At 44.6% G+C, this 72,089-nt stretch overlaps 1 protein-coding gene across 3 annotated transcripts; it reads right to left on the bottom strand.

Annotated features, from left to right (window-relative positions):
• Positions 1-40,046: 40,046 nt before the first annotated feature.
• LOC140715890 (heterogeneous nuclear ribonucleoprotein R) lies at positions 40,047-70,884 on the bottom strand. 3 transcript variants are annotated; one of them, XM_073028389.1, is made up of 15 exons: positions 70,728-70,884; positions 66,794-66,965; positions 65,328-65,446; positions 64,922-65,029; positions 63,393-63,506; positions 61,725-61,901; positions 61,390-61,525; positions 59,188-59,393; positions 58,282-58,431; positions 57,192-57,313; positions 56,574-57,103; positions 45,988-46,081; positions 43,936-44,008; positions 42,188-42,252; positions 40,047-40,492 (listed from the first exon to the last, which is right to left on the bottom strand). In XM_073028389.1, the coding sequence occupies exons 2-12, from the start codon at positions 66,951-66,953 to the stop codon at positions 46,068-46,070; spliced, it is 1,836 nt and encodes a 611-aa protein (XP_072884490.1). In that variant the 5' UTR covers positions 66,954-66,965; positions 70,728-70,884; the 3' UTR covers positions 40,047-40,492; positions 42,188-42,252; positions 43,936-44,008; positions 45,988-46,067. The 3 variants fall into 3 exon arrangements, with proteins under 3 accessions (XP_072884490.1, XP_072884489.1, XP_072884491.1); XM_073028388.1 differs by lacking the exons at positions 40,047-40,492; positions 42,188-42,252; positions 43,936-44,008; positions 45,988-46,081 and having other exon boundaries at positions 55,776-57,103; XM_073028390.1 differs by lacking the exons at positions 40,047-40,492; positions 42,188-42,252; positions 43,936-44,008; positions 45,988-46,081; positions 66,794-66,965 and having other exon boundaries at positions 55,776-57,103; positions 70,728-70,868.
• Between the last annotated feature and the right edge of the window lie 1,205 nt (positions 70,885-72,089).

The following is a 72,089-nucleotide window of genomic DNA, read 5'->3' as shown; positions in this document are numbered from 1 at the left end:
CACACACGCACGCACGCACGCACGCACACACACACACACACACGTGAAGTGAAAGGTTAAAGATCTCAGTTAGCACAGCAGCCAGCTGGTCAGCAGAGGCTTCTGGTACTCTGCCAGGGACAGATGCTTTTCATGGGTTCACCCTCCTGAAGGCCTCCGAGACCAAAGTCAGAGGATTATTGGGGGATGTGGGAATCCGTAATTGCTCGTCCATGCTTTGACGGTCAAAGCAAGTATTGGTATTGAGCTCATCTGGAAGTGAAGCCCTGCTGGTGTCTATGTCTCTTGACTCAAGCCCTGTTGGCCAAGCTTTGTTGATTCAGCTGGCTTTCCGGAGCTCATACCTGGACCTCTTGCAACTTTCTGGGCCACCAGACTTGAATGCAGACTGCGGATCTCTCGGTTCATCCAGGGCTTCTGGTTGGGGGGGCACTGAATGATTTTGTGGGGGCACTCTCATCTACGACTGCATTAATAAAGTCCATTACAACCATGGTGTATTCGATCAGGTCCACAGATGAGTCCTTGAACGTGGCCCAGTCCGCTCTGGAAGCAATCCCATCGTTACTCCTCAGCCTCCTGTGACAACCTCTTTGTTGGCCTTACCTCTGGAGCTTTACTCTTTATCCTCTGCCTGTATGCAGGTACAAGAATGGCAGCCAAGTGATCTACTGGAATACAGTCTGGGCATGGGATGGTAGGCATCCCTTATCTTATTATAACAGTGGTCTAGTGGGTTGCCCTTAAGGCATTTATTTAGCTCTATTACATTTTCGCATTTGTAACTATTTTCTAGTTAAAGGTTGATAACTACGTCGCAGTTGTTGAAGGTAAATTCATTATCTGTGATGTACCGCGGCATGCGATGACGTCACACCCAGTTTCGCCACGTCTTGCGGGTAAGTTCCGGTTTTGGAGACCGGGAAGGCAGGGGCTAGCATGTGCAGGATCAAGACAAGGAAAGCTCCACTCCTACCCCCTAAGAAACATCATAGAAGCAACGCCGTAAGTTCATATGACAGTTGATGTTGAAGTAAAAATGTTCATGCTGATTCTGTTAAGAGAAATGATGGTTGATGAGGTTTATTTTCTTGTGATATTGATGTTGCTGGAAAGTTTGTGTTGGAGTCTATTTAAAGCTGTTGATGGCGTAGGTACATTCTGACTGTATATTGCACTTTAATGAGACTTTAATGTAATACAGTTCATTGTAGTTTTACTTTTACAAGTATTTATGATGCAAATGTGATGCCAAGAAGGAAACAGATACTGTATATAGTTTGTATTGTTTTATCAACAGTTTTCACCATACGTTAATGTGGAAGAGTGAACAGTAAACGGTTAATCTTACTGTGACTCTGTCTTCATTGGCTCCGGTTTAACTTGGTGTTTAGTTCAGAGTTTCAACACACTGCACAAGAACACTACAGTGGTCTAGTGTGTTGGGACCTCTGGTGCTGCTGTTGATGGTAACTGGGCAGGATTTTATTCAAACAAGCCTGGTTCAAGTCCCCAACTATAATTTGAAATGTGTCGTGATGGACTGTTTCCTGTTTGGAGATGGCATCATGCAGTATCTTGAGTGCTTGATTATAGTCGGCTGCTGGTTGTATGTAAACAGTAGTCAGGATTATGGAGGAGAACTCCCTAGGTGAATAGAACGGACAGCATTTGACCATTAGGGCTTCAAGTTTGGGGGAACATGAGTCCGTCAAAACCACCACATTGGAGCATCACCGAGAGCTTATCCTGAAACACACACCTCCACCTTTTTGCCTTTTCCGAATTGAGTTTGGTTTTATTCCCTCCTTCTGAAGGGGAGAGGGGACTGAAACTGTGGAACTGCTGTTGAAATTCCAGAACTCCGCTCCCCCCAGTGCCCACTGTTCTTCGGAAATTAGGGACAGTTGTATCGGCAGCTTCTTCACCAGTAATGACCTCACGGGCTTATTCCGACCGAACAACGGATCACGTACCTGCAGCAGGGTCTGCTTTTGCTTTGGGAAGGTCGTTTTCACTTTGTGTCTCGAGATTGTGTTCTGCGAAGGCAGCTCATTAGCTAAGCTCCTTACAAACCTCAAAGTTGGTCCCACCCTGAACCTCGGTCATGAAAGAAAGCAGGGAGGGAATTTAAAGCTCGGGCTACCACCTCCATAGTTCCTATGTTCAGTGCAATGTCGGCAAGTAGTCAGGACTCCGATGAAGAGAATGGTCCAACTCTTTGTACCTTCCGATGGAGAACTTCAAGATCACTCTTCAACTTGGCAAGGCTACAGTGAGTACTCACCGTTCATTTTTCCCTGCCACTTGATCAAGACCAGTCACAGAACCTGCAACGGCGGCAGAGAAGCATTATCCGGAGAAGGAACTGCATTGGTCTCTCCCGTTATCGATATTGATGTGCCGGTCCCCCGACAGCGCATCCCTCCCTGAGCCAACACAGATCTATCACAGGAGAAGATCACCAAAATGGCTATAAAGAAAGAAACGGCGTTGGTTTGAAACACACACCCACACACAAAATGCCGGAGTCCTGATGAAGGGTCTCGGTCTGAAACGTCAACTGTTTATTCATCTCCATAGACGCTGCCTGACCTGCTGAGTTCCTCCAGCGTTTTGTGCTTTGGATTTCCAGCTTCTGCAGAATCTCTTGTATTGTTGGTTTGTGTTACTTTCCATAGAATGGCGTGTCCGGCGCTGACGGGAGACCTGGGCGGGAGAGTTTTTAAAGTGGAAAGGCCTTTGCATTGGGGCAGGTCCACTCTCTCGGCCTCAGGAGTCCAGGTCCAGTGTCACGAACTGGGATCGTCCTTGGTCTCAGTGGATGACCCTGACCTCTTCTGTGCCTTGTCAGGCCCTTCGTTCTCCACGGAGCGTCGCAGAACCGCCTTCCCGGCCATTGGATCTCACCGTAGATCTCATCGGCCCAGTCCGCCGCAGCTGACCGCGTGCTGGGACGGGCATGTCCCTACCTCACCGGCTACCCTCAGCTGGTTTAGCCCGCCCGTCGAGGCGGTGTGGCCACAGCCGCATGCCAACGGCTACTTGGAGCCACGGGCGAGAGCTGAGTGTCCGGTGAGGACCAAAGGTGAGTGAGCTGCCCCGGAATGGACTCGACAAACCCCCGTCACCAGAAGTGCTGCCTCTCCCTGACACCTCACTGAACATCCCATACACTCCAACTTCCACAGAATAATACATAATTAATAGACGCTTATTTGATTTATGTCTCGGCAGTTTATATAAAAACTTCATAAATCAATTGGTGTGTTATTGAAGAACACTCTTCCTAATAGGTTTAATGTTTTATCTGTGATGGTCACTTCATTAACTACTGGACAACTGAATAACCGGTGACAATTTAAAATTAAAAAGAAAGCAATTGAATTTATGCAGCCAGGATCGCAGTATCAATAACTCCAAAATAGCTGCAAGGATTTCAAGCTTGACAAACCACACAGTCACTTTCACAAATCGTTTGATGAATGCCTTTGTCGTTTTAATATAGACGGAGTAAACGCTTTTGCTTGCTGTCTCGATCCAGGAAGGTCAGAACTAATCCTTCATTATTGAATGGTTAAGGCAGCTTACGCCAAGAGGGAAAGGTCACTGTTTCAATAGACAATAGACAATAGGTGCAGAAGTAGACCGTTCGGCCCTTCGAGCCTGCACCGCCATTTTGAGATCATGGCTGATCAACTACTATCAATACCCGGTTCCTGCCTTGTCCCCATATCCCTTGATTCCCCTATCCATAAGATACCTCTCTAGCTCCTTCTTGAAAGCATCCAGAGAATTGGCCTCCACTACCTTCCGAGGCAGTGCATTCCAGACCCCCACAACTCTCTGGGAGAAGAAGTTTTTCCTTAACTCTGTCCTAAATGACCTACCCCTTATTCTCAAACCATGCCCTCTGGTACTGGACTCTCCCAGCATCTGGAACATATTTCCTGCCTCTATCTTGTCCAATCCCTTAATAATCTTATATGTTTCAATCAGATCCCCTCTCAATCTCCTTAATTCCAGCGTATACAAGCCCAGTCTCTCTAACCTCTCTGCGTAAGACAGTCCAGACATCCCAGGAATTAACCTCATGAATCTACACTGCACTTCCTCTACAGCCAGGATGTCCTTCCTTAACCCTGAAGACCAAAACTGTACACAATACTCCAGGTGTGGTCTCACCAGGGCTCTGTACAAATGCAAGAGGATTTCCTTGCTCTTGTACTCAATTCCCTTTGTAATAAAGGTCAACATTCCATTAGCCTTCTTCACTGCCTGCTGCACTTGCTCATTCACCTTCAGTGACTGATGAACAAGGACTCCTAGATCTCTTTGTATTTCTCCCTTACCTAACTCTACACCGTTCAGATAATAATCTGCCTTCCTGTTCTTACTCCCAAAGTGGATAACCTCACACTTATTCACATTAAACACCATCTGCCAAGTATCTGCCCACTCACCCAGCCTATCCAAGTCACCCTGAATTCTCCTAACATCCTCATCACATGTCACACTGCCACCCAGCTTAGTATCATCAGCAAATTTGCTGATGTTATTTTCAATGCCTTCATTCAAATCGTTGACGTAAATTGTAAACAGCTGTGGTCCCAATACTGAGCCCTGTGGCACCCCACTAGTCACCACCTTCCATTCCGAGAAACACCCATTCACCGCTACCGTTTGCTTTCTATCTGCCAACCAGTTTTCTATCCATGTCAATGTCTTCCCCCCAATGCCATGAGCTTTGATTTTACCCACCAATCTCCTATGTGGGACCTTATCAAATGCCTTCTGAAAATCGAGTTTCAAACTGGTCTGAGTTCAATTTCATCTATCATCATCATTGATCCAAAATCTGGAAGCATTTAATAATACAGCTGGTTTCTTTGCTGTCCCTGGACTTAGAAGAAAGTCTGATATTTCTGCTTGGTTCATATTTATTTAGCTATTTATTGAGATACAGTGCAGAGTAGGCCTTCCCAGCCGCGTTGCCCGATTTAACGGTAGCCTAGCCACGGGACAATTTACAATGACCAATTAACCTACCAACCGGAAGGTCTTTGGACTGTGGGAAGAAACCAGAGCACCCGGAGGAAACCCACGCGGTCACAGGGAGAAAGTACAAACTCTTTACAGGCAGCGGCGGGAATTGAACCCGGGTCGCCTGTACTGTAAAGCATTGTGCTAACCACTATTATATTGGATCGGATTATATGGAATTATATTGGATTGGACTTTATTCAAAGGGCAGTGCCCCAGGAAGCTGGTACATGGATAGGAGGAATTCAGGGGAACCATTATGGGCACCAGCCTCCCGACCATCGCCGACGTCTTCAAAACATGATGCCTCAAGAAGGTGGCATCTTCACTGAGGACCCTCACCACCCAGAACATGCCCTCTTTTCCTAACTAGCGTCAGGCAGGGGCTTCCAACTGGCTGTCATGCCACTGGTGTTTACACCGGCATTGAAGGTCCTCCATCTCTGTCCATGGCCAGTCAGATGCAGACAGATCCTTCATTGCTGTTCCTGTAACAGTTTTGTTTGACCAGTCAGGGTTGTTAGCCCTGAGCTGACCCCCCCCCCCCCGAACCTGGTGGCCCACTCTAAGTCTGACCTCTACCCTTTGACCTGTTTGGCATGGGTGACCCTACCAAGAGCCAAAGCGTAAAGCCCTGACTCCAGCCAACATAGCTCTCTGGGTCATTGAGGCACGCAAGCCTCCAAACCCTACGGCGAGGTTGTGGTCCTCTTGCAGGCATCAGGGAGGAGGTACAGGAGCCTAAAGACAACAGCCAGAGCTGGAACTCATCATAAACCTGAATTAGAGTCCAAACCTACAAACCGCAGAAATTAGACCTTTCTCCAGCGTCGTCCTCTGTCAGCATCGAGAGTGAGAGATCACTCGAACACGAGGGGGGGAGAGAGAGAGAGTGCCACACGTGAACACCCCCGTCAGCAGCGAGCGAGAGTGCGGTAGACAGTGCCCAATGTTTCAGGAACAACTTATTCCCCTTTGACATCAGATTTCTGAATGTTCCCTGAACCAGCCCGGGAACACCACCTCTTCTGCATTATTTATTTATTTTTAAATTATGATTTATAGTTAATTTTTCTGTCTTGCACCATACCACTGCCACAAAGCAAAAAATGTCATGGCATCTGTCAGCGATAATAAACTTGATTTTGATTCTAATTCTGTTCTGCTTCCATGAGCTTCATTGGTAAAACAACTCAGACAGCCCACTTACTACATAATTCAACAGAATTCAGAGACTCAAAGTGCACTTATTATTAAAGTGTCTCCGAGATTCACCTTCTCCACGAAACAAAGAAATACGGAACCTGTTCAAAGGGGGACATCAAACTCCCCTCCCTCCACACACAAACGACAATTTTTTAAAAGAACGAGCGAAGACACAGAACATAAAACATAAAGTCGAAAGGCGTATTTCGGTTCAGCTCAGAGTTCGTTATCAGCAGGCCGTCCCGGTTCAAAATTCGCCCAAAAGTAGTAACAACCAGAGCTAGAACACATCATAAACCTGAATTAGAGTCCAACCCTACAAACCGCAGAGGTTAAACCTTTCTCCAGCGTCGTCCTCTGTCAGCATCGAGAGAGTGAGAGATCACTCGAACACAAGGGAGAGAGAGAGAGAGGGGGGGCACCATACATGGACACCTGCCCCACCCCCATCAGCAGCAAGCAAGAATGCAGTAGACTGCTCAACACTCGCTCACCCTCCGCACTCACCCGATGATTTCAGTCTTCATCAGCATTTTAATCAGGGAGAGACAGAGTCGATCATGGGCTCCCTGGCCTCCATACAGGGGACAAAAGGAAACTCAGCTTTCTATCTATAAGAAGGCAGTAAATTTTCTTTTAATGTAAATCCCTATTTTTAATACAAATCCCTACTACCTGAGGAAAGCAGGTGCAGAGTCAGAAAGGGGAAAGAGGACTGCCCATCACTCAGCTTCTGCCTTCTTCTTTCACGACATTCTCCATCGACCCGAGGTCAGCCAAAACTCTGCAGTTTGTGCCCTAACCCGCACAGAGTCCATTCATCCCCTCCCCCCCGTGTATGGTTACCAGCCCTGCCCTCTGGTTAATCCAAGACAGAGATAAAAATAAGCTTTATTTGTCACATGGACATTAAAACATCAAAACATACAGTACTGTGCAGAAGTCTTAGGCACATATATGTATAGCTAGGGAGTCTGAGGTTTTTGCACAGGACTGTATTTGTCAACATGGAGCAGAGAGCGAGTTTGTAAATCTGGCACAAGCAAAGGATGCTGGGAATGGTGATGGCTGTGCGCCGTGGGAGGGGTTGTGGGACAGGTGGCAAAGAAGGGGCACCAGGGGGATGGGGGGGTGGCACGAGTGCAGACGCACCCAGCCCCGAGACACCAGGCAAGGTTTACAAAAAAGCTGGATGAACTCAGCAGGTCGGGCAGCATCCGTTGAAAGGAGCAGTCAACGTTTCAGGCCGAGACCCTTCGTCAGGACTGAAGGAGGAGGGGGCAGGGGCCCTATAAAGAAGGTGGGGGGAGGGTGGAAAACCAGTCAGAGGAAAGATCAAGGGGTGGGGGAGGGGAAGCAGGGAGGGGATAGGCAGGAGAGGTGAAGAAGGAATCTAAGGGGAAAGCACTATGGGTAGTAGAAGAAGGCAGAGTCACGAGAGGTGATAGGCAGCTGGAAGAGGAGACAGAGTGCTTTCCCCTTAGATCCCTTCTTCACCTCTCCTGCCTATCCCCTCCCCCACCCCTTGATCTTTCCTCTGATTGGTTTTCCACCCTCCCCCCACCTTCTTTATAGGGCCCCTGCCCCCTCCTCCTTTAGTCCTGACGAAGGGTCTCGGCACGAAACGTTGACTGCTTCTTTCCACGGATGCCGTCCGACCTGCTGAGTTCATCCAGCTCGTTTGTACGTCTTCATTTGACCGCAGCATCTGCAGTGTGCTTTGTGTTTGCCAGGCAAAGTTGTTTGATTACAAACAATTGGTTTATTGATCATTACAGAATGTCTCTCTGGTGCCTCCCACTCCTTCACCTCTCCCTTCCCCTTTTCCCAACCAAGATCCCCCTCTCTCTGCCCCCCTTCCCACTCTCAGTCCACAATAGAGACCCGTATCAGAATCAGGTTTATCATCACTCACATATGTCATGAAATCTGTTTGTTTTGCAGCAGTACAGTGCAATACATAAAATTACTACAGCCTGTGCAAAAGTCTTAGGCTCCCCAGCTATGTATATATATATATATATATATATGTGCCTAAGACTTTGCACAGGCTGTACAGGGAAGTGAGTTGTTTGTGTCAATGACTTACACGGTCCAAGCACGTTCTGGGTGCAACTCGGTGTTTGTTATTTATGCAAAGGTTACATTTCACCCCCTCCCCTTTCTCCCACGGTCCACTCTCCTCTCCTGTCAGATTCCTTCTTCTCCAGCCTTTGACCTTTCCCACCCCCCCCTGGCTTCACCTATCACCTCCCAGAAAGCCTCTTCGCCCCGCACCCACCTTTTTGTTCCGGCATCTTCCCCTTCGAGGGTCTGAGCTCGAAATGTCGACTGTTTATTCGCTTCCATGTAGATGCTGCCTGAGCTGCTGAGTTCCTCCGCACTGTGTGTGCTTTACAGAGTACGAACTGAGTGGGCTGCACCACTTCATAGAAATACTGTTATTTTATAAACCTCATGAAGATGAAGTGGTTCAAATGGCTCAATTTAACGTCAGAGGATGTTTACGGCAGAGAACCTGAAACTCTTGCTCTTCCCAGACATCCACGAACCAAGAAACCCCATGGAGTGAATGACAGAAACATCAGAACCCCGAAGCCCCCACCTCCCCTCGCATCGCACAAGCAGCAATAGAAACCGACCCTCCCCCCTCCCCTCCGCCCCACTTGCGCCAGTTCATAAAGTTATGGCTTCTTGCCGCGGATTCCCTCAGCAGAGAAACCCTTGCATCAGCTCATCAAGAGATCCCAAAAGAAAATCCTAACCTTTAACCTCAGACTTTCCAGAGATCTAAAAGTTTGCACCTGGAGCAGCCTGCAGGCGAGCTTAACACCACGAGATCCTTTTTTGTGTAGAAGAAAGAACCTTAAAAAGTGATTGAACTCGGCAACTCAAAGAGAATGGAGCGGGAACACTCAATAAGTCAATGAAATAGCCTCAGGTTCGTACTTTACCGGATCAAAGACATCGTCTGAAGCATGAGCCTGACGGCTCCCCACAGACGGAATGCTCCCAGCAGTTCTTGTCTTCCTTGAAATTCGTTAAAATGAAAACATGTCAGTGTGGTGAACTAGGTATACCTGTCTGGACTGCTCCTGTGGCTCCTCCCACAGACCCCCTGCTGACTGCTCCTGTGGCTCCTCCCACTGACCCCCTGCTGACTGCTCCTGTGGCTCCTCCCACAGACCCCCCGCTGACTGCTCCTGTGGCTCCTCCCACTGACCCCCGCTGACTGCTCCTGTGGCTCCTCCCACTGACCCCTGCTGACTCCTCCCACAGACCCCCTGCTGACTGCTCCTGTGGCTCCTCCCACAGACCCCTGCTGACTGCTCCTGTGGCCCCTCCCACAGACCCCCCTGCTGACTGCTCCTGTGGCCCCTCCCACAGACCCTCACTGACTGCTCCTGTGGCTCCTCCCACAGACCCCCTGCTGACTCCTCCTGTGGCTCCTCCCACTGACCCCCTGCTGACTCCTCCTGTGGCTCCTCCCACTGACCCCCTGCTGACTGCTCCTGTGGCTCCTCCCACTGACCCCCTGCTGACTGCTCCTGTGGCTCCTCCCACAGACCCCCTGCTGACAGCTCCTGTGGCTCCTCCCACAGACCCCCTGCTGACTGCTCCTGTGGCTCCTCCCACAGACCCCCTGCTGACTGCTCCTGTGGCCCCTCCCACAGACCCCCTGCTGACTGCTCCTGTGGCTCCTCCCACAGACCCCCCCCCCGCTGACTGCTCCTGTGGCCCCTCCCACAGACCCCCCCCCCTGCTGACTGCTCCTGTGGCTCCTCCCACAGACCCCTGCTGACTGCTCCTGTGGCTCCTCCCACAGACCCCCTGCTGACTGCTCCTGTGGCTCCTCCCACAGACCCCCCCCCCTGCTGACTGCTCCTGTGGCTCCTCCCACAGACCCCCCCCCTGCTGACTGCTTCTGTGGCCCCTCCCACAGACCCTGCTGACTCCTCCTGTGGCTCCTCCCACAGACCCCCCCCCTGCTGACTGCTCCTGTGGCTCCTCCCACAGACCCCCCCCTGCTGACTGCTTCTGTGGCCCCTCCCACAGACCCCTGCTGACTCCTCCTGTGGCTCCTCCCACAGACCCCCCCCCTGCTGACTGCTCCTGTGGCTCCTCCCACAGACCCCCCCCCTGCTGACTGCTTCTGTGGCCCCTCCCACAGACCCTGCTGACTCCTCCTGTGGCTCCTCCCACAGACCCCCCCCCTGCTGACTGCTTCTGTGGCCCCTCCCACAGACCCCTGCTGACTCCTCCTGTGGCTCCTCCCACAGACCCCCCCCCCTGCTGACTGCTTCTGTGGCCCCTCCCCACAGACCCTGCTGACTCCTCCTGTGGCTCCTCCCACAGACCCCCCCCCCTGCTGACTGCTTCTGTGGCCCCTCCCACAGACCCCTGCTGACTCCTCCTGTGGCTCCTCCCACAGACCCCCCCCCCTGCTGACTGCTTCTGTGGCCCCTCCCACAGACCCCTGCTGACTCCTCCTGTGGCTCCTCCCACAGACCCCCCCCCCTGCTGACTGCTCCTGTGGCTCCTCCCACAGACCCCCCCCCCTGCTGACTGCTTCTGTGGCCCCTCCCACAGACCCTGCTGACTCCTCCTGTGGCTCCTCCCACAGACCCCCCCCCTGCTGACTGCTCCTGTGGCTCCTCCCACAGACCCCCCCCCTGCTGACTGCTTCTGTGGCCCCTCCCACAGACCCTGCTGACCTGCTCCTGTGGCTCCTCCCACAGACCCCCTGCTCCTGTGGCTCCTCCCACAGACCCCCCCCTGCTGACTGCTCCTGTGGCTCCTCCCACAGACCCCCTGCTGACTGCTCCTGTGGCTCCTCCCACAGACCCCCTGCTGACTGCTCCTGTGGCTCCTCCCACAGACCCCTGCTGGACTCCTCCTGTGGCTCCTCCCACAGACCCACTGCTCCTGTGGCTCCTCCCACAGACCCCCTGCTGACTCCTCCTGTGGCTCCTCCCACAGACCCCCCGCTGACTGCTCCTGTGGCTCCTCCCACAGACCCCCTGCTGACTGCTCCTCTGGCTCCTCCCACAGACCCCCTGCTGACTGCTCCTGTGGCTCCTCCCACAGACCCCCCGCTGACTGCTCCTGTGGCTCCTCCCACAGACCCCTGCTGACTGCTCCTGTGGCTCCTCCCACAGACCCCCACTGACTGCTCCTGTGGCTCCTCCCACAGACCCCTGCTGACTGCTCCTGTGGCTCCTCCCACAGACCCCCTGCTGACTGCTCCTGTGGCTCCTCCCACAGACCCCCTGCTGACTGCTCCTGTGGCTCCTCCCACAGACCCCCTGCTGACTGCTCCTGTGGCTCCTCCCACAGACCCCCCGCTGACTCTTCCTGTGGCTCCTCCCACAGACCCCCTGCTGACTGCTCCTGTGGTTTCTCCCACAGACCCCCTGCTGACTGCTCCTGTGGCTCCTCCCACAGACCCCCTGCTGACTGCTCCTGTGGCTCCTCCCACAGACCCCTGTCTAGACTGCTCCAGTGGCTCCTCCCACAGACCCCCTGCTGACTGCTCCTGTGGCTCCTCCCACTGACCCCCTGCTGACTGCTCCTGTGGCTCCTCCCACAGACCCCTGCTGACTGCTCCTGTGGCTCCTCCCACAGACCCCCTGCTGACTGCTCCTGTGGCTCCTCCCACAGACCCCTGCTGACTTCTCCTGTGGCTCCTCCCACAGACCCCCTGCTGACTGCTCCTGTGGCTCCTCCCACAGACCCCTGTCTAGACTGCTCCAGTGGCTCCTCCCACAGACCCCCTGCTGACTGCTCCTGTGGCTCCTCCCACAGACCCCCCCCCTGCTGACTGCTCCTGTGGCTCCTCCCACAGACCCCTGTCTAGACTGCTCCAGTGGCTCCTCCCACAGACCCCCTGCTGACTGCTCCTGTGGCTCCTCCCACTGACCCCCTGCTGACTGCTCCTGTGGCTCCTCCCACAGACCCCTGCTGACTTCTCCTGTGGCTCCTCCCACAGACCCCCTGCTGACTGCTCCTGTGGCTCCTCCCACAGACCCCCTGCTGACTGCTCCTGTGGCTCCTCCCACTGACCCCCTGCTGACTGCTCCTGTGGCTCCTCCCACTGACCCCCTGCTGACTGCTCCTGTGGCTCCTCCCACAGACCCCCTGCTGACTGCTCCTGTGGCTCCTCCCACAGACCCCCTGCTGACTGCTCCTGTGGCTCCTCCCACTGACCCCCTGCTGACTGCTCCTGTGGCTCCTCCCACAGACCCCTGCTGACTGCTCCTGTGGCTCCTCCCACAGACCCCCTGCTGACTGCTCCTGTGGCTCCTCCCACAGACCCCCTGCTGACTGCTCCTGTGGCTCCTCCCACAGACCCCTGCTGACTTCTCCTGTGGCTCCTCCCACAGACCCCCTGCTGACTGCTCCTGTGGCTCCTCCCACAGACCCCTGCTGACTGCTCCTGTGGCTCCTCCCACAGACCCCCTGCTGACTGCTCCTGTGGCTCCTCCCACAGACCCCCTGCTGACTGCTCCTGTGGCTCCTCCCACAGACCCCTGCTGACTGCTCCTGTGGCTCCTCCCACAGACCCCCTGCTGACTGCTCCTGTGGCTCCTCCCACAGACCCCCTGCTGACTGCTCTGTGGCTCCTCCCACCAGACCCCTGCTGACTTCTCCTGTGGCTCCTCCCACAGGACCCCCCTGCTGACTGCTCCTGTGGCTCCTCCCACAGACCCCCTGCTGACTGCTCCTGTGGCTCCTCCCACTGACCCCCGCTGACTGCTCCTGTGGCTCCTCCCACTGACCCCCCCCCTGCTGACTGCTCCTGTGGCTCCTCCCACAGACCCCCCGCTGACTGCTCCTGTGGCTCCTCCCACAGACCCCCGCTGACTGCTCCTGTGGCTCCTCCCACAGGACCCCCCGCTGACTGCTCCTGTGGCTCCTCCCACAGACCCCCGCTGACTGCTCCTGTGGCTCCTCCCACAGACCCCCTGCTGACTGCTCCTGTGGCTCCTCCCACTGGCCCCCCCCTGCTGACTGCTCCTGTGGCTCCTCCCACAGACCCCCTGCTGACTGCTCCTGTGGCTCCTCCCACTGACCCCCCCTGCTGACTGCTCCTGTGGCTCCTCCCACAGACCCCCCCCCTGCTGACTGCTCCTGTGGCTCCTCCCACAGACCCCCCCCCCCTGCTGACTGCTTCTGTGGCCCCTCCCACAGACCCTGCTGACTCCTCCTGTGGCTCCTCCCACAGACCCCCCCCCCTGCTGACTGCTTCTGTGGCCCCCTCCCACAGACCCCTGCTGACTCCTCCTGTGGCTCCTCCCACAGACCCCCCCCCTGCTGACTGCTTCTGTGGCCCCTCCCACAGACCCTGCTGACTCCTCCTGTGGCTCCTCCCACAGACCCCCCCCCCTGCTGACTGCTTCTGTGGCCCCTCCCACAGACCCCTGCTGACTCCTCCTGTGGCTCCTCCCACAGACCCCCCCCCTGCTGACTGCTTCTGTGGCCCCTCCCACAGACCCCTGCTGACTCCTCCTGTGGCTCCTCCCACAGACCCCCCCCCCTGCTGACTGCTCCTGTGGCTCCTCCCACAGACCCCCCCCCCCTGCTGACTGCTTCTGTGGCCCCTCCCACAGACCCTGCTGACTCCTCCTGTGGGCTCCTCCCACAGACCCCCCCCCTGCTGACTGCTCCTGTGGCTCCTCCCACAGACCCCCCCCCCTGCTGACTGCTTCTGTGGCCCCTCCCACAGACCCCTGCTGACTGCTCCTGTGGCTCCTCCCACAGACCCCGCTGGCTCCTGTGGCTCCTCCCACAGACCCCCCCCTGCTGACTGCTCCTGTGGCTCCTCCCACAGACCCCCTGCTGACTGCTCCTGTGGCTCCTCCCACAGACCCCCTGCTGACTGCTCCTGTGGCTCCTCCCACAGACCCCTGCTGACTCCTCCTGTGGCTCCTCCCACAGACCCCGACTGCTCCTGTGGCTCCTCCCACAGACCCCCTGCTGACTCCTCCTGTGGCTCCTCCACAGACCCCACTGCTCCTGTGGCTCCTCCCACAGACCCCCTGCTGACTGCTCCTGCTGGCTCCTCCCACAGACCCCCTGCTGACTGCTCCTGTGGCTCCTCCCACAGACCCCTCCGCTGACTGCTCCTGTGCTCCTCCCACAGACCCCCTGCTGACTGCTCCTGTGGCTCCTCCCACAGACCCCCTGCTGACTGCTCCTGTGGCTCCTCCCACAGACCCCCTGCTGACTGCTCTCTGTGGCTCCTCCCACAGACCCCCTGCTGACTGCTCCTGTGGCTCCTCCCACAGACCCCCTGCTGACTGCTCCTGTGGCTCCTCCCACAGACCCCACTGCTGACTGCTCTGTGGCTCCTCCCACTGACCCCCTGCTGACTGCTCCTGTGGCTCCTCCCACAGACCCCCTGCTGACTGCTCCTGTGGCTCCTCCCACAGACCCCCTGCTGACTGCTCCTGTGGCTCCTCCCACTGACCCCCTGCTGACTGCTCCTGTGGCTCCTCCCACAGACCCCTGCTGACTGCTCCTGTGGCTCCTCCCACAGACCCCCCTGCTGACTGCTCCTGTGGCTCCTCCCACAGACCCCCTGCTGACTTCTCCTGTGGCTCCTCCCACAGACCCCCTGCTGACTGCTCCTGTGGCTCCTCCCACAGACCCCTGCTGACTGCTCCTGTGGCTCCTCCCACAGACCCCACTGCTGACTGCTCCTGTGGCTCCTCCCACTGACCCCCCGCTGACTGCTCCTGTGGCTCCTCCCACTGACCCCCCCCCTGCTGACTGCTCCTGTGGCTCCTCCCACACCCCTGACTCCCCCCCCGCTGACCTGCTCCTGTGGCTCCTCCCACAGACCCCCCCGCTGACTGCTCCTGTGGCTCCTCCCACAGACCCCCGCTGACTGCTCCTGTGGCTCCTCCCACAGACCCCCCCCTGCTGACTGCTCCTGTGGCTCCTCCCACAGACCCCCCCTGCTGACTGCTCCTGTGGCTCCTCCCACAGACCCCACCTGCTGACTGCTCCCTGTGGCTCCTCACCTCAGGACCCCACCCCCCTGCTGACTGCTCCTGTGGCTCCTCCCACAGACCCCCCCCCTGCTGACTGCTTCTGTGGCCCCTCCCACAGACCCTGCTGACTCCTCCTGTGGCTCCTCCCACAGACCCCCCCCCTGCTGACTGCTTCTGTGGCCCCTCCCACAGACCCCTGCTGACTCCTCCTGTGGCTCCTCCACAGACCCCCCCCCTGCTGACTGCTTCTGTGGCCCCTCCCACAGACCCCTGCTGACTCCTCCTGTGGCTCCTCCCACAGACCCCCCCCCCTGCTGACTGCTTCTGTGGCCCTCCCACAGACCCCTGCTGACTCCTCCTGTGGCTCCTCCCACAGACCCCCCCCCTGCTGACTGCTTCTGTGGCCCCTCCCACAGACCCCTGCTGACTCCTCCTGTGGCTCCTCCCACAGACCCCCCCCCCTGCTGACTGCTCCTGTGGCTCCTCCCACAGACCCCCCCCCTGCTGACTGCTTCTGTGGCCCCTCCCACAGACCCTGCTGACTCCTCCTGTGGCTCCTCCCACAGACCCCCCCCCTGCTGACTGCTCCTGTGGCTCCTCCCACAGACCCCCCCCCTGCTGACTGCTTCTGTGGCCCCTCCCACAGACCCCTGCTGACTGCTCCTGTGGCTCCTCCCACAGACCCCCTGCTCCTGTGGCTCCTCCCACAGACCCCCCCCTGCTGACTGCTCCTGTGGCTCCTCCCACAGACCCCCTGCTGACTGCTCCTGTGGCTCCTCCCACAGACCCCCTGCTGACTGCTCCTGTGGCTCCTCCCACAGACCCCTGCTGACTCCTCCTGTGGCTCCTCCCACAGACCCGACTGCTCCTGTGGCTCCTCCCACAGACCCCCTGCTGACTGCCTCCTGTGGCTCCTCCCACAGACCCCAGCTGCTCCTGTGGCTCCTCCCACAGACCCCCTGCTGACTGCTCCTCTGGCTCCTCCCACAGACCCCCTGCTGACTGCTCCTGTGGCTCCTCCCACAGACCCCCCGCTGACTGCTCCTGTGGCTCCTCCCACAGACCCCTGCTGACTGCTCCTGTGGCTCCTCCCACAGACCCCCACTGACTGCTCCTGTGGCTCCTCCCACAGACCCCCTGCTGACTGCTCCTGTGGCTCCTCCCACAGACCCCCTGCTGACTGCTCCTGTGGCTCCTCCCACAGACCCCCTGCTGACTGCTCCTGTGGCTCCTCCCACAGACCCCTGCTGACTGCTCCTGTGGCTCCTCCCACAGACCCCCCGCTGACTCTTCCTGTGGCTCCTCCCACAGACCCCCTGCTGACTGCTCCTGTGGTTTCTCCCACAGACCCCTGCTGACTGCTCCTGTGGCTCTCCCACAGACCCCCTGCTGACTGCTCCTGTGGCTCCTCCCACAGACCCCTGTCTAGACTGCTCCAGTGGCTCCTCCCACAGACCCCCTGCTGACTGCTCCTGTGGCTCCTCCCACTGACCCCCTGCTGACTGCTCCTGTGGCTCCTCCCACAGACCCCTGCTGACTGCTCCTGTGGCTCCTCCCACAGACCCCCTGCTGACTGCTCCTGTGGCTCCTCCCACAGACCCCTGCTGACTTCTCCTGTGGCTCCTCCCACAGACCCCCCTGCTGACTGCTCCTGTGGCTCCTCCCACAGACCCCCTGTCTAGACTGCTCCAGTGGCTCCTCCCACAGACCCCCTGCTGACTGCTCCTGTGGGCTCCTCCCACTGACCCCCTGCTGACTGCTCCTGTGGCTCTCCCACAGACCCCTGCTGACTTCTCCTGTGGCTCCTCCCACAGACCCCCTGCTGACTGCTCCTGTGGCTCCTCCCACAGACCCCCTGCTGACTGCTCCTGTGGCTCCTCCCACTGACCCCCTGCTGACTGCTCCTGTGGCTCCTCCCACAGACCCCCTGCTGACTTCTCCTGTGGCTCCTCCCACAGACCCCCCTGCTGACTGCTCCTGTGGCTCCTCCCACAGACCCCTGCTGACTGCTCCTGTGGCTCCTCCCACAGACCCACTGCTGACTGCTCCTGTGGCTCCTCCCACTGACCCCCGCTGACTGCTCCTGTGGGCTCCTCCCACTGACCCCCCCCTGCTGACTGCTCCTGTGGCTCCTCCCACAGACCCCCGCTGACTGCTCCTGTGGCTCCTCCCACAGACCCCCCGCTGACTGCTCCTGTGGCTCCTCCCACAGACCCCCGCTGACTGCTCCTGTGGCTCCTCCCACAGACCCCCGCTGACTGCTCCTGTGGCTCCTCCCACAGACCCCCTGCTGACTGCTCCTGTGGCTCCTCCCACTGGCCCCCCCCCTGCTGACTGCTCCTGTGGCTCCTCCCACAGACCCCCTGCTGACTGCTCCTGTGGCTCCTCCCACTGACCCCCCCTGCTGACTGCTCCTGTGGCTCCTCCCACAGACCCCTGTATAAAGGCGATTGAGGCCTGAGCCCTGCCTCATTTCCCCAGGATGTAGTGTTGTTCATTCTTCCAGTCAATAAAAGCTGATACCTCGCTTCTTACGTCTCAGAGTGAGTTATTGATGGTGCATCAGTCAGCTGCTCATTCACCCCAGTCATAATTGAGAAATCTTTATGTCCAATTACCCGGGCACCACTCAGGGCCCGCGATAACTGCGCATGGCGCTGCAGGGGAGTGACGATGTCCCTCTTAGAGCCGGAGGGTGGAGAATCTGTGCAATTCCTTGCCACAGGTAGCTGAGGAGGCCGAGTCCTCAGGTATATTTAAAGCTGATAGGTTCTTGAACATCTGGTAATTGCCCTCCCCTTCACCATCCCCCCATTCCTGTTTCCCTCTCTCACCTTACCTGCCCGTCGCCTCCCTCTGGTGCTCCTCCGCCTTCCCTTTCCTCCATGGCCTTCGTCCTCTCCTGTCAGATTCCCCCTTCTCCAGCCCTTTATCTCTTTCACCGATCCGATTCCCAGCTCTTAACTTCACCCCTCCCCACCCCCCGTCCGGGTTTCACCCATCACCCGCCACCTACCTCCCCTCCCCTTCCCCCCACCCCACACCTTATTGCACTCACTTCTGATCCTTTTTTTCCAATCTTGTTGAAGGGTCTCGGTCAAAACATAAGAAATAGGAGCCAGGAGTCGGCCATCCGGCCCATCGAGCCTGCTCTGCCATTCAATAAGATCGTGGCTGATCTGGCCATGGACTCATCTCCACCTACCTGCCTTTTTCCTCATAACTCTTAATTCCCCTACGATGCAAAAATCTATCCGGCCTTGTCTACTGAGGAGTGCATCAACGGTTTACTCTTTCCCATAGATGTTGCCCGGCCTGCCGAGATCCTCCAGCATTTTGTGTGCGTTGCCAGGTTCTTCATAAGTAGGGGTGACAAGTGTTACAGGGAGAATGGGCCGTACGGTTCCATGTTGCTATGAGAATGTTGGGGTGAACCGCCATCTTGAACTGCCGAATTCTACGTTGGTAGAGGCGTTCTTATGGTGGCTGCTGTCGGCTGAGATTTCGACGGAACAACAATGGAGGATCTGCAATGCAGTATAAAAGTCAGGGTGTGCCGCCCGGAGGCCGGGTGCGCAGCAAAGAGGTCACACAGTCTGCGCCCACGCACATGATGCCAGTCGGTAGGCCCCAAGCCTGAACCCATGGCTCCTTCCCGGCCCCAAAATGCTTTTCAATTGACTGCTTCCGTGGCACCTGCCTTCTGTTACTGCAATGCAAACACTTTGTCCCACGTATTGCTTTTCCAAAAAGAGGAGAAAGTAATATTTCTACCTCAGTGCGAACATACTGAGGAACTTGGTTCACTGACTCAGTTACAGTGTTCAGCTTTTTAAGCTGCCACAAGCTAATAGTTAACCCGTCTTTCAAAATTTTCCAAAATGTCACTGTCCTTCACGCTTTATTTATGTTTTAGAGCCATTTTGTCCGCATTCCGTGATCTGGTGGTCTCTGCTGCCCCCTAGTGTTGGTGCAATGTGAAGCAGCACTCTGCCCCAAAATTATTTCCCCAATGTCGTTATCAAACAGCCAATTTTAAAGCTGTCATGAAGAACACAGTTCCCTGTCCCTACATACGATTCAGCTGCATTGTAAGATTCTGCAACGCGCTCAAAATGCTTGTAGCGGCCAATTCTAACCAAACCAATTGCCGCAGTTGGCACCCCCCACGGATTTGCCACACTTGTATGACACGCCCTCAGCGCCAATAGTGGTTGTTCCAAAAGTCGAAGATATGTATTCGATCTTTTGTTAGCAATGAGCAAACATACTGTCTTGAAGCGGTGAAATTTAAGCGTACTCACGTGTAAGTTATGCATAATTGAGCGGTCAATAAAAGTAACTATCTCCACCAGTCCCCCCCCCCCCAATTACAAACAGCCCTGATCAAAGCACGAAGACGTAACTTATTCCCTTCACTTTTACTGCACTCCCCCCACCCCACCCCCAGTTACCGTAATAACCATAGTAAATGCACAACACAGATACAGATAGAGAATAGATTCATGGCTCCTGTGATGCTAGAGAAACTCAGCAAGTTGATTTGAGGAGAGCATTGAGTTCTTTTGTAACTGTGACTCGGTAGAACATGCACCCTGAAGCCAGAGCGCTGTGGGTTCAAATCCCACACCAGAAACTTTAGCGCGTTGATCTGGTCTGACTCTCCAGTCAACTGCTTAAACCGAGGCCTCGTGCTTTCTTTCAAGTGGACGCCGAGTTTCAGGGACACTGTTTGCGATTCCCAGCCGTGCTTTCTAGTGCTGTCAGCGTGGAGTTTGCATGAACCGTGTGGCTTTCCGCTGGCTGTTCGCGCTTCCACCCTCACCCCAAAGAGGTGCGGGTTGGCAGTTAATGGATGGCTATAAATTATCCGATTTATGCAGGTGAGGGGTAGAATCTGGGGAGAGTTAACAGGAATGGGGAGAGGATAAAATAGTGTACAATGTAGTGTGTATGTTAATCAAAATGGCTTCTTTGTTTTGTTAAGAGTAGGAATGCTTCTTTGTATGATAAGTGCTTTCTCTCGCAGTTGTTTAGCTTTGGACTTGCTGATATGGGGATTGTATTCATTTTTTAACCAATGGGGAATGTTATTTTGTCTTGTGAGGCTGGGAGCTTGGGGGGTTTCGCGGTCTTTTCAGGGGAGGCAGGAAGGAGACACCGAGGAAGGTGGACGTGCGCTGCACTGCTCGGTCAACCACCGGGAGTGGTCCCAGGTGCGACGACGTGGAGGTTGGAGGAAAGTGACGAGGGGTCGAATGGTTCAATGGTTGAGCTCCAACGATGTGCACTAAACTGACTTAACTTTGTTAAGTTGGCACCTTTTACTTTCTTTTCTTTTAGTTCATATATATTGTATTGCATAGTACTCTTTTAGTTTTAGTAAAATCTTTAAAGTGTATTCCATAACGGTATCTGGTGTGAGTTTGATATTGTGTGTGTATGCGCGGCATAAACTTGATTCTCACAGCACCTGCATGTATGGGAGGTGGGGTTGGTGAGTGGCTGGATCTCCTTTTTCCCTAGACATATACCAGCCTGTTGGGTAAGTGTTACAATAGGATTAACGAAAATAGTGTCAGATGGTCAGTACAAACCTGATGAGAAAAAGGGCCTGTTTCTTTGCTGCATTAAGCTAAGCCTATGGCTCTATTCTGTTGAGGCCTAAGCAAATTCTATCCTAAGTTCAAACAGATGAATGACTCATTACACTGGACAACAAATTTTTTGGAAACTATTGCTTCCTCAGAATTTTTTTCTGTTTATGATAGACCGCTTGAATCTGAACACAAATAAAATTTCAGACTACTTGTATCACGTGGGAATTTGGAGAAATAAGGAATTAACTTTTGTTGAATATAGTGTTTAATTGCACAAGGGTGCTGACACTTAGCAATAATTCAACTAAGACCACGTCAGGGGTACTGTATACAGTATTGGTCAAGTCAACACGAATTGAGTTTATTGTTCAAGTTAAAGTTTAATTGTCATTCCACCATACATGAATAGCCATGAATAAAGCCAGGCGAGACAGCGTTGCTCTGAGACCAGCTTGTGATGTGCACCCACTGCTCACCCGACCATCCATCACCTGCTCCCATGTGACCCTAATCAGATGGTTAAGCAGGTGCTACACCTCACCCAAGGGTGACCTGCAGGTTAGCGGAGGGAAGGAGCACCTTACACCTCCTTTGGTAGAGACGTGTCTCCACCCCGCCACCCAAGTATATGGTACTTGGATCATAAAGTTACATTGAACATTGAACTCCTTGAGATAGAAATTTTACAAGACAGCACAGGAGAAGATTGAAAAGCAAGACATTAGCGCAAAAACAAAATCCAACCAGGGACCATACAAGGCGGTCCGCCATTTTCCGTTGCTGAGGTAGGATGGGGTTCGATTGATCAACACAAGAACCTCATGAGTTGGAGGGAAGTAGCTGTGTTGTGGAGATGCATTCAGTGGTGGGGTGGGCTGTGTCTGTGACAGACCGGGCTGTGCCCACTACTGTCTAAGCTGCAGGGGATCCCAACCTTCTTTTATGCCATGGACCGAAGCCGTTAAGCAAGTGGACCATGGACCCCAAGTTGGTAAGGTTTCTTGTGTTCCTCTGCATTGCAATTGCCATATCAGACCATGATCTGTCGTGGTTTTTCGTGCCTCACAAATGACCAGGAGACGCAGAAGATTCTTCAAGAAGGGTTAAACTTTAATTTGCAAATCAAAGCTGAGACAGTCATTGAGCTAGTCGCTGATTGCCCACCGATCCTTGTACATGGCATTTTTTATAGCAATCTCCTAGTTTAGTTGCATTAGCATATCCAATCGGTCTATGAAACAAGTACATCCACCACTATTGTTTCTACCTATTGACTTATTCATGTTCTAGTCTACATCTCTTAGCTACCTCTCATTAACACACCATTGTCTCCTACATTCTTAAGATTTCAAATAGCAAGTTCAAACTACATAATCTACATCAAGGCTGACTACATAGTTTTGGTTACACAGCAGACAAGTTCAAAGCAAAACATCTCTTAGCTACCTCTTATTACCACACCATTGTCTTCTACATTCAATTGGATACATGCATAGCACATAGCAAACTTCAAAGCTGACTACATCTCTTAGCTACCTCTCATTAACATATATTAACACACCATTGTCTTCTACATTCCTAGCATTTCACATAGTTTGGGTTACACAGCAAATAATACAAGTTTTATACTCCATAATATTTTATACTCCAATAGATCCAACCAGTCCGGATAGATTCTACAAAGTATCTGTGGAGGTTTGTTAATGTATCCGGTGACATGCTGAATCTCCTTAGGCTGCTAAGAAAGTAGAGTCATTGCCATGCCTTCTTAGTGAAACCCCCTTTTACCGTGCGTCTTGTTAGCCCCTCGCTATCAGCCACTGCACTCGGTGGTGAGAGGGTCACCCTTCTTGAACTCCATGCATCTAGGGTCAGTTTGACTTGGGTCCCACCAAAACCAGGAAGGTGGGACGTCTCGCACCCAAACCCCGATCTGAATGAACACTGTGTAAATGCTGCCCACGTGCGATTGCCCGTCAGCAACAGACCATACACTGCATACAATCATAAAGAAAGAATGGTTAGTAGGGAAAAAGAAAAGAAAAAAATTCAAAAGGGCCCGTTACAGTTCACCCAGACCAAATGTGCGCATGAGTGGGAGCTCATCGTGAAGTTGTCTTTAACTCACACTCGGGACGCGTGAAAGCACGCACCACCTTCCGAATGTCGCTCAAGACCAACCTCAAACAAACGGGCTCCCCCACGGCAGAACTGGCCCTTCCTCCTTGAGGCCAATCACCTGCAGAAAGCACCTTGAGCAACAGGGGCGGCATCCTCCGCCATCTTCCCTCCCGCCATCTCCCAGCTCCCGCCAACAAAACCTCGACCCACACCAGTGTCCATCGCCAAAAAGCCTCTCTGACAGCGTCCTTAAGAACCTTCTCCAAACTCCACCATCCTGATTGGCTGACACCACATTCCTAAGTTGAACAACGAAGCCCCTTATCTCAGCTCAAGCCCAAACAGGCTGAAGGAAGAACACAAACACGGGGAAAATCCGCAGATGCTGAAGATTCAAGCAACACACACAAAATGCTGGTGGAACGCAGCAGGCCAGGCAGCATCTACGAGTCCTGACGAAGGGTCTCAGCCCGAAACGTCGACAGTGCTTCTCCCTATAGATGCTGCCTGGCCTGTTGTGTTCCACCGGCATTTTGTGTGTGCTGCTTGAAGGAAGAACAGACGGCTCTTACAGAGCTGCTAAAATGAAATACCTGCAGCACACCAGTAAAAATCTGAACCAGGGCATTACATTACTAATTACATCTATGTGCTGCTCTCAAGGAAGGTCAAATGAGATGCTAACACCCAGGAATTTGAAACATTTGGCTGCCCTTATTTACAAAGGGATATTAATGTCTTCAGACACGGTTCAGAAGTTTAAATTTCAAAGTAAATTTTATTATCAAAGTACAGATACGTCACCATTTACAACCCTGAGGTTCATTTTCTTGTGGGCATACTCAATAAATCTATAGAATAATAACCAGAACAGAATCAATTAAATATGGCCCAGTTGGGGCATTCAACCAGAGTGCAGAAGACAACAAATTGTGAAAATGCAAAAAGAAAGAAAGAATAATAATAGACTATTTTTACTGTGCCCATGGTCTGTTTCTTATCAATTATGATATCGTCTGCACTGTTGTAACTATATGTTAACTATAACTATATGTAACTTTGTGGTTTGTGTTGATCTTGTACCTTTAGTTTTTGGTTTGTTGGGTGGTAGAGTTGGTCTCCTGACTTGGTGTGTCTGGGTAGTCTTGTTTTGTCTGGTGGGTTGGAGCTCCTTTCTGAGGAACGCACTAAGACGGTAGCGCGATATTAATACGCAGCAGCCTCTCCGGACTCTGGATTTGGGGATTGCCAAACGGTATGTGGATTTTCTGGTGTAGTCTGTTTTGTCATGAGATTCTGGAAGAACGCTGTCTCATTTTTAACTGCATTGCAGTGTTGGGTTCTAAATGACAATAAACCGAAATTCAATTCAATTCAATAAGCAATACGAATCGAGAACGTGAGATGAAGAGTTCTTGAAAGTGAGTCCACGGGTTGTGGGAACAATTCGGTGATGGGGCAAGGGAAGTTGAGTGAAGTTATTCCCTTTGTTTCATGAGCCTGATGGTTGCGGGGTAATAACTGCTCCTGAATCTGGTGGTGCGAGTCCTGAGGCTCCTGTAGCTTCTTCTCGACGGCAGCAGTGGGAAGGGAGCATGTCCTGGGTGGCGGGGATCTCTGGTGATGGGTGCCACCTTCCTGTGATAATGTGCAGGGGTGTTTAATGGTGGGGAGGGTTTCACCCATGATGGACTGGGCCGTATCCACCACCTTTTGATAATAGATGAACCTTTGAATGCTCAACAGGAACGAGGGTGAATTGCGTTACCGTGGGTGTCCCTAATTTGTTTTACCTGCTCATCGTGAGAAATTGGACATTATAAACGTCCCCCCCCCCACACCCGCTCCAGAAATAGCAAGCAGCTCTTCAGTTACTAATCCACGGGTATTTATGAGATGTTTCCGTGATAGTGCTAGTAAACTGTATAATATCAGCGGCATCACGCGTTCAGAGTTCTTGTCCTCGCACTCCCGGTCCCACCAGACCGCCGCTATTATCACGAGCAGTCCACGATTACAAACGGCAGGAAACGCGTCCATTCTCAGCGCACAATCGAGGAGTGGCGGGCGCATCATCTTTCCTTCCAATCCTGATGATCTTGGCCTGAAACGTCGAGTGTGAGTGTGCGTGTGCGTGTGCGTGTGTGTGTGTGTGCGTGTGTGTGTGTGTGTGTGTGTGTGTGTGAGTGCGTGTGTGTGTGTGTGTGTGTGTGGGTGTGTGTGTGTGTGCGTGTGTGTGTGTGTGTGCATGTGCGCGAGTGTGCGTGTGTGTGCGTGAGTGTGTGTGTGTGTGTGTGTGTGTGCGTGAGTCCGTGTGTGTGTGTGTGTGTGTGTGTGTGTGTGTGTGTGTGAGTGCGTGTGTGTGTGTGTGTGTGTGTGTGTGCGCGTGAGTGTGTGTGTGTGTGTGCGTGAGTGTGTGTGTGTGTGTGTGAGTCCGTGTGTGTGTGTGTGAGTGTGTGGGTGTGTGTGTGTGTGTGTGTGAGTGTGTGTGTGTGTGCGTGTGAGTGTGTGTGCGTGCGTGTGTGTGTGTGTGTGCGTGTGTGCGTGTGAGTGTGTGTGCGTGCGTGTGTGCGTGTGTGTGTGTGTGTGTGTGTGAGTGTTGCTTTGCACTTGCAGATTTCCCTCGTGTTTGTAAACTTCCAGTGAGCCGTTATCGAATGGACTGACATGGCAGAGGGGAAGAAGCTGTTCCTGAATCGCTGAGCGTGTGCCTTCAAGCTCCTGTACCTCCTCTCTGGTAGTAACAACGAGAACAAAGCACGTCCTGGGTGGTGGCGGGTCCTTGATGGTGGAAGCCGCCCTTAGATGTCCTCGATACTGTGGAGGCCGGAGCCCACGATGGTGCTGAGGAAGTTTACTACACTGCAACTTATTTTGACCCTGCCCCTCCCCATCCCAGACGGTTAGACCGCTCCCCACGGTAGCTCTGTACAAACTTGCGAGTGTTTTAGGTGACACGCCAAATCAGGAGCAGATGCCCTTGAAATGTTTGCACCTTCTGAGTATTTGCTTTGAAGCTCTGGGGCTTTCCAGGCACGTTGTGCGAAGCTTTAGAACCATTTCTCTTACATTAATGGCCAGAAGATCTATTTTGTTGAATTGGAAAGAAATTAATCCTCCTACCGTATTTCATTGGTTTTCTCAAACTATGTTATGTCTAAATTTAGAAAAAATTAGAGGTGTTGTATTTGATACTTCTATTAAATTTGAAAAGATATGGAGACCATTTATTCAATATTTTCATATGCTGTAATGTGACCCTGTTCCAAGCCTATTCGTTTTTCCAGTTTTGATTTTACATATGTTGAGAGGATCAGAGTTGACGACACTGATGATTTTGTATTTTTGTTAGATATTATAAACAGCCCTTTTTTTCTTTTTTTTTCTTTTTTTTCCTTATTAGTTATTAGATTGTTAGATTAGTTTTTCTTGCATAATTTTTTTTTCTTTTTCTTTTTTCTGTTTTTTTTAAATATATATTATGATATACCTAGGTTTGCTTTGTTTATATGTTACTTGTATTGTCCATGATTTGGGAAGACTCATTTATATTGTAACTATTGCTTATGTATTCTTTCATGTTCAGTTGAAATGTGTATGTTTGTAATCCCATTATCTATGTATTAATCTTATTATATTGATATTAATAATAAAATAAAAAGATTGAAAAAGAAAGAGCCATTTCCACCTATTTTTTTTAAATTTCATTGTTACTTAATTATTGCTTTAAATTAATGGAAAGTAGAAGTCTCAAAAACATCCCTCACCATGCATTGTGGTCGGGAAATCGTATTACTCCTGGTTGGTGAATTCTCAGACATCAGCACTGAAAATAAGATTATTTAAGCTCCACTCCTCGCGCTCTTTCTGTCTATTTGAATGTTTTTGACGACAAGTGCTTTCATCGGGCACCACGGCAGCACCAAATACATCAGCCCAAGTGATCGGGGCTGCCTGGGAACAACCCTTCATACAGAAAAATGTGCAGAACTATGGACATCTACAAAATGGAGAAGATAGCAGCATCTGTTAATCACAAGCTAGAACAATTTGATTCATACTGGGAAAAATGGTTTAACTACATAATGCCTCGAAGGCCTGATTTTATTCTCACAAATCAATGAATCGGTTATAAAAAAAAAGATCAATCCCTACTTGTACATAGTTCTTTCCTTTTGCTTGTTGTTTCTTTCCACTCTTTTCTGGAAGTGTATACCCCAGATAAATACTTTGTGGAGATTCGTGATATATATGATTATATGATGTATATGTACAATGTCTGAAATACATCTTATGGAAATGTTTGTTTGATGATGAGTAAAAGATAAATTACAAAAAAAAAGAAAAATGTGCAGAAATGGCGAGTCACCGGTCTACTGACAGGCGGAGTATTCCGAGAGCAAAAAACTGCAGAGACCGAGTCAGTAATTTGCAACGTGGCAAGCCGCTGTTTATTCCTGAATGTCGCATTGAAACCTTGGGGCGGGGCACTGACAGTGTGGCACCAGCCGCTGCAAACTGCACAGATTCATTCTCCGACAAGAGAACAATCTGCCGATGCTGGAATTTATTTTCGGTGCTTTTTTTTCCCGCCCAGCGAAAATATGTGGTTGTAAAAAAAAATATTTGCTGAATTAAAATCCCGTTTAGGGTTTATCAAACGGATTGAAAAAACACTCCGCGATGGGCGGCCCCAAGCCCGGCTGCGAAAGGAGGAGGGTTGGGCATGGGGCTAGCAACCCCATCCCCTACATCCTCTACATAGCACCATCCAGAGACAGAGAAGCAGTTTCAGCGACAGGTTGCTATCGATGCAATGCTCTTCAGACAGGATGAAGAGGTCAATACTCCCCAATGCCATTCGGCTTTACAATTCAACCGCCAGGAGTAAGATATGTTAAAGTGCCGGGGTTAGGACTCAATGTATTTAAGTAAACTACTTAAGAACTTTTTAAAAGCTACTATTAATGCTTTTTGAGAGGGTGATTTTAGATGCATATCATATTTTTACTGAGTTAAGTATTGTATGTAATTAGTTTTGCTACAATAAGTGTATGGGACATTGGAAAAAAATGTTGAATTTCCCCATGGGGATGAATAAAGTATCTATCTATCTATCTATCCCGTAAAAACCCAGCGTTACAGAAACGCCAACAGAAGCTCAAAAGGCCTCATCCCTGGGAGAGGCAAGATCTTCAACGATGGGCTACACCTGCTGCCAATTTGAAAGACTGACCCGGGAAAAAACAAAGGACTCTGGCGATCTATGTCCCAGTTGGGCTTAAGAAGAAGAAATTCGTTCTCAGAAAACCCATCCAGTGCAAGTTGTCAGACCACGCAACATTAAAATGACTTCTTAATCTGAGAGGCAAGACTCGATGTCGATGTCACCAGAAATATCTTTTCTGACGGGCGGCCCCGTCTGTGACCAAAGCTGTAATAAGCCCCGGTGTTCTCAGCAAAGGGCGGCGGGGGTGGCGATACATCTTCACCAAAGGAGGTGTAAGGGGCTCCTTCCCTCCGCTAGCCTGCAGGTCACCCTTGGACAAGGTGTGGCACCTGTTTAGCACGATTAGGGTCATATGAAGTCGTAGGAGCAGATGGTGGATGGTCGTTTGAGCAGCTGGTGCACATCACAAGCGACCACTGGCGCCAAGCAGACCATCTCTGAAGATTATTGATACTCACTTGTCTTACAAAGACACTGCCCTGTCACGGTCCGGTCCGTGAAGTCCGCGTTCTGGGACTCCGGGTCTTCTGGCTGTCCGTCGTTTCAGTTGGGCTTAATCACAGGCACCTGATTCTCGTATTGGCTCTGGAATATAAGTGGCCCTGGGTTCGAGTGTGGTTGCTGGTTTGTCTCATCGGTATCCCGTCCTTACCTCTGTGGGGTAAGTCAGGCTGTCTTGGCTGTTACCCTGAGGCCTGAAGCCTTGCCAGCAACCCATGCCTGCGTCCTCGCCTGTACCGCCGTCAAGTTCAGCCGCCAGAGTGAGACCGGAGCCTTGCTACGCCAACAGAAGGAACTATCTATTGTTGAGCTTGGAACTGTCTCTTTGTGTCCCTGTGGTTAGTGTCCGTGTATGAGTCCCGGCCCTATGTCCTGTTCCCAAGGAGAGGTCCTGGCTCTGTGTTCTGTGTTCCTGTGCTCCTGTCCAAGGCCCCGAGGAGATTCCGATCCGTGTCCAAGGCCAAGTCGTAGCCTAGGCCCTGAGTCCTGGTCTCGTCCAGGGCTAGTGTCTGTGTCCAGCTACGCCTCTCCCCGCTTCTGCTTTGCTCTTCCTCGACCTAGGCTGTGTGCCTGCTCTCCCTCGATCAAGACCAGGTCTGAGCTTCGTGTCCTCCTCCAGCCCTGGAGTCCCGTGTCCTGCCATGCCATGTCCAGCCCTTGCCTGGATCTGGAGTCCGAGCCCGAGTCAAGACCGAGGTTCCAGATCCCTGTCCAGTCTCTGGCTCGGAGACCTTGTCCAGGTTCCTAGTTCCTCGACCAGGTCCCACTTTCCTACTCTAGTCCTAGCCCATGCCCCATCTCCTAGTCATCTCCAGGGCCTGTGTTTTGTCCAGCGTCGTTTCTTCCCCACTTCCCTTGTTTTCTTGATACACCTAGCCCTCTCCCTAGTACTTCAGTGTCTGTGTCTTGCAGTTGGGTCCGTTCCCAATGCCCACCTTATGACATGCCCAAAAGAAGGCAATGGCAAACCACTTCCGAAGAAAATCTTGCCAAGAGCAATCATGGTCATAGAAAGACCACGATCACCTACGTCGTACGGCAAGGCACTTTACGTTCTAACTTTATGATCATCGTCCCAGAAATGCTGCACTTGTGAGTCTTCAGTGAGATCCCTACGGTGTAGAGGCCGCTCATCCTCTCAACTCAAAGACCAAAGATTACTTGTTGCTGAGTTAACGGGAAGTCCTGGGAAATGTTCCTTGGCAGATTCAACACTATCAGTACTGAAGAAGTTTACATGGAAACTACAGCAACGACAGTCAACATCATCATTATCTGCTGTGACATCATATGACATCATCATTATGTGCCGTGTCATATGGCGTAGGCAATCATGGGTCAACCGTGGCCATGATGGTTCTTGGCAAATTTTTCTACGGAGGTGGTTTGCCATTGCCTTCTTCTGGGCAACAGCCGTTACCAGCCTGGTGTCAGTGGTCGCATAGTCAGGACTTGTAATATGCACCGGCTGCTCATACGACCATCCACCACCTGCTCCCACAGTCATGTGACCCTGATCAGGGGTCTAAGCAGGTGCTACACCTTGCCCAAGGGTGACCTCCAGCCTAGCGGAGGGGAAGGAGCGCCTTACACCTCCTTTGGTAGGGACGTATCTCTACCCCACCGCCCGGCAATAACAGTCAGGATGCCCATAACAATTTGACAATTGCTCTTTTTCAAGACGTATAATACAAAATTTCCCAATTGTTTAAGCTGTGTCAGTCCGGTGGCATTAGATGTGATTTGCTTCTATATCACTGCCACAAATATGTTACGTAATGTAAAATGAGCGAAAGAACGAGGAGGTCACAGAATTACTCATACCTGTTTTACCGCCTGACAGTGTTTTACAGAAGCGAAATGCTGGTGAGGATGGTTCGGTTGAGGAGCTAAGGTTTACAATGTGATACGGCTGTCACATTGTGAAGGGTGATTTGAAACCGCTCCAAGGTTTGAACTTGCTCCTGGCAATGCGACAGGCAGTCAGAAAATGGCAGTTTAATCACTCTGTAATTCGCTGATTACTTCAATTGGTCGGCCTGAAACTTGATGGTCTACCAGCACACGGAGATGTCCGTGGGGGAATGCTGCCGACTGGCACACTCTCGGCTGCAGGGGTACGTGCTGAGGGACGCACTCAAACTCGGTGCAGCTACCGCAAGGGCCCGGTGGGGAAGGACCACAGGCTAGGGTTCTTCTCCCGCGGGAGTTGAGGGGTAGGGGGCGGGGTGTATACCCCTCAACAAGGGAATGTAAATATGAAGTACAGAGTGCCACCTGGGTGGCAAAAGTGTGGAAATGTAAAGACTGTAAGGGAAACATTTGTAAAGGACTGAGAGTCATTGAATGGTGTATTGTATATAATTTTATTTTTGAATGAAGTATATTTTGTTTTTTGTTTTTTTTAATCGCTGATTGCTTCAACGGCACCTCACAGTGTGACAATGGCCGGTGCAACCTGAGCTGAAATATAACCTACAGTTATAGAGAAGCGGATAAAAGCTGAGGGAAAAAAGAACAGCGGAACAGGGCAATGAGAGCTCCCCCATCTGGACCAGCCGGGTATAAGCAGTTCCAGGGCTAAATGCTGGGGCGGGTGCCAACCCGAATTCACCGAGCACAGCTTCAGAAAGAATTATAGAGTCATAGAAAAGTACAGCACAGGAAAAAGCCCCTTCGGCCCATCTAGTCCATGCTGAACTATTTAAACAGCCTACTCCCATCGACCTGCACCGGGACCACAGCCCTTTATGTCCCTACCAATCAATGTACCTATCCAAACTTCTCTTAAACGTTGAAATCGAGCTGGCGTGCACCACTTGTGCTGGCAGCTCGTTCCCCACTCTCACCATCCTCTGAGTGAAGAGGTTTCCCCTCATGTTCCCCTTAAACTTCTCACCTTTCACCCTTAACCCATGACCTCTAGTTGTGGTCTCGCTCAACCTCCGTGGAAAAAGCCTGCTTGCATTTACCCTACCTATACCCCTCATAATTCTCTATACCTCTACCAAACCTCCTCTCAATCTTTTACGCTCCAAAGAATAAAGTCCTAACCTAATTCAATCTTTCATTATAACTCAAGCCCTCCAGACTCGGCAACATCCTTGTATCTGTTCTCTGTATTCTGTCAGCCTTATTTACATCTTTCCTGTGGGTGGGTGGACAATAACCAGACTTAAGAAAAGCACTTGAAACATAGAAAACCTACAGCGCAATACAGGCCCTTCGGCCCACAATGCTGTGCCGAACATGTACTTACTTTAGAAATTACCTAGCCCTCTATTTCTTTCCCCAGAGGAATGTGACAGATGCTTCTGACAGTAAGTTCTCGATTTGTCAGGGCGTCAGAAGTTACGGGGAGAAGGTGGGAAGGAGTGTTGAGGGGGGAAATAACTCAGTCGCACTGAGCACACACTCGATGGGCCTAATGGCCTAATCCTTCTCCTGCGTCTCACAACATTCTCAAGCGGAAAAACTGCCCTCATTTTGCAGGAAGTGTTTTTCCACACTGCGGACATTTATCAGCAGGAACTTACATAAAAAGGGTTCTTCTTGGAGGTCCTGGGGGGAAAAATTCCGCCTGCTCGCCTCGAGAAATCGAGTGTTATTAACATCATTCCTTCTCCCGCTGCAGAGATAGTAAACCGACCTTTACTCATTGATACTGCAGTTCAGAATAAGAATCAGGTTTATTATCTCTGAATAATGTGATTTTTTCTGTTGTTTGCAGTATAGTGCAAGGCATAAAATACTATAATTTAAAGTCATTGAAACGGAGTTCTAATGTTGTGCCGACCACGTAATCTACTCTAGAAACTGCCTAGAATTTCCCTACCTCAAAGCCCTCTGTTTTCCTAAGCTCCATATACCTATCGAAGAGTCTCTTAAAAGACCCTGGTGTATCCGCCTCCACCACCTTTGCCGGCAGTGCATTCCACGCACCCACCACTCTCTGTGCGCAAAACTTACCCCTGACATCCCCTCTGTACCTACTTCCAAGCATCTTAAAACTATTCCCCTCGTGTTAGCCATTTCAGCCCTGGAAAAAGCCTCTGGCTATCCACACGATCAATGCCTCTCATCATCTTATACACCTCTATCAGGTCACCTCTCATCCTCCGTCGCTCCAAGGAGAAAAGGCCAGGTGCACTCAACCTATTCTCATAAGGCATACTCCCCAATCCAGGCAACATCCTTTTGCAAATCTCCTCTGCAGAGTAAGAACAAAGAAATAATGTTCACGGACCATTCAGGAATCTGATGACTGAGGGGAAGAAGCGCTGTGGATCTGAATCCTGTACCTCTTCCCCGGTGGTAGTAACCAGAAAAGGACACGTTCCGGATGGTGAGAGTCCTCGACGATGGATGCTACCTTCTTGGGGCAACGCCTTTTTGATGTTGGAGAGGGTGATGTCCGTGACGGTGCTGGCTGAGACCGCAACCCCCTGCTCCTGCTCGTTGGAGTCTCCGTACCGGGCGTTGATGCGACCAGTCCAAATGTTCTCCAGAGGACGACTCTAGAAATATCTGCTTGCGAACGCTACTAAAACAAATCAGCGGCTTTACTGCGCCTTCGAAGTCCGGCCCGTTATCTCCACGATGCGGGTCCCACCAGACCGCCAGCGGTCATCCAAAGCCATTCTACCGATCCTCAGCGCACAAAGATTCCAGGTGAATCCTTTTTCTTTGGACGTCGATACTTTCACCGTCAACGGCAGCAGCACCCAATGCGTACATCATCACAAGTGATCGGCGTCGCCCAGGAACCACTCTGTCCTCCGTATTCCTGCTCTCGCCGGCGGATCCGGTCAGCGGGCCGGGGCACGGTGCTAAAGTCCTGATTTGCCCAGTCTCTGAGATCGCTAAAGAGCATCTACGAGCTCCAGTTGAACGGCTGGAACACGGACTTTAGATCCCACCTCAGCCTCCCCAGGTCGTCGGCAGACTATTCTCAGAGCTCTGTTTGTTTTTCCGCTGTTTGCTCGGTTTTCTTTTGTATTGTCTGCGTATTCTTAATCTGTATTGTTGCGCTTCGGGGGTTTTATGTGTTATAGTTAGGTCTTCATTTAAGTTGCAAATATCCTTGAATATTTCCTAATAATTCTCCTTGGACTTCTGTTTCTTGTTGAAATAATTATTTGTTAGCTTGTAGTCTGGGGTTTTATCAGCTGGAGTGTACTTAGAGGGGCGGGGCAAGGCTCTCGTTTACTCGGTCGTCCTGATCCGAGTTATCCAAAACTTTGTAAGTTCTACAGTTTACCCCCATAAAATCCCTAATTTTGTTTAACCCTTCCCATCTCTCTATGATCCTGCGCTTGGGTCAGAAGGTGCAGCGTGACACCCCATGCCTCGGCAAAGAACCCATGAGGGACGTGACTCAACAGATGATGTCGTGAGGGATGGTGTACAAAGACCGTCAGAACTGAGCACACGAATATTTGTTTTGCAGAATCAATTCACAGAAAGAGCTTAGCACTCAAGATGAACACAACACTAAACACTTTACAATGAAAATATTTCAAAATACCTGCTAAATTAAAATTCTAACTCACTTTTTCTAAATCGATTCAGAGAGCAATAAACTGAGTGCAAGTTGTTAGTATGTTGATGGCAATGAAAATAATTTTCATGTTCAGTGCAAGTTGAGCACCGGACTAGATGGCAGTGAAAATAATTATCTTGTATAAGTGAAACATTTTGAAGTAATGTCTGGAGTTCTGGTCGCCTACAAGAAATATATCAACAAGGTTGAAAGAGGACAGAGAAAATTTACAAGGATCTTGCTGGGATTTGAAGACCTGAGTAAAATACTATCCGTTGTGCTGCTGGCCCTCAGGGCAGCAATGAAGGTCCTCCATCCATCTGTGGCGCTGTTCAAAGTTTCCTTCATCATGCCAGTAGCTTCTTCGGGTTGACTTTATTCCCTGGAGCGTAGGAGTACGAGGAGAGATTTGATAGAGGTATACTAAATTATGAGGGGTATAGACAGGGTAAATTGTCCTGTGATTAGGCTGGGGTTGCTGGGCGGCGTGGAAGGGCCTAGTCCGCGCTGTATCTCAGTAAATAAATAAAGGAAGAGGATATATTATTTAAGGACACGCTTTAATTTCCTTTTTCGAAAGCGCCTTGGCATTTTCCGGCACACGGCGAGAATCATTTAAACATACTGTATTTCACTGTTGCGTAATTACTTCATTAAAACCCACTAACTCGGAGTGAAGTAGGCTATCTTTGAGAGACCGTCTAAGGCGGCGGTTCCCAACCTTTTTTTAATGCCATGTACCAACACCATTAAGCAAAGGATGAAGGCCGTCAGAATGATCTGGACACGCCCAAATGGAGGGTATTACTGGGAGAGTATTGGCGGTCGGTGATGCAGTGGCATCAGCGCCGGACTTCGAGGCGAACGGTCTCGGGTTCGAATCCACGTTGCCCATCCGTGCTGTGTTGAATGTAAAAAAAGACCTAGTCATTGCTGCGAAAACGACAAAAATGCCGCCCGCTGCGCCACAAGAGGCGAAAAGAAACAACATTGTCGAAGATGGAAAACATTTCACATGATGTGCAAGTCCACTTTAGCACACAAATTGATCAAATTGCATACGGCCTGTATGCAATAAACTAGATCCATCCCCACGCCGAGACGCACATGCAAAGATCATCGATCCAGTCTGCTCAGTAATTCCAGCATTGTGTTAAAATTGAAATATGTCTACAAGCACAGGAAAATTCAGAACACGTATTCACACGCACGCACACAAACACGCGATTAAACACATGCAAAAATGAACCTAAAAATCAAAAATAGAAAGCCAAGACCAACCATGTCCTGCCTACCTAAAGGCAGCGTTTTAAATTGCAGCACCTGTCTGAAAACTAGGTTGCCTTGTGTGTGGATGTTGTTTCGTGAAAGAAGCCTGGCTTGTATCAGGCAAGAAACGAGCGGCGTCTACTGGTAAATGAAGCAAACTGCACCTTTATTCCCATCTAGTTTCCTTGCAAATGCTAAATAAAGCATGCCGATTTGTTCCGAAGTCAGTCGAGTGCAGTATTTCCTGTTTGTTCACGGAGACGTACATTCTTTCTGCTGAACAGCTTAGGTCTACTCTTTTTGTTTGGCAATGTAATGATTGTAGCGATAAACCCAGCGTTTGTTTTTACCCCAATTGCAACATCTCAATGTCGCTTCCAAAATTAACGTACTTTCCCCTCTCCCGCATATGATCCATTTGATCTACTACCTGCTCTAATTTAGGAATGAGACGATCAACCACTACAAGCTAAAAGGGATACAACTTACCTGCTGGAAATACTCAGCTGTCAGGCAGCATCTGACCCGAAACATTAACTGTTTCGTTCTCCACAGGTGCCACTTGACCCGCTGAGTTGCCACGTATTTTAAGTCAACCGACATACACCCTCTGAGTGCACATCTTCCAACCCAAATTCCTACAAAGATTGTACAAAGATTGTTCCAAGATTAGTTTTACCAACTCATCAGATGATGCATTTATCTCAGAATTATTTGTGTTCTTTATTTACCTCGACCAATGCCATCTGCACAACAGAAAACAGGAACAGACGTGTGTAGCTCCAGGGTTCAATACATAGCTGATTAGCTACGTCATACTCTATTCTACTCCCCTTCCCCCCCCCCCCCCCCCACACACACACTCCTTGATGCCTTTCGAATCTGAAAAGGTAGCTTTTTTAAAAAAATATATACGATTTGGCTTCTGTATTTTAGTAATGAACCGCAGGTGTACGACCTTCAGAATGAAGATATTCCTCTAGCTCGGAACCAATTGGCTCAGTCTATGAATTCTCGTTCTTTTCACGGGTAGGGGAGACACCCTCCTCAGAGTTCCGTCATTTTCAGTATTACGTCTTGCTCTTCAGAAATCATGTCAACGTCAATCCACCTGTTCTTTAATCCAGCCGTCCTGCCTTCCCCTGAACCCTTCGTTGAATTCCTACAAGTATATTCCACTTCCCGAGGGGAAATCAAACATGACATTCCAGACGTACTTTCACCAGGGTCGTCAACAATAACTGTAATCATACATTCTGATTTCTGCACTTAAACCTGCCTGCAATGAACGCCAACACTACTGTGTCACTCCTTAAATGCTGGTGGAACGCAGCAAGCAGGCCAGGCAGCATCCCTTGCACTACCTGCCCTCTCCCACCAGCCTCCGGCCTGCTGATCATTCCCAAGCATCAGTGTCTTCTCCGAATACCTCCCTTTCAGCATTTTGAGGGACCATTCCTCCGCCCAATATCCTGCATCACTGTTCACTCAGTAGCAACGACTGCATCGGATGAACATCTTTTCATATGATTTTTCCACCATCCACACATGAAATTGAGAACTCATGGAACAGCACGTTTTCTTTCAACTAATCAATTACTTTCCTGTACTGATGCCAGATTTTTAAAATATTCAAGTGAAAAACAACGCTACCAGAACCTTTCTGAAGCCATTACATCCCCTTGCCCCATTCTAACCTTTTTCTTTGTGCTATCCCTCGTTTAGTTTTTCATACCCGGTAGCAGCACAAGATATTCTCAATTGCCCTTCCTTCCTTCCTTTGCTTCTGCAGTTGTTTACAACCGTCTATTTCCCAGTTCTGAATAAATGTGACCTATCCTGGCGAACACAATGCGGGATGACTTTCCCAGTTTGGCATGTATTTGGGAGAGGATGAACAATAAGGACGCAAAGGAGTTAGGAAATAGGACCTGAAAATGACCAGCATTAGACCCACTCTTCCTACTCGTGGAACACACCCCAGAATTAGGTAAATACAACTGCAGCCGGAAACCGCTCAGAAATGCAAGTGAAGGCAAAAATAAACTGCAACAGGGATAAACCATCCTTGGACCCAAAGCTCCACGAATGCCCACACCTGCACTAACATCTAGTATTTTCCTTTCAATAGACAATTGTCTATTGACTAGCAGCTCTCAAATTTCAATCCAACCCAAAAACACCTGCAAGCCACACACACAAAATCCTGGTGTTGCTTGAATTTCCAGGATCTGCAGATTTCCTGCTGTTTGCAACAACACCTATGTGCGACACGCCCCTGCTGCAGACAAGTTGTCAAGTCCACACCTGGCAACTTGTCTGGGATCGCCCACATGCGAACAACATGCCTGAAATCAGGAGATGACTCCTCCAATAAAGGGCGGGGGGGGGGGGGGGAAATAACAATGAATGGTGAACAAAATGAAATTGTGTGGGTAACGACATAAATAACACAAATGACTGACAAAATGTGAGTGAAATGGCACGAGCAAACCGAAGGCTACCGATGAAAAAGGTAGTGAGACCAGCAGAGAACTTCTGCAGTTTTTCTTCTACTTCTGAACTCTGCCCACCCATTTGCAACAGATTTCTTTCTAAAACTACTTGCCACCCACTTAAAGATCTCACAGTTACCCAAGCCATCCACATCCTTCATTTGTCAATAGGGCAAATTTATAGTTTTCAAGAGCCCAATGATCTTTCATAGCCATGCATATGCTAGGCAACAGCCTAATTCCATCCTGAAAACCTTCCTGCTCCCTTGCAACTATTTCCACAACCCCAATTCCCACTGCCTTCATTCTCCCACACAGTCCACTCATTCTCATTGACAAGGCTGCCTTGGAATTCTTGTTACAGATTCTGTTATCTCTGAAGCTGGGTGGTGGGGTGGCGATGAGTCTCTACCAATAGCGTAAGGAGCTTCTGCTAGCTTGCAGGTCACTCTTGGCCAAGGTGTAGCATCTACTTAGCCCCTGTGCTCCCGCCAATCAGTGTCACATGAAGCCATGGGCGCAGATGGTGGTCGTATGAGCAGCTGGTGCATATAACAAGTCCTGGTTATGCAACCACTGATGCCAGGCAGACAATCTCTGAAGAGTATTGTCATGGCTGAGATCACCCACCTTGTCAAGACACTGCCCAAAAGGCAGCAATGGCAAACCATTTCTGTAGAAAAAAAATTGCTGAGAACAATCATAGTCAAAGAACATGATTGCCCACATCATAAAACACAGCACATAATAATGTGCTAAATACAATCTGAGACAAACTAGATCAAAGACAAATTTAACAATTGGCTGGATTTTTGCAGCAGCATTTCATCTCTTAAAATAATCCCAACTTTATAATTAAACCCTACAGTCATAGATCACTATAGCCCTTTGGCCCATCTAGTCCATGCCAAACCATTAATCTACCTAGCCCCATCAACCTGCACCTGGACCACAGCTCTCCATACATTTCTCATCTAAGTATCCACATCTCTTTAACATTGAAATCCAACCCTCATCCATCACGTCTGCTGGCAGCTCGTTCCACATTCTCACTTAAGCATTGTTCCCCTTAAAAATGTCACCCGTAACCCATTTTCTCATTTTTGTTTCACCCAACCTCAGTAGAAAAAAGCTTACATGCTTTTACCCTATCCATAACCTCTCAATTTTGCATACCTCTTATCAAATTTCCTACACACTAGGGAATAAAGTCCCTATTCAATATTTCCTTATAAATCAGGGCCTCAAGTCCTGCCAACATCCTTGTAAATTCTCTGCCCTCTTTTTTTCCTCATCTACCAGCAGTAAAACTACAATCTTTCATGAAGCAATTGTTACTCCAATGAGAAAGCTGCATTCCACTTCAATGGGGAAAAATTGTCTGTAGCCATTTATTTAGAGATACAGCATGGTTGTTCTATGAGGCAACACAACCCATTGACCAATTAACCTAATAACCATACAACTTTGGAAAATGGGAGGAATCGAAGCGCACTAAGTAAATCCACATAGTTACAGGTAGAATGAACAAACTCCTCAGAGACTGGTGGAATTCAACCCAGGTTGATGGCACTATAACAGCATTACACTAAACGCTAGTGTGCTGCTCTTGCTATCACGCCACCCCACAGTCATGAGAATTTCATCTTAAATGGTACAAAATTTAAAGTATAAGATACAGGTTAAGTATTAACTCATTGTTTCAGGTACTGGCTATGCAGCTGGTTTCTATTGTGTGTGAGAAAACAAAAGGTACAAATTTCCTTGCTTCCCCCCCCCCCCCCATTAAAGAGCTCCACTGGATGGACTAACACACCTCCAAAAAGGATTTGCCAAATTACAAAAACATGAAAGGTGCATCCATACATAAATTAACTTTTCTGTTCTCCATTGAGTTCCACTTCATTTTAATGCCCTTTGCTACTCACAGCAGCAGAACTCCAAAGCCAAGTGCAATGGATAAAAATACTCACCCTTATCATTACCTGGTGTGTATGTTACTGATCACACAATGTACAAAATGAAAAACACAACAGCACCATAGCAGCATATTAAAACTTTATTAAACATGTACAATGAATAACAACATACACTAAGCATTTAGGTGATGCCAACTTTAGGTGATGACATACTGGAGCACATTCTTTAAATTTTCCACTCAGTTTTCTGCATAAAGCAAAGCAGATCTTTCAGCCTCAAAAGTGACGGTTCTCTTTTGCCCATGCAACAAATGTTCAGCTTAGATGGAAAGTGTCAGCAACACAAAATTATGTATAAAAACTGATTTTTGTTCACAGATTGTATTCACAGAGCTACCCACCAAGTTCCTGGAGTTTAAGATCCACTCATGTAAGCTTCGAAAAAACATTTGCAATAGTCCACTTCTAAGGTGACAGAGCTGGGGGATGCAGACTGCCATCCTGTGGTGAAAATGTTGTACTTCTCGACTCATGATTCCACTCAACAAGCTGAAAGCAGCGCAGCAGAACCTAGTTTAGATGCAACAGATCAAACACGATACAATGAGAATAATGTTATAGACAACTTTCAGTGCTGCATAAACAGTGAGCTGAGGGTAGAGGGAGGAAATGCACTGGAACTGAGTATACTGGATGTATCTGCAAAATTCATATGCTTTTCCGTAAGACTTTGTGAAGCAGTGACTAAAGGCAGCCAAGCTTCATTTCCCCACTTAATCATCAGCCTTTGCCTTAATCACACTTTGAAAAATGTGCATTATTTTCAATCTCAATTTCCCCCTCAAAAATAGGCCATTGCACATCTGTGGCACCCAGCAACCTATAAATAAGGAACACCAGAGTTAAGTTTTCAAGAAAAATGCCACCCATTTCAGAAATAACTGTTTTGCATGATTATAATGTAAGATTATAATGGTGCTTAGATTGCTATATACACCACTCAAACCACAGATGAAACTCCAATACTTGACTGTGTTACTGTTATGCTATACTTCATGCTTTCTACGTTGTGTTAGGAAATGCAGGTCGGAATCAGAAATAAAAAAGCATGCTCGGAATTTTAAAACTATCAAAAGGATGTCAAAACAATCCATAACCAGTCAAAAGCAACGCAAGCCTTTGAGCAAGAAAACCAAACGCAAACATTTTTTTAAATGAAATGTAGGCAGATTTAATTGTAACCTTCAAGAGCATAGAATGAATACCTCAGAAATGTTTAAATCTATGCACTTGGTCAAGGACTAAGTGAAGGCTCTTTTCAAAATAACAGTATGACAACTGCTATGTTTATGTTGAAAGAATCAATTAGTCAACAGGATACTAAAGTACAGACAGAAGGTGTCAAGGATTAATTCCAAATCTTGTTGAGACAATTGATTTCAGCTGGGAGGATCTATGAGCACAAAACTCTCACCCTTGATGTTGGCTGCTTGTCCTATGAGGTTATTTGTGTACTTGTATGAATTTCATGTTACCTTCTCTAGGTTAAAATAATTGTTATGTAACTGAATTAAAGACAAGTATCATTACATCATTGGGGCACCTTTATAATTTGAATCTCTTTTTTTTTTAAAAAGGATAATTAAATTGTTTTCTGTAATAAAAATGAAAAGATCCCACTCAGTGACCATAAAACTATCAGACTTAAAATCAGATAGATTACTCAAATAATCTTTGAGGACAGGGAACTGCTATCTTCGCACGTGATGGCAAAGCAGCAAATCAAAACTGATTTCTACACAGACCAACAAGCAATGGCGAAATTTGATAAGATAAACTATTTAAAATCATAAATAGTTTGCACAAAATGAAGTTTCAAGAGTACAAAAAGAGCAATATGTTTGGCTAAAACAACCGTATAACACAAATAGAATTTAAATAAATGGCTAGCAGTGCTGGATAGAAAATTTATTGTACCTTTAAGGAATTGAATACATTTTTAAAGGAGAGAAAAATTACAGGAAAGAACTAAGAACAGATGTCACCGTATATGTAGCTGCCTGAATGTGTCTGTAAAGATGAGTTGGAATAATCATCCCGTGCTGTACAGTTATATCTTGCTTTTCAGACCAGAGTACAATCAAAGCTTTAAATACCAATTCCAAACTGAAATTGAAGGGCCCAGAAGAAAATAACTTTATAAACCAACAGCTCAAAGTACCATGAAGATAAGCAAGAATCTCTAGCCAAGTACAATTTACTTACAGATATCTACCGCAGTGGCAAACAATCCCGATGTATGGATCAAGTCACTTTCAAATAGATTGGCACTGTTAAAGGGAAATAATACATTTTTAATCTTTAAGCATTGAGAAATCCCATCTAGGTACAAAGTAAAAAAAATTGCAAATTTAATTTTAACTTTGGTTATTTACAGTATGTTGCATCTAGTTACAGCACAGATTGTGACATGGAGTAATCTCTGACATGTACATTATAGATGCAACTATGTCCTAGGAAGATTATAGATACTATGTCCTAGGAAGAGCAGGAGTGTTTCCAAATCCAAATCCTGATGTGTCAAATCTGATACTGCTAGGCTAATTAGCTGCTATCATAGAGTAACATCTGAAAGAAAAACACTGCTGCTGCTGGAAAATGAAAGAGGAACATGCTGGTCAGCATCTGGGGAGGGAGAAGAGAGTGTGAAAGTGAGAGCAAAAGAAAAACAGTTCACATTTCATCTCGTCAGAAGTTGTGATTTAAAATCACTGAACTGTCCATTCAGTGTACAAAGGCCCACACAACTGTACAGTGGTACATTTTTGAGCCACTGTCTCACGGCACTAGTGAATTAGATTCAATCCTGCCTCATACTGCTGTCTGAGTGGCGCTTGCACATTTTTCCTGCAACACCACCAGTTGCCTTTAAGTGTTTTGGTTTCCTCCAGGAATCCTGTTGTTGTGCGGGCTGGCGGTGAGTTAATTAGCCACTGCAACTTGTTGCAAGTGTAGATGAATGTTAAAAATCAAGGAGCGGGGGAATTAATGGCAATGCGGGGTGGGGGGGGGTAACAAAATGAGTTCAACGGAATGGATACCTGTTGGTTGGCACTGAGTAGATGGACAGAAGAGCCAGTTTCTGTACTACATCACATTGACTAACATATTGCCACAGAGTAAGTCATCAGCTTCAGTGAAGAGAAATGGACAATAGCTTTGAGAGCTTAATTTCAAAATGCTCTTGAAATGGCTAGAATTTATTCAGCTGCTTGTGACTGACACATTCAACCGGTAAACAGCAAATACAAAATTACTTATTAAGCTATTAACAGCTTTTGTCCCACTGCATGGTTACTGCAGGAAATGCAGAATCTGCTTAAGTCACAACCACCAACACACTCCCCAAACCTAGATTCACCCATTGCCTGACAGCTCTTGCTCAACCCCTTCCTTTCACTATTTTATACTGGCTTTCCCTCAGTACCAATGGAGGGTCTGGACCAGAAATGGCAGCTTTCACATTCCCCTTCGTAGATGCCGCCTGATGCACTGATTTCACCCAGCATTGAATGATGCTGTAAAGTTACAGCACATTATTTCACAAATTCATTGCAATATTGGCTACAGTCTTTTGTTATTAAGTGTGTTCAATCTGGATTTAATTCCTCAAGACTTCATCTTTGCATGTGATAATGGCAAAGCAGCAAATAGAAATTGATTCCTAAACAGAACAAGAAGCATTTCAATTCTGTGAGTGACTTGAATCATATTCTGCACATCTTTTTAAATACAGCACAGTAAACATGAAGATCTCACAAATCTTAATATTTTAATTGAAATGGTAATGTTAATTTTCAAATTAAATCTCAGATTTCATTTTGAATTATGGATCTGTTCCCCTCAAATGCAGATATTGGCAAACTAAAGTTGATTATCAGCTTATCCTGAATGCTACACCTGTTACAGTCTAAACAAACACCTGCGCAATAACATTCAAGGTCAAAGTGTACCTGGCAAATGATGTTAATCCATTTCCATCGACTTTTGGCATATTTTGTCTGTTCAGTGTCCCTTCACTAAAAACTACAAAACAGCATAAAGTACATATTGACAATACAAAACAATCGGTGTTAAAGGCTTTTTTTGTTTCACATCAAAATAAATCAATTTTTTTTCATCATCACGTTAGGACACAATTCTGTATTAGGGAGAACTAAATCATTTATCAAATCTTGGCCATGCTGCCAAACATAATATCAAAACAGAGCGTCCAAAGTGTAGCCTGTCCCTCATGGTAACGTGTGCATGATGAAGCAAATCTAAAACTTAACAGCATGCAGTTATTTCACTGATTTTTGTTTTTGGCCATTAGGAACATGGCTAAGCACAAAATATTTTGTTAAATTTCAACACAAGCATTTGCAGCATAAAAAAGCATCTCATGAGGTTACAGGAAGCACACTTCAAGGCAAAGTAAAGGAAATGGAATTTCAGGAAGAAACCAAATCTGGACATCATATATATGGTCTGCTGCATGTGCGTGGTCTGTTTGTAATGTACCAATGCCATAAATACAGGGGCTTTTACTAGAGCCTGATTATAGCTTCAACATGCAGCGATTACAACATTACATGAAGAAGCCTCACCTGAATGGCCCTCTACCTTCCATATTTGTGCATGTCAAATAAACCAAAGATACTAGTTATAACTCACAATTAGGCTGTACCACCACAAAACAATTCACCAACAGGCCAGTCCCATTTTAATCTGCTCAGTTTTGTTTTCAACAAGCCAGAAGTCCAGAAAATGTGCCTCCCTCACAAATTTGTTGTAATTGACCAAATTTTGAATTATTAATTTACTTGGCTCATATTACCCCTAAGAGTCAAATATAGGCACATCATTATTTACTTTGCCTTCGGTTGAAAGTAAGGTTTGCGATTCCTACTCATTTTCAGAGTGGAAAGGATAAAACTGAAACCTCAATGCATAGGTAGAAAATTCACTCTCACAATCAATCACAAAAGATTCATTTGCGCTAGTTTATCTCCCATTTCAGGGAAGCAGCTGGGAAAAGATACTGCAACACTGCAATTGTACCACACAATTATCTAATCAACTCATGACTATAAAACATGATTTGGCACATTATGTTAACCAATCTTTAAAGTGCAAAATACAGAATTAAAGTGTTCAAAATGAATAGCACACTCATAAATGCAAGTTATTTATTTAAAGAATTTAATTTTCAAGCCAAGAGATTACGAAATATTCAACAATGTCTGATAATGTGATCTAGCTTACGGAGGTTTGCCACCAACATTGACAATGGTACCCCTCTGGCCCCACGATGTTATTAATAATCATGCCTATTTTACTTAATCACATTAACCAATAAAAGCCAATACAACAAAGCTATTTTTAAATACTGGAGGTAATCTGCAAAGACTGGAACACCAGAACCTTTGATCAAAATCCAGCACTCAAATTTCACATTGTTGTTTGTAAACTTTAGGAACTGACCAAAATTTATTCAATAATGTTATGGAATAAAAATAACTACCGCAGTTGATTTCTATGGAAACCATCACACCATATCAAATCTGCTAAATATTAGTTTCCATACTTTATGATGAAGAATGCCTGGAATTCCAAGATGGTCTGGTCATTTTCTACTATTTTAGACAAATTGATAGCAATCAGCCTGAAATTTATTTTAGTATTTTAATCATTCCAATGATCAAGAACTAACTGTACATATTAGGAATTTGGAATTGGGAAGGATTAAATATCAGAACATAAAACTTCACTATTGCATAAAACATTGAGTTTAAATAAAGAACTCCAACTTTTTAAATACCATCTCAGAGCATTGAAACCCATTTTCAATTATTTGGCTATTTTGGATTACTTAATGAAGTAAACTTTAAGGCTGTGTTACAAAGAAAGCAATGACCAAATTTTACAGTTGTAATGCCAGTGTTTACAACTGTCTATTTTTAGATGAAATGCCAAAATATACTATGTAGATTGTGAAAAACTTGGCACAGAAATTGTCTTACCACGTTTAACTCCAACAGCAGCTTCCTGTACAGCCCCCCACCTAGGATGTTGGTGTCATGACAACAGGTCAGGGCCAGCCTCAACCACGCTTCCCTGATAGTCAGGTGACAAAAGGATATTTGTTAAAACTTAAGAGACGAGAATGGAAATACAATTTTTTTGTGGCTAATTACCAGAGTATTTAGTAACAGCAATACAAAGAAATTTCTCATTGCCTACACCCTAATTACCTTGCAACCACAACGCTCCAACTTAAAATATTTTTTTCTGTTTTAAGCTAAAAGGAAAAATAAGTGGTTAGAGTTGATCCATAGCCAATGACAAAGTGCTAGCGTCACACTGGACATATCACAGCATGACTGTTGACTTTATCAATTATTAGCTGAGGTAGATTGGCATTAGATTTTTTTGGATAATTTTCACATATTAAAAAAAAAATCAAGAAGAAAACTGCCAGTCATGCCATTTTGATCCAATCGATGAATGTTGTACAGAAATTATACTGTAGTAGCCAACCTCAAAATAGGGATGTCACAAACATAAGCTACCAGAAATTCTTCACTTATTGCACAATTTGACATAAATGAATGGTATTTATTCTGTACACCAGGTTATACAATAAGTTGTTCTTAATATCAGCAACCAGTGCTTAACCCAGATAATGTAAATTTTAAATGAATGACATTAAAATAACCAATCTATTGTTACCATCACAAATGACATGTTTGTTCTACCATATCCGTTTGTGAATGCAACCTGGACTATTGTAGCATCACGTGCCTGGTAAGAGATTCTTTTCATTTGAATTAGCCAGTTAACGAAAAAAAGAATGCCATCCCTATTTGGCCATTTTAATATTGCCAGTATATTTTCAGTAGTAGTGTTTGAGACTGACAGATTCAGAAATGGCACTAACTAGATCAAAAAGATCTCCAAGCATATGTAGTTAAGATTTAAATTCTCTTTGCATGCTGTTATCCTCAAAAGTACACACTTCAAGTTGATCAAAACCATGTAGCATTTGATAAACTTAGCTCATGATGTACCGAATCGGAGAACAAAGAGGATTGAAGGTATCAAATTTTAAAAACCATGACACATTTAATTTAACCAATTTTTTTAACCAAGCATTAACATGTCTAATGAAACCAATGGGGTTTCTTCCAATTGCATTTATTCTTAAAAAAATATTTCAAGGATAGCCTTCATTCCCATTACCAACAAGCTGAAGATGCAAAACTGCTGCAAGTGAGTGATCAAAAAAAAAGTAACCAATTGTTCTAAATCTGCTGCTGTAGAAAACACAGCATTAGTTCAAGTATCATTTGAAAATAATGTTTGTCCAGTTTCTAATACACACCAATATTTTGGGAATAATCAGGTTTTTATTCTGAACATCCAATTCCCCATGGCACATAGGAGGGAAATCGACACCAGCATTTGCAATGCAGCTGAACCAATAAAAGCTAACAGAACTGTGTTGATTGCAACAAAATTATTTATTTCATGAATCAGACTGATGTTTAGATTATCTGCAGACTAATGCTGATACACACACTTAAGTATACAAGACAGGAACAGGAGTAGGCCACTTGGAACCTGCCATACAATTTGATGAGAAAAATTTTATAATTTTCAAATCAGCCATTAAGATACATGCAAAACTCTTCCTTCACATTTTATACAAGAAAACGGTCTACAATTTCCTGTTTCTACTTACAATTGATGCAATACAACTGGCATCTTGATACAAGCAGACCCCATATCCTTGACTTCAACAGGCTGAACACAACCATAAAAGAGGAAAACCTCCCACACTATCAAACACCAAGTCATCCAAAGTAGCATGAATTACCAAGACACTAATAATCAGAGAAAAACCGTTTTGAAAGGAAAATGGAAATTCTACATAGCACATAGAAATCTACAGCACACATTACAGGCCCTTCAGCCCACAATGTTGTGCCGACCATGTAACCCTCTAGAAACCACCTAGAATTTCCCTACTGCATAGCCCCCTATTTTTCTAAGCTCCATGTACCTATCTAAGAGGCTCTTGAAACCCTATTGTATCTGTTTACACCGCCGCCTGCAGTGCATTCCACACACCCACCACTCTTATGTGGAAAAACTTACCCCTGACATCCCCTCAGTACCTATTTCCAAGCACCTTAAAACTATGCCCCCTCATGTTAGCCATTTTAGAACATCTATAAACCATTAATACATTGTGCAGTCAATGTAAAAATGATGCAATTAAACATTAAGGGAATTTTGAATAGCAAAGCTTTCAGCACTAGAGGTCTGCGAAAATATTCCTTTGTGCATTCTCAGACCTCTAGTGTCTAAAACTTTATTCAAATTTCCTCTCTAAATGTATAATTGCATCTTTTTTTTAATCCTTCAATTGTTAGAAAACCCAAATTTGATTTATAAAATGATTTTGGATATTTTTACAATACAGACTCTTCTAAGAAATTAGTTACAAGTTTTCCTCCCCACAATATTATCAGAAAACTGCCCTTTGACTGTTTAAATGCAGTAGCAAACTGCCAGATGCTGGTTTCATTGAGGATACTTTTTTTTAAAATAAGGACTATTATTAGCAAACATATGAATCAACAACTGAAATAAGCCACTTAGCCACTTGAACTTGTTTGGCTATTTAACCATGATGGTATATCTAACCTGAATTCTACATACCCATCACCACGTGAACGGCTCACCCGTTTATTGAAAAGCAAACTCCACCTCAAAAAAAAACTTACACGTCATATAGAGAAAATAGAAATTCCATACAAGTCTTCATCCCATACGTACAAACAAGTGTTTCAGATGCTCTGACTTCTGAACTGTTCAGGATACAAACAGTCCACAAAACAGAACTCTGCAGTACCCTGGGGAGTTCCCGTATACTCTAAATGGGTAACCCTGGTTTTTAAAAACTTACTCCCTCATTCTCAAAGTTTCTTAGAGGAAACATCCCCTGTACATCCAGCTTCATGATCTTGCATTTCAATCAAATGCCCTCTCATTCTGAAATAGTGCGGAAGGAATCCTAATTTAGCTAATCTTTTTTCCAAAGGATAACTTGAACATTCTGAATATTAGCCTTGTAATTCTCTAAACTGCATCCAGTATGTTAGCATTCTTTCTCAAATAAACATACAAGTACTTCTGATATGATCTCACCAATCTCTAACACAGAAATATAATCCTCCTGACTTCAGTATTCAAGTTCTTCCCCAGGAACGTTAAATTTTAATAACGAAGTATTTTGATAAACATGCATTAAGACACCCAGACCCTGCTGAATTCCAGAGTTCCACAATCTTCATTCATTTGCAAAAGCTTTACATGCTAAAACAGGCAATCTCCCAATTGTCCATCTTTTCCCAGTCCACCCACATCCTTTGTACCCTCTTCATGTCTTCTACATAGCTTATTTCCTTATATTTTGCACTTTGTACATTTTATTAATTAACTTGTAACTAGCTACTAAAGATGAATGAGTTCTGAAATACTGTTTGATGAAACACATTAGCATGAAATATGAAAAACCAAGCCATCTTTTACTTATTTAAGGGAGTTAAGAAACACCACAAATACTCGTCCCACATCCCAATGAAGGGTTGCAGGTTAACTGGCAACTACATTCTCCCTTGTGTGTAGGTGAAGTGTGGGTGTGTGTGTAGGTGTGCATGTGTAGAAAAGAGAGAATTGATGAGAATGTCGGGAAATGAAAAACTGTAAGATCAATGTACATCAGCAGCAGCTGGCTAGAATGAACTCAGTATGCCAAAGAGTCAGTTTCTATGTTGTAGCTTGCTTGACTTTGACAAGCTTACACTTGTAATAGTTCAAATAGTTATAACAGAATACTAAATGTCAACGTCAGCATTGTAGAATAAATTAGTAGTTATTTAATAATTCAACAAAACTGCTACACATATTTAGTAAAGCTTATGTTAACAATTAAGCTCTTTACTGATTAATTCCACTACTACCTCCTGTAAAGATATTCTGACAACTCCTACTACTACTACGTAGCTTCCAAACCGCTTTGTTTGGAATGAATTCACAGAGCAAGAATGCACATTAAAATCCTTCAGTTAAAGACCAAGGACAAATAGATCCTCCCATCTCTGCTCTTGGTGAGATCTAATGCTACAATACAGCTCTTCCAGATGCTTGAGCTTTACTGTATTTCACTTAATTGCCTTAATTTTACACTAGCCCTCACGCCAGTTAGAAGGAACAAAAGCACATTATCAAGCTCAAGAAAACAGCTTCCACCCCATTGATAAAAGTCTACTGAATGGTCTCAGTACAAGATGGCACCCTGATCTCAATATACCTCGTTATGGCCTAGCACTGTGCTTTCGCTAACTGCTAACACTCAAATTTGCATTCTGTTAGTCTTCCCTTCTGCTATCTCAATGCACCGATGTGATGAAACGATCTCAGCACGTGACAATAATAAACCAAGTAAATCATCAGTACTAGGGACTGAATGCAGCAGATTATTGGAAAAGAACAAATCATGTTTCCCATTATTTTACAATGAGTATCTCAGGCTGGTGAGCTCTCCAATCCAAATCACTGAAATTATATTCAAATATAAATTCCCTTCACCCCAAAAGTGATCAGTTAATCTAGTACTTCAGCAAGTAAACAAGATTTTGAATTCTTGCTCTTTTCATCTTCTACCTTTCTTTACTGAGAATAACCAACACCTGCAGAATTAACTCTGGAGCAAGAGCACAATGGTCACAGTTCAGGACCGAAAGCATTTTGACTATGCCTACCTCCTCAGCTATGCTTACAGATATCAAAACAAAGTTATGGTAAAGGGGAACATTTTATTTTGGGCGTCTTTGTGGAAGAAAACTGGTCCTTCACAAAGCTGAGCAGCAAGTAATGTCTTCCAATCTTTTTATTCCTCTTTGCTGAGAGAAACGAACAGCACACATTAGGAAACAAATTGCTGCAAGTACACAAATACTTCAAATTCCTTAGCAATGGTGCCACCTGATAAACATTTTATATATAGACACAAGGCATCTTCCATTTGTCATTCATTGTCTGAAGTTCATTTAACTTCATATGGCAATGCTATTCACGTAAAACAAAATCCAGTCTGGAATTACAAGAAAAAAATTATTGTCACTCAACTGTGGAATTTTCCACATAGGAATTATAACTCTACGAAACATCTGCGGATGTCACTGGGTTCAGGTCACACCAATAAATGACGCTGCATTGATGGCACCATCTGTGAACTCAGTTTGTGCTGCATGAGAGCGAAAAGGAGAACTGAAGCATCTGTTCCCCAAATCAATGTGTGACAGTATTGTTCATTTTACTGAAGCCTGAAGAACAACGAGGCAATTGACAAAGCATACTTACATCACATTCACCACATAAAATCTGATTCCTAGGGAGCTGAAAATAAATCAATGCTGAAGACAACTTTAGTAGCTTGCTTTCTCAAAATGCACCCACTCTTCAGTATTGTAGGTATGGGAAGTAATTAAATTACAGAAATAGTGCAAATGTCAATTTTAAAGAAATAGCCCAAAAGCATCAAAATTGAGTTTTCTTCAACTCCCAGCTCAATAATCTGCAAGTTTGGTGGATTGGGTCATCGGTTAATTGGGGCAACCTCTTATTTGGGACAATTCTTAAAGAACAAAAACAAATCGAGAAAATAGCTGGGATTCTTTTCATTTATTCGGGGCACTCTGCTGCTTTAATTGGGATAGGAGACTATCGTCAAATGTATGCAAAACAGCATCAGTCACAGTCGATTAGACACTACAGTGCTCAGAGCAGTTTTTAAATAGCGCCACTTGTGTGTTTGTGTTCAAAAATCAGTGATTTTTGTCATTGATAGATGACAGATAATAAACAATGTACGATAACTCAGAATTGTTTTGCACACTGCAGTTTCAAGCATTCCCTCTTGGAGTTGCCAGAATCAGCCAAAAGTGAAAATGAAATGATTTCACTACTTCAATAAGTTAGAAACTACGAAGAATTTGAAGGTATTGACAATCATTTTGAATGTTACAACGAAAATGAAGATTACAAGGATGCAATCATTGAAAGCATTGTCTGTGTATTTCATTTAAATACATGATTTGTTCCTCAGTTAAATAGGACAGCCATGTAACTGGGCCAGTGTGTAGTGGTCCCAATGTGCCCAAATTATAGGAATTGACTGTACTTACTGGGCTGCTTTTTTTTTTTGCAGTTCATTTATCCAGCTTTGTGTTAAACCACAAAGAAACATTTAAAACAGATTCATAAAAATTATTCAGGAATATCAATCTTAAAAACATAATGGAGTCAATGTAAGCTTCATCAAACTTCAGGACAAACAGCTTTTAAAAAAGGTTTCATCAAACTCATCCTTAAACTTCAACTTTCTCTTATGTTACAGAACAACAACCACACTTTTCCCTGATACATTATTCCAATTTGAAGTGCCATCTAACTTTTAATTTCCATTCTAATATCCTGGCATTGATCAAAAGTAAACAATCTAATTTTTCATGTTTTAGTGATCATTTTAATGAGTTGTATTTTGTGTCTCTTGAGACTTACCTAACATCTTGAAATCCAATTTGTAGAAGCAGGATATGACATTCAAACAGTTAACTATGCCTCAAAATTTCTTCAAAATATAAAGGTGTGACTATTAACTATAGTTAAGTCTAAATTAACTTAACTCAAATTGCAAAAAAGAAATCTGATTTTAACACCCAAAATCAGATAGCTATTTTACCAATTAAGCATGTGATCATTAACAGAGGGTGGTAACAATCTAAAAAGCTATTTTTAAAAATAATCCAAAAACCATACTTTCAAGATACAATCTAAACTATAAAACAAAAAAAAAATCTAAGTCAATAATACCCAGATAACTTTGAAGCTGGTGTTAAATAAATTGGTAATTTCCAGATAGAACTCCAAAGTAGCTGAACAATTCCACAATAAGACAATGGGAACACTATCATCTAAATTATATTTAATAAACCTCAATCTAAATCATTCTTCAACATTTACTTTTACTAAAAGCAGATATAATCCCACTGATTCAATGTCTTTGTAATCACTTTAGTACTTTCCTTTTGAAATGTATTGATCACTCTCCCAAGGTCCCAATGTGGTCACACTGGAGATTAGCATAGACCAGCTCTGAGATGTGCTAGAGAAGTAAGCTGAACAGGCCTTTGGGGTTCTTCTGTCATCCTATTTCCCTTGATTCCTCCATTCCCATAATCCCATTTGGCCTTCAATACAAGTAACATCTCTGGTCCGGGTGCAGAATTCCAGAGATTTTCAACCCTGAGATTAAAATTATCCCTGTCCTCAGTCACGAATGAACAACTCTTGGAAATCTACCATCATTATTCTCATGTTATTCCCCAAACTTCCTTTGAACCACATACTTCAATGAGATGCCATCATTCTTCTAAACTCCAGAAAATAAAGGTCTAGTCATTTCAATCCTTCCTTTTTAAGACAGCCCTTCATTCTATCCATCTTCTCTGCCCTGCATCCAAGCTCTCTTAAATGAGGCAAGAACTAAATATTGAACTTCAGATATGATCTTGCCAAAGCCATGACAAGACTTGGATTTTGAACGGCATGCCAGCAATTTGAGCTTATTTACATTATATTCAAACTACTCAAGATCCTAAAACACTTCTTTATACACCCCCCCCCCAAAAAATCATATTAGTTTCAAAGAATAGCCACCAGGACTCATTTTAAATACTTGGCACTCAAATTGAGACACCTAAAATTTAACTATAAGTAATATGTGCATTTACTTAAAACAGGAGCTCCCATACTTTTTTATGCCATTAATTGAGGGGTATGTGATAAGTGAACACCATCAAAAGAAAATGCTTCAAAAAGTCCATTATTATTAAAGGACAAAGGTTATTAACATAAAGCTGTAGTCACAAACACCCTTGATACCACTTTTTTCAAATAATCCAACACTTTCAAGTTCTGATCCATGCAGGATCATACGGAATAAGCTGCATCAAAGGAAACTTTCTGTGTAACTCTAATTTTTAAAAAACATTTTCATATTAGCTTCAATTTGACAGAGGCACAACTACCAAAATAAATCTTCCAAGAGCTCTTCTATGGTATAGTTCTAAATGCCTCATCCTTTGCACACTTGATCATAAAATACTGCAGTTGCCAAAACTTCTTGGAAACCTGGCATTCACTGGCAAAGTAAGCCTACAATAACTGGATACAATGATACAACACAAATTCTCTTTGTTATAGAATTAAGGTAAACTCAAGTTTCTGACTTAAATCTAGCACTGACACATCAGTCCAATTTAGGCTGTATAGCTTAAATTGAATATAAAATTAATTACTAATCCCATTAATTTTATATGAAAGCTTTAAGATTTACTAAAATTGCAAACTACAAGTTCTTGTGTCAAAATTACACACAAACTACGGTAGATCACATAAATGAGTTGAAATCCTCCAAGAGGACCACAACCTTGTCATAGGATTTGGAGGCTTGCATTCCCCAATGATCCAGAGAGCTATGTTGGCTGAAGTCAGGATTTATGCTTTGGCTCTTGGTAGGGTCACCCATACCCAGGTCAAAGGGAAGAGGGCAGACTAATAGTGGTCCACCGTTCCTCCTGTTTCAGGGATTCTGCTCGTGGCCAACAACCCTGACTAGTAAAACAAAATTATTACAGGAACAGCAATTAAGAATCTTCTACATCTGACTGCAATGGTATTCCTGAATCTCCACCTGGGACTTGCTTGACTGACAGTAGTTAAAACCAAGAGGAAGCTACTGACATGATGTCGGAAGCCCTGACCATCACCAGAGATGGAGGACCCTCATTGCTACCCTAAACGTCACTGGCGTAATGGGTAATAACAAGACTAAGAGAGTTGAAATAATCATATGGAATCACTTTAAATCAGTATCTTCCAACAGTTGCCAACTGCTCCCTGACCCTCAACTTTTCTGAAGGGATCCAACCAAGGTTATTCCTGTGCGAGGGTAATTGGCAAGCCATTTAATGGACAGGGATATAACAAAATCCTCATCCTGAATTATGCATGTAAGTATGGTAAATATCAGGAACAGCTAAGTCAGGTTCCCTGACCCAGCAGAAATAAAGGCAAATTGTTAATCCTATATGGCTTTCCTAGCTAAACTCAGCCAAAGGTGAAGAATGAAGTGGCAAAAGCTTTGGCTTAGGGATTCAATGTTGCAAACAAGGCAACGATTATTTCAACTCCCATTCTTATTAAACTCTTCTGGGCACAGTAATTCAAAGACATTCTGCACTGGTACCAGCTCTAAAAGAAAAAGATGGATTTGCCTGCCTGTAAAGTACCAAGATGGCAAGACAAACATGATGAGACCACTAACATCTAACAAGTGTTTTTAAGACCATTTTAAATTCTGTAAATTAAAAATAGAAAAAAATGTCACTGTAACCAAACTATAAGGCATACAACCCTTCACAAAAGTAACACATTAAAATAATGAAAACTATTAAACATTTAAAACTGCACAACTACCGAAGACTTCATCCTTTACAAAAATCTATACTTCCAATCCTTTTCACTTGTGGAAAAAGCAAGCCTTTATAAAAAGGCAAATTGTTAAATTTGATCACTCACATAAGCAGTTTTTTTTGGGGGGTAAGCTGTTGGTTTGAAGGTAATCACATCTCTAATCATTCAAATTTTCAGGACACAATTGAATTTGAATCATGAATTTTTGGATAATATAGTTTTAAGTTTTATTGAAATTTGACATGAACAATAAATTGTAAATACAATCACATCAATGAACAAAACGCCACGGGTTGTACGATTAAGCCAAACCAAATTTTGTAGGGCAGATTCTTAAAGGTGTGAAGCTAACATTTTTTTAAAAAAACACAATTTACCTACTCTACAAATGCAAAAACACAGTTATATGTTACTTTCAGTACAAGAAAACTTAAAAATGGTTAAACTGCAAGCTCATCTTAAAACTACTAAGACAAAACACTAGCATTTACTGTATATACAGCATACTCCAATGGCAGTCTAATCCCAAAACTACAAACTAGTGAAACTGTCCAATATCAGTCAATTCTGCAAAACCATGATTGAAAATTGTGCCCAACATCTGAAAGCAAAGTCCAAAGATTCCTTTCAAACTGCTAAAAAGTAGCTTAAAAACAAAATAAAAAGCATCTTTCCCCCAAAGAATTGGTAAGGGAAAATAAGCCAGAAATGTCCAAGTGCATTTATGGAAAAAAAAATCTGGTATATACAATAGTGATTCTTGATGTCAGCAAAATGCAAGTGGCAGCCAATCTGTACTGAAGGATGTAGAGTTAAGCCAATCTGTACTGAAGGATGTAGAGTTAAGCCAATCAGATTTGAAGGTTGCAGAGTTTAGCCAATCGTGTCGCAACAATTTCACTGAAACCCCCATTTGTTTACTTCCATTGCTGCCCATAAGTATCCTGATAAAACTCCTGGTTGTCATTATTGTAACCATAGTTACCAGAATAATCACCACCTTGCTGAAGAGGCTGCTGAGCGATGGGTTGGGAGCCCCAATTCTGTTGGTTGTTGGTCTGGCGTCGTTTGGAATCTGGCTGGTTGTACCCATCGGCTTTTCGCTTTCCTCCTACGTTACCACCACGGTTGCCTCTGCCACCGCGGGCACCACGTCCTCTTTGTGGGGGCTGTGGGCCTCCTCTGCCACTCCTTGCACCTCTTGGAGGTCCCATTGGTGCTCCACGTTGAGGATATCCTGCCCTTCCTCTGGGTGGGGGCACACCACGACCTCTGGGAGGGGGGATTGCACTTCTACCACCCCTTCCACCTCTTCCTCTCTGGACTGGGTATCCATCATCATAACCATAGTATGGATCTTCATATCCACCACGATAATCATGATAATCATAGCCATAGTAATCATCATAGTAATCTTCATAGCCATAATAATCTGGGGGGTAGCCATAACTACCTCCTCTACTTCCACGGACTCTGCCCCTTATTGGAGGTGGCATACGGGGTGGGGGGTAGTAATAATAGTCTTCATACCTAGAAAAGAAAGTTTTGTTAGACAGATAAAACAAAATATAAGAACACCACAACAGTTGCACTTTTTCCTCTACAAGAAGTTACTTACACTTGAGTCCTTGTAGCCTGTCGTTGAGCTTGGCGCTCCTTCTTTTTCTTGTCTGGTGGCTTTGCAAGAACTATTTCAATGTCTTCGCCTTCAATTTCTCTTCCATTCATTTGATTCATTGCCTATAGAAGAAAAAATAATTGAAAGTTATATAATTTAGCTATTCAGATGAAATAATTTCCCTTCCTTCATCAGTGATCAAAGAAGAGTCTGAGGAATCAATCGAAAATAGTTAGGGATATTTGAATTTATTAAAGTATGAACTACCCAGAAACAAGTTCTAACAGTAAATGGTTGATGTAGTAACTAACTTCACATATACTTTCCCTGACACAGACTTAACTACTTGCATTTTAAATTCAGAGGATTGAACATCAGTTACTTCATTCTATAATTATTATAACAAATATTTATGTCAACAAAAGAACTAAGTGCATCATGCAGGTGGAAAACTGGGAAAAGAGGCAGAAACAAACAAGCTGACAAGTTAAATGACAAATCTGAACTATTTTGACAGATACATGAATAAAGTTAAAGCCACACTGATTAAGGACACCATAAGGCAGAGAGTTTAACTGAGAAAGATCTTTGCATTAGTATTCAAAAAGGATCACTTTAAGATGGCAAAGAAAGAGGATAAAACAAAGGCATTATCTAGGACAAAAACAGAAAGGAAAAAGTCCTAAAGGTTTGTATCACTCAAATTGTAGATGAGAGGCTGCTATAAAAGCTCTGACCAATTTTCCCCGTTTATGGGATATTACGAGAAAACTGGGGGGAAATGCACATAAGGCAGATCCCCTCTAAATGGACAACCAACATGGATTAAAAGGAATCATTGAAGAACCTTAATGAAGGCTGTACGATTCATTATTTGAAGAAATCATGTTACTGAATAAGCTAACATTTGCAGAAAATACAGACTCATACCAAAAGGCATAGAAGGTCATGATCAGTTGAGTTTCATTAAGATGAAGTTTGTAAATCATCCATACATTGAAGGTTCAAAAATAAACCAGATTTTCTACAAATCTGGTACTTCATGCCTTCCTGGCATTAATTAATATATATATATATACCCAATACAAACCTTTACTGCTGCATCGCGGTCCTCAAAATGAACAAATGCATAGTCTTTCAATTTTTTCACACGTTCCAGTTTTCCAAATTGACTAAAAGTCTTTTCTAGGATTTCTTCTGTAACAGAGCTGGCCAGGTTTCTTACAAATAAAACTTTGACCTGTATATACACACACAATAGCAAAAAGGGATGGAGATAACAAATTCAGTTAATTGACAAATATGCTTTCACACCTAGATGCATAACAATAGTGTCAATTGTCCAGGTTTCAACAGATCACTGGTAAACATTCTAACAATTATGACATGAATAATATAGATTTAGGAGGGATATGAAGCTAATAAAAGCCACAGAAGTACACCATGAAACCAATATGGATTGAAGACTTTGATTGCTATGCTAAGTGAGACTTTAAGAGCTCAGATGATAGCAGATTTTATCAGCAAAACAACCAAGATTAGTCAAAAAAGCCAAGTTATTGCTATTATCATCTTACAAGTTATCAGAAGGTACTTCAGCTCAAGATTTAGTCTATACAAACCCAAATCTGAGGGGGACTGACATCTTGTAGTGAATTGTATTCCCTTTGCTATATAATAATGTTATTATTTGCAAAACTGCTTTCATTCCAACAGTGCTGCTGTCTCACAGCTCCAAACCAGGTTCAACCCTGATTTCTGTTGCCAAATGTGCAGAATTTGCACATTCTCCCTTTGGTGACCTGATCAGCAAGTAATTAACAACTGTAAAATACTATGATACAGTATTTCAAATGGGAGGCTTGGTGGGATCATGATTAGCCTGTACAAAGCAACAGGTTACATGGCATAAAGTAGGGGGATACAAATATTTGGCTGGGAGCTAGTACAGAAGAAAGGACTGAACTGCCTGCTGTTGTTTCATCATGAGCATTACCTTTGCCATCACCTCCGGATCTGGTTCCTCTACTGGGTCAGCCCATTCGACAGTGACAATATTTCCCCAAACCTTGACTTTTCCACTCATTAATCTTCGCCTTGCCTGTGCAGCAGATTTGTGATCCTCAAATTCCAGAAAACAGAATCCCCTGTTTTTCTTTTTATCATCAGGTTGATGATAGAGAATAACATCAGTGAGACCCTCTGCAGAAGAGAAGAAATAATTATTTTATAACAATCTCTGTGAACTAACAAAAGGGACATTAGAATGGATTCTCTCTTGTTTGAGATACAATGTAATAGGTATTGGCTTCTTTAAAACTTAATTGGGTGCAAAAGGTGACCCATTTTCTCAAGCGGGGGCAATACAGAACACAGCAGGAAAACAAAAAGCTGAGCATTCAGGAATTACCTTTCAGTAACCAGCTGTGAAAACAAGAAATGTTATTTTGCTGAAGAGTTACTGAAATGTTTTGGTGGAAAGTGGGGCAGCTTTCAGATCAGTTATGCTTTTGTTAGGCTGGCTTTTGAGGAACAGGGCAGGATGAAGAAAGGGAAGGCTAGATAATACAAGATTATCAATACAGACATTCTGGGTGAAACAGATTGTACTGTGTAAAGAAACACAAAAATTAGATAATAAGCCTAACCTCCTTTTTCAACCTTTCCCTCAACCTCAGTGAAACAAAAGCACTGGGCACTGACTTGAGGCAGGGAGGGCAGTGCACATGTTCTCATCTACATCAAGTGTTATGAAGTTGAAAGCTTCAATTTGCTAGGAGTGACCACCGCCAATAGCCCGTCCTGATCCAACTACAGACACTATGGCCAAGAAATCTCATCAGTACCTCTACTCCCTCAAAGCATCTTATCTGGATCACAATGAGTTGGTACTGCACAGTGTCACAAGAAAATGCAGACTTGTGAGTACAGCCTAGCTCATCATCGAAACCAGCTTTCCCTCCATGGACACCTGCTGCTTCAGTAAAGCAGTTGACATAATCCAAGACCCTCCTCACCCAGTCATTCTCCCTTCTTCCCTCTTCCATTGGGCAGAAGATACAAAAACCTGAAAACAAGCTCAAGGACAGCTGCTGTAAGATTTTCAAATGCTTTCCCAGCTCGCTAAGAACTTGACCTGACAATCTATCTCATTACAATCTTGCACCTTGTTTACCTGTACAGCACTCTGCAACTGCTATACTTTATGTTGTGTTTTGTTACTGTTTTACCTTGTACTATCTCAACGTGCTATGTAATATCTTTGTGTATAAACAGCACACAAGAACTATTTTAGTGTAACTCACTACATGTGAATTTAAAATCAAATGTAGCTCCACAATGTCCAAGCATCTCCTGCATGTGATAATGGAACCAACACCATGTATCAAATTGTGATGAAATGATAGGCGTAGAAATAAATGCAAATAGAGAGCATTACATTCACCGCACAGCTAACAGTTTTGTTCTGCACTTTAAAACATTCTGGAACCTGTGTTTTTGCACTGAAGATTTCCACAGAACAGCATCATATTTGCAAGATGGTTCTATATACCCATTACATCCTTTCTCCATTTCAGATTTTATCTCAATATCTGTTCTCACTATCTTCTTCTATTTATGAACCTTGACTTGATATAAAGAATGCCAAATTTATTCCAAACAGCCTTCAGATTTAGACCATACATCCCATTTTCAAATCTTTTGAGAAAATTAGAGACACCATGCTTAGCAATAAAGATAAGAAATTCATAATTTTTCTGTCATGATGTCAAGATACCTAATGCACTCTACAGCCAATTAGTATTATACAGAAACATGTGTCAGCAGACATGCTCATGCAGGATCCCAATAAAACAGCAAGATAATGATCCAATAATCATCCTTCATAATGGTGGCTCATCCCTTGGGAATCAGAGGAAATTTCCACTATTCTGTAATACTACTATTATCCTTTGATGACTACCTGAGGGTTGATTTTTCTACACAGCTGTGAGCACCTATAGGAATGGAAGTGCATATTGGCAAAATGCCAGTGTAAATGACCAAATTACTTAGAAATAATAAACAGAGGTGGAGTTTCATTACAGTAGAAAGAACAGGTTTTCCCCAATTCAAAATAAAGAAAACATATCTTTAAACTCAAGCTCTGTTTAAAAACAGCACATCTTTTTGGCTTTCCAGAATCCTCTGAGCTGACCTGTGACTTTGCTGAATTCTTCCATTATGTTTTCCTTGGTCTTGTTCTTTGGAATAGAACCAACAAACAGCCTATTATTGGCCACAGAAATGCAAACTCCAATGTGTTTACCAGGGCGGATTTCATAATTATCGCACTACAAAAGAAGAGGCAGAGATTCAACTTGTCAAAATTTGTGCAGTGGTCCAGGAATATTACTGCGACTTTTCAAATGAAACCCACTTTAAAATACCAATGTGGTACAAAAATATTCAAAGCAATCTGCCATGTAGCCCAAATATTCAATTTGTTTCATACACAAAGTTTGGAATGAGAATTTTAAAAAAAATTCTTACCAATTTGACAGCCTCTTGGGCTGCATCTTTGTTGCAAAATGTCACAAATGCATAGCCACGGTTCTGGCCTGACAAAGGGTCCATCATAAGTCGTAGGTCCCAAATGGAACCAGCTTTTTCAAACAATGGAACAAGTTCATCTTCATACAAATCCCTGGGAATCTTTCCAACAAACACCTGTGTATTCAAGCAATTATGTTGTAACACTGTCAGAAAACTGCTGATCTACAAACTCCACAAGCTTTAGTCCAAGTAACAGATGTAATGTGAATTACAACCAAAACATGTATATAACATAACCCTTACATCTGGATTTCAAGGCACATAGCAAATGTGGATATATTATTGGGTAGTTTGAAATCTAGGAAATTTTGAATGATTCCAGAAAAAGTTACCCCTTTTTGTATAGATAAAAGCAATAATTTGTTAGGTTTCAATTTCACAATAGAATTCCTTACATTCTATTTCTCTTTGACAAACGCAGCCAACTGCCCCACTGTAGAGTGAAAAGCCTCATGAATATATTCAAAATTGTGATACCTTCTATACATCATTGAACTGGTTTAATACCGTAGATTCCGGATTTTAAGCCGCTACTTTTTTCCCACATTTTGAACAGCTTTGAACTTTGCGGCCAATAATCCGAAGCGGCTAATGCAAGGTTTTTTTCATGCCGCCTCGTAAACATTTTGCCTCGTAACAGTAGACCAATAAAATTGATGAGTAGTTCACAGAGGTCCAATGAAATTGTACGATAAATCAAGCGCACTTTCACAATTAAATTATTGTAAATCAGTCATTTGTACTCACCCTCATCAACATGGAAAACACTCGAAGCATTGTGCTACCTACCCTACTTAGTTTAAACTATATTTGTTTTCTGTACTACATCGCGGGATGCTATGACGTCACACCCGGTTTCGCGGCGTCTTGTGGGAAAATGCCGTTTGCGATGAAACGGAAAGGAGGGGGGAGCGGATTACGCGAGCGGCTTTGGATCCGAGCGAAATCTGCTTTTAAATGCCGTTTGCGATGAAACGGAAAGGAGGGGGGAGCGGATTACGCGAGCGGCTTTGGATCCGAGCGAAATCTGCTTTTAAATGCCGTTTGCGATGAAACGGAAAGGAGGGGGGAGCGGATTACGCGAGCGGCTTTGGATCCGAGCGAAATCTGCTTTTAAATGCCGTTTGCGATGAAACTGAAAGGAGGGGGGGAGCGGATTACGCGAGCGGCTTTGGATCTGAGCGAGCTCTGCTTTTAAGTTAAAGGTATCAATAACTTTTCCTGGTAGGCTGCAGTATATATATTTTTTACCAGTCGTTAGGAGATATTGGAATGTTGTTCAGTAAAGAAGTATACGCAACGTATATTTAAAAGTAGCCGCGTACGGGCACGGTTCGAAAAAAAGCATTTGCAATATGTATTTGTTTTTGTTACCATATGGATTTAATTAAAAGTTAAAAAAATCCTCACGTGTAATATCTTTCTGTGTAAATATCTCATATTACAACGTGGGACACCTGCGGCCGAAAATCCGGTGCGGCCTTTACATTTAAAAAAATGATTTTATTTCTAAAATTAGTGCCAGCGGCTTAAAATCAGGTGCGCTCTGTAGTCCGGAATCTACGGTAGTAAGCACCATACATCACATGACATCAAATTACTAACCTCTGTTCCAATTCCAGGTTGTGGCCCTGAATGCACCCCATCAGGAGGAGGGCCACCGTACTTCCTTTGCCCTGTGGTTACATCCAAAGTGTATCCCGTCCGTTCTAACAGTGCCTAAAGAATGCATTAACAATTTCATGCAAATTCTTTTACCAACATATAGTTTATCTTATTTGATAAATATTTTCAGAAGTACCCCCCTCCACCACCTGAAATATATAACAGGGTGAAATACAAACAGAACCAGAGTCAAGTCACAGCAGGCAGAGCAATTTAATTAAACGTTATTGCATATATGCATGTGACAGTACTTGGTTATTTCCAAAACTTTCATGCTGCCATGTCTCCATCCAAATATCTTTATAGACCCAAATAAATCACTGATTCACATTTGCTATGTTGAAACTTCATGGTAACATCTTTCATTAACCTTTCCCCTTTGTTATCAAACTGAAAAATGAACACTGAAGCTTCTAGGCCTTTCAGTCACCTTTCCTCCTTCACCGAATTTTCTTTCTAACCTTACACTTCAAAAATTTTACCAACCATATTCTCCTACATTATACTCATCTTCCTATGTGAATCAACCCACAATAATTGTACCTGATGTCAATCATCTATTTACTTCAAGCAACCTGATCAACCACTTTACAAGAGTACACTTGGTTGTATAATACAGGTGTGCATCGCTTCATGTCCATTCGGACAACGTCCCATCGCATATACGTCCGTGGTCCTGATCGGAGAACGTGACGTAGTGACATAACCGACGTAACCAGTCAGAAAGTGTTTACATAAAAGTTTAAAAAGTGAAAAAAATTACAACATTTAATAAAAAATAAAACTTTTAAAATAAAAAAATTATCATTCGTGTATGTATTATAGCGTACAGTATGCAGTTTTCGTGCAAGTTCTTGGCTATTTAGTCAATACGAGTACACTACAGTGATACCCGATATAGGTTCGCGAAGTATATATTACGGTGTTCGCACAAGTTAAGCGACGCATACCCGTATACAAAACTAAAATAATAAGTAATACGATAATGTGCTATAATCTGTATCATACAGGGTCATAGATAGGGATAATGCAAACAAGCTTTTTTCACTGAGGTTGGGTGAGACAACAACTAGAGGCCATGGGTTAAGGATGAAAGGTGAAAAGTTTGAAGGGTACGAGTGGAAACTTCTTTACCCAGAAGGCGGTGAGCGTGTGGAATGAGCTGCTAGCTCAAGTGGTGCCTATAAACTTGATTTCAACATTTAAGAAAAGTTTGGATAGATACATGGATGGGAGGGGTATGGAAGGCTATGGTCAATGGGAGTAGGCAGTTGAAGTGGTTTGGCATGAACTAGATGGGCCTAAGGGCCTTTCTCTGTGACTCTATATGTAACCCAAATACAAGTATTTGCAGACTTTATTGGGAATTAACTCACAATATTGTTTGCCTCTTTAGCCATCAAACGTTTCACATTCAAACTACTCTAACCGATTATGTATTTCCATTGAATTTAACTAACCCATCTTACCTTAATTTTTGACTCATCAGGACCCTTTGTAGCATCCTGTACTTTGCTACCTTGCTTCTCCCGTTGTCTGTAAGTCTTCATTACTCCACACAGAAAGGCACTTTTATTCTGGAAATTAAAGAGTTCAGTACAGTAATTCTAAACTGCAAAGCTGTTTAAGTGCTGCAGTATCAAGTCCAAAGAACTGCATGTATTATGACGAGAAATATCAAACTTTTATTTGCAAATCCAGTTTCAATCCTTTAATCTATAGTCATTAACACTTTTGATATCAGACTTAAATTTACATTAATTTTCAGCAAAGAGCTGTAACCTAAATCCATCTTTTTTAAATCACCAAACGTCAGAGAGTACATTCTGGTCAGTGACTCTGCAACCAGCAGCGCGGACTAACATTTTGTAGTACCTGCACGTGTGATAGGTCACTTTCTTTAAACTGCTGCAATACAGACAGTGCTCCTTCCTCATTGAACTCTCTGAGGGCATCAATTGCTCTTTCATCAAGATCAGCATAAGATACTAATCCTGTAAAAGAAAATCAATGCAGAAGTATTAGGTAATAAAAGGCAGCTAAACAGTACAAGCTATTCATACACAGAAAAGTACCAATAGCATGATCGCCTTCCAAATCTTGTATTTCTTTCTAATTAATGTTAGGAACCAAGAAAAAGAGACATGGTACCATGCAATGTCATTACTTTGGTTTCAGTCTTTTTTTTAAAAAAAGGAAGTCCGGTGCACTGTGTCGATCTATGCCCACATTACTAGCTTTTAGAAGTTTAGTATTAGTTTTCATAACCTGCTCAGTTCAAAGCGTTCAAACTATTAAGAACTTCTCCTTAACATTATTTGCATACTATATCGAGGCATGCAAATGACTTGGAAATATTGCAGCACGTGTATAACAAAATAAAATTAAAATCCTTTGTGCTTTGGAATTTGAACCATTACATTTAACTTAACCCCACACTTTGCACCATCCAGTTTACAACTCAGATCCCAATACTGCTAATTTTTGCTAACTTAGACTGCTAGCAGCCAACACCAATTAACATGGGCAACTTTTATTAGCAGCAGCAAATTCAAGTGTTAAGGGATGACAATCACTCAAAACATGCAGTTTTTAAATTATTTCCATAACTAAGTGCCTTTTGGTCATATGCACCATTGTGAACCATTCATATGATTTAGCACATTGCTACAGGGAAATCATGAACCAATTAGAATGCACCTCCAAATACTTGTTGAAATGCCACAATATTTCAAGTTAACCATACGTAATTACTGGAAGCAGTTCAAATCCATTGCTCATCTTCAGCATATGCTAAAAACATATTGCATAACTATTTCATGGTGATTGATACAGCTTAAAAAGACATTAGCAGTTTAGGTGGGGCTCAAAATTAATAAACATAATTAAACGTATTGATTTTAGTTTGTACTCAAGTTCAACATACACATTTATTGAAATACTTCAAAATAACTAGACATAAAATATCTATATTGCAGAAATATTGCAATGTCAATAAAAATAACTGATTTTTCAATTTTTAGTTAAAATATAGGAAGTTTATTTTACTTCAATTCAGTAGCAATGACCATTATCAGCAGTTGCTTCTGCTCACCAGTGATTTAATTTTGAGCCCTACATAAATGAATGATACACAAACTATTTCACTACCAATACCACTACAAATGCTGGCAGAAATTATACACAGCAATCTCTTTTGAATTCAACAAATACATCAAGTATCAAATTCACCTCTCAAATTTGTTGTCAGGAACAAAGTTAAATAATTTTCAGTTACATATCATGTTCAGGTTAAAGCAATAGTTTGGACTACTAAAATCACAGGTCTTGGCATATTATACCTGTTTGAAAGATATCATCTAGCCTTTCTGCTACTTTCTGTGGCAAGCCAGCATCTATTAGCACCTGGTAGTGTTCTGAATGGGTGACAGCAGATGAGGTATCCATGGGTTCTTCCTCCTCCTTCACCTGCGCTGCATTTCCATTCACCTCAGTAGCCATTTCTAATTATAGCTGGAATAAAAAAAGATATTTAAGACAATTTTTCCCTCTGCATATAAAATGGTCACAAGGCTTTATTTCAAATGCTATGTATACAAGGGAAATTGGGCTGTCCAGTAGCTTTAAATCTCTGTCCCTACGCTTCTGGGAACAGAATTTAGGTACAGCCTAGACATGAGACAAAAGATCCTTTTGGCCAAAAAGCATTTCAAAATCCCAAAGATAGGCCTGGGCATTTCTCAGATGACTGTCGACCAAAATGCAAAAAGTGCTCACTATTCACCACTCAGAAACAGAGATGGCTAGTGTAGGAAATGGAAATGTCACGCTGGCTCAGTAGGGATGCTCTAAGCTTGGAATTGAGGAACCTTAATAAATCTGCAAAAGATTAAACTTGATGCTACATACCCAAGTGGAATAACAAGTTGAAATGATGGTGCTTGATGCTGGCACTTGGTACAGAGGAAAACCATCTAGTACTGAATTATCTCAGCAAACATTTATCCAGACCAGTTATTTATTTAACTCTCTCATACTCTGAACAAAATTGATAAGCCATCCCAACATTGAAATAATCAAGCAAAAATTCATTACCAAAAAAAACCAAACCATCAGACCTAAAGGAAAAATAGCAGTTCCTTTCAACAGAACATCTTTTTAATCAATGTATATACAACTCCAAATTTTACTAATCATTTTACTTAATGAATGAAAAAATGTCCAATTCTTAATATAAATCTGCAGTTCAAATTATTCAAGTAAAATTCATAAAATAAACCACCAGAAATGAAACAAAATGCAGCTCCTGGATGGTAGAACTTTTTTAGTCAATGTACAACTCTAAATTAATTTGAGCATTTTCATGAACGAATGGAAAGAAGCAAACAAGTAAATCTGCAGTTCGTAATTTCATAAAAGCTACATTCATGCAATTTATGTTTTGCACGGTGCACATATCAAAACATCTGCCAAAATTAACTGATGATGGTAAAAAAAAATAGAAAGTCAAATGCAAAGACAAAGTCAACTACGGTAATAGCCAAAGAAGCCAAGTCTGGCTACCTTACTGACTTTGATAAAATCAATTTAGTCATACAGGTGCATCCATTTCCCAAATTCCTCTTTAAAAGCTTCTGCTAATGCAAAAGGAAATGGGATACACATTCATTACTGCTAACATGCTTGGACTGTCTGACTTTTAAAATTGTCAACTTCTTCAAAAAAATGCATCTCACACTGTGACAGAAGTAGCAATCCCTAAACACTGGTTGAGTATCTCAGAATTGATCAACAAGTATGTCCAAAAAAGGAGAGAAATAAACTCAGGAGTTACAAACTAATCAACATAGGTCACCTGAATTTTTTTAGACAACTAACCCAAAATATTTTTAAATTGGGAAAAATGGCAGCCAATATATCTGTCAACAGCAAATGTTAAATTTGTGCCTGACTAACCTTGATGAAGATCAATGTTAGACATTCAAAAAGTACATTTAACTTATTAATAACAAGAGCAATGGGAGAAAAGATGTGAAAAGATCGTAAGTAAAGAAGCAGTAGTGACAATGTATTCAAATTGGAAGGAAGTTTAAATGTCAGTATTAAAATATTCGCTACTTGAAATATACTACCAACCATCAGGACATTCTGAAGCATTTTAATGAGAAACCTAAAATGGATCTTAATTCAGGAAAAGGAAGGGTAAATTTAATGCAGATGTAGTACTGGGAGACAGCAGTTGACATTTTCAATAAGGAAAAAGCAATGAAGAAACTTGAAACTTCACACACAAATCCCTGAATTCAGCAGACACATAGAACTATCACAACAATTTATTGATAGAATACAAATTGCTGCTTAGTCTCCATGCATCTCTCTACAATTTAGTGAAAATGTGAGAATGTCAAAGTAAGCTACTTTATGAAAATGCTTACAGGGGACCTGGAAGCTTGGAGAGATTAGAAGTGATCTTTAATTACAATGAAGAAAAATGCTTAAGCAATCTGTATTTCTGATGGCAGTTGAGAAATGCGAGAGTGAGAGAATCTGAAATTAAAAATGCCTAAATACCATGATTAGGTAAATAAATAGAATAAATTGTCCTGGGAATGTGCGATCTTGTGGAATATCCCCCTGCACAATAAATTGCAAATGCCCCAAAATGTCCATCCACCTGCATATTTTGTTTTAAAATTGCATGGATTGGTTGAATTTGAGATGGCAGTATTTCAATTTTGCAAATGGCGCCAAATGAATGATCAGCTATATTTCCATTTACTCAAATGCTTAATGTTGCAGAAACTTCAAATAATACATGCAAAAGTAGATTACACAACTTGGAATTTATACTGTTGGTGTGCTCTGAATACACTGACATGAGAGCAAGTACATAAAATCTCAGAAATTAATCTAGTCTCCTAATGAAAAGCAGTTCATTCCAATTTACGTTATAATGCTATCACTTATTAAAATACCGTAAGTTTAAAAAAAACAACTCCAACATTGAGTGGAGATTATTTCAATACTGATGTTTCACACTAAAATGCAAGCAATATTTGGTATCAGTTTTTTTTAAAAGGAATGCATCTCGGCTAATTGAAACCGGCGAAATACCTTAGCACAAAAAGTTGCCATCTAAACTAGTCAAAAGGACAAAACTAACTTTGCAAGCATTATAATAAGAATACTTTCAAAACTTACTTTACATACCAGAGATAGGTTAGAAACCCTACTTGAGACTGACTTCAGGAATCAGAACTCGTGCAACTACGGTACCGTCCAATAAAAGCTCAAATTCATAATCAGAACTAAAATCCAGAAGGCGCAAAAAATAGCACAAGATGATATAACTACACCGTTCTTGAGTATGATTTATGGATTTTATAGCATTTCTGGCGTTTGTATGATTAAAATCATCGAGATAACCCATATACTATTTCATACACGTGTACCAAGATGTCTGATATGCCCATGCGTCACCGTGCACAACAATGAAGACAAGGCACATGCTGTATCAATGCAAAAAAAATTACAATACTCTGGTTTACAAGATTCAATTATTTCAAGTCAATGCATTTTCACTCTTCCATTTCAAAGATACCCATGGAAAAAAAATCGAGTAATATCCCTACATTACCACAGAATTAAGAGGTACCAAAAACCATGCCGTTCATTCAAGAAAGCACGCGTGCCGGTTTGCAACATCCAGGTTACGTTTGGCAATTTGAAAAGGTTTAAAATTACAATGGTATAGGTGGTTAAGCGAGGTTGGCGGTTAAAATAATCCCACTCCCTTGGGGGCTGAGGAAATGCAAGCCGTGGAGAGAAAACGAACAAAGCCAGTGATACCAATGCACGGTAAATGTATTTTTCACGTTTATTGTAAAACCCGATTTATACAGCGCCCGAAAAAAAGGAGTAAAGAGTCAAAAGAGATCCAGGCGGCAGCCAGATGGCCTCAGTAGAGTTTACTTTTATTTTATGATTCTCCCTGCAACACCGTCAAAAAAAACCTCACTAAACAATTGTGCAATCGCATGTGTAATTAATGAAGATGTTCAAACAGAATTAGTACAATCAGAGCCGGCTATTCCAGCCTTCAGCGACACAGCCAAAAAAAAGGACAAAGTGAGGAGGCGCCGCGGCCTAACAGCGCGCCTGTCGTACTCTACCGCAGTGTTTCTACAGGAGGGTTTAATTACAGACTATTGATCACCCCCCACACCCTCTCTCGCTACCGCCTCGACACTAAAAGTGCTCTTTTTTTGCTCTTACCCGTTTCCGCAAGCTGGCTGAGGGCACACGGCGGGCTCTGCCCCCGGTCTCCGGTTAATTGAATCTAGAGCTGTCGATAAAATGGCCGCCACCGCCGCCTCATGGATTCCGCTCCCGGCCCCTACGCGGGGTTTCCCACCACCACCTGCACGGGGCCGGCCGGCTGCCCGGGCAACGCCGCCGCCAGCCAATGGGAGGCGGCGACGAAAGCGCGCGCAAGAGGTTGTCCGCTATGGCGGTGACGACGGCGAGGAGGCGGAGGTTGACGTGATGGCGGGGAGGGAAGAAAAACACGGATCAAATGGCAATTGTACTGTCGGTGAAACCTGTACAGGAAGGATGGCAGTAATAGAAATAGGATAAATAATCCCAATGCAGACGTGGCTTTGCCTGCGGAACATTTAACCGGCAGGGCGAGGAGAATCTTTTCATTCATGTGGTACCTTTTTGCTGTTCATTTGGGATCATTGTGGACGGTTGGCAGGTTCCCCGTTTATTAGCCACAATAATCGTTGCTTCAGAATAATTTTCCATTCAGACAGAGTGGAATAATTTTCTATTTCAGTCGTATTATTGGAGAATATTCATATGCCGCCATCAGTCACTCCATCAGCTTGGTTTTCCTGAGCAAAGCTTCCATTTTTTAAAACCGACCCAAGAGACTGCTGATGCTGGAATCCAGAGCAAAAAAAAACTGCTGGAAAAATATAGATCGAAGAGATTCTGCAGATGCTGGAAATCTTGAGAAACACACAGAAAATGCTGGAGGGACTCAGCAGACCAGTTAGCATTTCTGGAGGTTCATTTTCCTCCGTAGATGCCACCTGGTCTACTGCTGGAAGAATTTAGCGGGTCAGGCAATATATGTGGATGGAAAAGAGCAGTTCTCATTTTAGATCAGGTCTCCATTTCTCCCTACGGATGTTGCCTAACCCATTGGTTTTATCTTGGCAGTCCGTGTTTCAGGGCTGAGTATAGAGGAGAGGCAAGAGGTGGGATTAAGTGAAGATTTTTGCACGTGGCTTAGTGTAATGGTAGATACCTTTCCTTAGCAGAGTTTCCAACCTGGGGTCTGTGGACCCCTCAGTTAATGCTGAGGCTCCGTGGTATTAAAAAGGTTTGGAACCCCTTGCTATCGAGCCTTTGTGGTGTATGTACCAGCAAGCTTCATGCAGACTGCAGACCTTTCATCACTGACTTTTTGGTCTTACAGTAGTGTCTGCATGTGTTCTTCCAAAGCTCTGAATCTTGTTTTCCAACTGTCTAGGATAGATCTAGACAGTGAACGGTAGGGAACCAAGAACAAAGGAATCTGGGAATACAGGCCCATAATTCATTGAAAGTAGTGTCACAGGTAGATAG

Source organism: Hemitrygon akajei, chromosome 24 (genome assembly GCF_048418815.1).
Source record: "Hemitrygon akajei chromosome 24, sHemAka1.3, whole genome shotgun sequence".
NCBI lineage: Eukaryota > Metazoa > Chordata > Chondrichthyes > Myliobatiformes > Dasyatidae > Hemitrygon > Hemitrygon akajei.
Note: the sequence above shows the minus strand (reverse complement) of the source record. Positions and strands in the feature narration are given on the sequence as shown.

Excerpts from the sequence above, each read along its gene's own strand:
- LOC140715890 (XM_073028388.1), bottom strand. The coding sequence starts at position 66,953 with ATGGCTACTGAGGTGAATGGAAATGCAGCGCAGGTGAAGGAGGAGGAA. Across the intron at positions 65,447-66,793 it reads AGATGATATCTTTCAAACAG|GATTAGTATCTTATGCTGAT; the intron begins GTATAATATGCC and ends TTTCTTTTACAG. Across the intron at positions 59,394-61,389 it reads AGAATTCAGCAAAGTCACAG|AGGGTCTCACTGATGTTATT; the intron begins GTCAGCTCAGAG and ends TCTCTTCTGCAG.